This window comes from Callorhinchus milii, unplaced genomic scaffold (genome assembly GCF_018977255.1).
Source record: "Callorhinchus milii isolate IMCB2004 unplaced genomic scaffold, IMCB_Cmil_1.0 Scaffold5, whole genome shotgun sequence".
NCBI lineage: Eukaryota > Metazoa > Chordata > Chondrichthyes > Chimaeriformes > Callorhinchidae > Callorhinchus > Callorhinchus milii.
In genome coordinates this window covers 11,513,699-11,574,325 of record NW_024704746.1, presented here as the reverse complement: position 1 = coordinate 11,574,325, position 60,627 = coordinate 11,513,699, and the positions used below count along the sequence as shown (strand labels likewise).

At 40.6% G+C, this 60,627-nt stretch overlaps 3 protein-coding genes across 4 annotated transcripts in view; all 3 read right to left on the bottom strand.

The window, feature by feature from the left end:
* The window catches only part of LOC103180048 (regulator of G-protein signaling 21-like), a 3,919-nt gene extending 725 nt beyond the window's left edge, over positions 1-3,194 (bottom strand). Inside the window, exons 1-5 of one of the 2 annotated variants that reach the window (XM_007895666.2) lie at positions 2,917-3,194; positions 2,345-2,455; positions 2,130-2,191; positions 1,189-1,355; positions 1-374 (exon numbers count right to left, since the gene is read on the bottom strand). The exon at positions 1-374 is cut by the window's left edge and continues 725 nt beyond it. In XM_007895666.2, the coding sequence (XP_007893857.2) occupies positions 189-374; positions 1,189-1,355; positions 2,130-2,191; positions 2,345-2,455; positions 2,917-3,032 (642 nt within the window). In that variant the 5' untranslated portion in view covers positions 3,033-3,194 and the 3' untranslated portion in view covers positions 1-188. 2 annotated transcript variants of the gene reach the window in all.
* A 6,894-nt stretch (positions 3,195-10,088) lies between these two features.
* LOC103180047 (regulator of G-protein signaling 21) lies at positions 10,089-14,335 on the bottom strand. The gene is given in 6 exon segments (XM_007895665.2): positions 10,089-11,104; positions 11,106-11,264; positions 12,125-12,291; positions 12,415-12,476; positions 13,204-13,314; positions 14,112-14,335. Coding segments are annotated over 6 exon segments (654 nt in total). The 5' UTR covers positions 14,222-14,335; the 3' UTR covers positions 10,089-11,059.
* A 23,312-nt stretch (positions 14,336-37,647) lies between these two features.
* On the bottom strand, positions 37,648-45,451 carry LOC103180082 (regulator of G protein signaling 21). Its single transcript, XM_042334969.1, has 5 exons — positions 45,443-45,451; positions 41,537-41,562; positions 39,066-39,127; positions 38,009-38,175; positions 37,648-37,886 (listed from the first exon to the last, which is right to left on the bottom strand). The coding sequence occupies exons 1-5, from the start codon at positions 45,449-45,451 to the stop codon at positions 37,668-37,670; spliced, it is 483 nt and encodes a 160-aa protein (XP_042190903.1). The 3' UTR covers positions 37,648-37,667.
* Positions 45,452-60,627: the final 15,176 nt, after the last annotated feature.

Below are 60,627 nucleotides of genomic sequence, written 5' to 3'. Positions count from 1 at the left end.
CTTTTAAGATTTTCCTTGATGCTCTCTGCTGTAATTTCACCATTCCTTGTCCTTGCCCTCTCCTACTTTTTTCAAGCAAGTATGTGCCTTTCATATGCCTTTGCAGAGTGTCCGTTCAAGCAGAAAATGGCCATGTCTCTTTCAGAGGCAGCCTTCCTGATGTCTTCCCTGTTCAGGAAGGGCAAGATTCATGTCTGGTGGTTGTCAAGGCTGCTATTGAGTAGATTTTTGTATATATCTGACTGCAGGAATCTGGTGTAGCAGTTGTTCTCCATCAGACCATAGACCTTGTTCTGAGCAACGTCAAAGCAAGAATAGGTTGGCTGTTGAATGTTTGAAGCGATCAGCTCTTTGGTGTAGTAATCCAAATTAATCTGCAAACAAAACAAAGGTATTTAGTAATGAATATTGGACAGCAACAACTAACATTAAATTATTCAAAGTTCAACAATGATCCAGCGAGAGCTCTGTATTTTACATGAAGTTCAGTAAATCGTTTACTTTAGTTTTTTTTGTCACGGATATCTCTAGGGAAGGAATCAATTTGAACATAGTCAGCCCAATTTTGAGTGAGTAATGATGCCAATGGGTTTTTAGTTTTTCTTTCCTCTGCAGTTTCTAGAATAACTTGACATGAAATTGGCTGTCTGAACCAATATATTTCCATTAGAATACACATTGGAAGGGAAATTGAAGTGAAGCTTCTACAGAGAAAGCTTTAAAACGGGACACCATTCAAGTGTCAGTTATTTTGGCGAGCTGTTCATATAAGTTCTGCTTACAGAGTAATAATAATAATAATAATAATCCTTGCATTTGATATCATGTTGTTGAAACGTCTCAAAGCACTTCACAGGATTCATGGTAAATTTGATCGATTGTATTTTGTGGGCAAATTGTGGAGCCAATTACGCACAACAATATTCCACAAACAACCATCCAGTGAGTGATCAATTTTATTTGGGGATTGTTGGCTAGGACACCAGGAGAAACCCCCTTCTCTTTTCGAATTGTACCACCTGAACAGGCAGATGGGACCTTGGTTTTACATCTTAAGTGTCTTTAAAGTCACAACAGGTTCTCAAGTACACTATTTATAGTAGGGTTACTTAAGAATAATATAAGTTCATGCAGCATATTTTCAAATAGGTTTAAGATCTGCTGTACAATTGCAGAATAATGAATTACCTCTTTAGGGGATGTTGGCTCGATAAATTCTGCGTAGATCTTCTTTGCTTTGGAGGCCAGTTTCATGGATGACTTGATTTTCTTGTAGTCTTCACAAGCCAGCCAGAACTCAATATTCTCCTCATTGTACTCTGATTTCAAAAAAGCTCTGAAAGCAATCAGCCCATCTGGAAAGAATTAAAGAAAAATTAATATTAGTTGTTAACAGCCCTTTCCTTCTTCATTACTTTTTATTACATTGTCAGAATCTCCACTAGCATTTTAGGCTTCTATCCTACATCAGTTAACTTTATCTCTCCAATCCTTTGAATATTGGAGCGTAGTCTAATGTACCTGCTCTATTTCTTACACCAGATCATTTTGGCTTGCGCTTGTCACATCAATTAATGTGTTAAGTCGATTTCAAGTTATTCAGACACATTATAATTTATGAATGCATTGGGCAGAATATCCAACATCTTGTTAATAGAGATGTGAGGAAGGTTTGTTCAGTGACCAGTTACTGAACAAATCTTGTTCACTCATCTAAAAGGGCTTATGGATTTGTCTCATATACTGTATGTGCATTACACTAATTGCAGCTCTGCACAAATTTCCGAATTCCTTAATCTTGAATATTTTGCCTTCAGCCAAATAAATACAATTGAATGCATTTCTTGTAAAAAGCCTTCAGCTAAATTTAAAACCAGTGTTTTAGAGACCATTTTTAAATGAAATGTTTAAGAGACTTTTGGATTTTGAAATCAGACTGTATCAGCATGAACAATGTTTTAGATCTAAGCAATGCGACATGCGATCCTTCAGAAAAGCAATTAGATAATTTTCAGTGGAACCCCCTCCCCCTCGGACATCTCAGAATATTTTAACAGGAATTTGTAGCTGTTCTTGGCGCCTTGGGTAGAAAAGAGGCCATGCATTTCCAAGACGTACAAACTGCTTACATTTATGAGCCAGTAGATTGTCCAGAGACTCAGCCCACGTCATCACTTCTTCATGAGTTGGTCTGCAGGAGGGAGAAAAAAAAATGAGTATGCATATTTCAAACTTTTGAAAGTAGGAAAAGGGTATAAGATCTGCTTATTGCTGCGCATTGTCAATCTTAGCAGCAAGGAAGAACCTCTTGCCAATTATCCCAATAGTAATTCCAACAACTTACTTTAAAGCCACTTTCACCCCATCTGCTTTGGCCGACAAGAGTGAAGAAGAGTCTCCAAATGATGCTGGATGATGTAAAAAGTAACTGCATCGACTCTTCAAATCTTTGATACTATAAAAGAAAAAAAAATCACATCAGCAATGCATTAAAAAGCTACTTACTCCGCTTGATTAGAATTGTATTAGCGCATTAATTATTATTTGCTTGCCAGTTTGCCTGCAAAATACACAGTCACTGCACATCACATGACAATATATGATGTGAAAAACTTTGAGACATCGTCCTGTCGTGCAAAGGGCTCTATTCAATAAAAGGTTTATAATTATTATTAATAATAATATCCCAGTTCATGAGCACTGTTATGATTCCCTTAATAAATATAAGTGCTCAAGCAAAAATATTTGCTGATTTGCCAAATTCGATGGACACACTGTATACATGTTGGAAAGAAAATCTGTAGGCTAACCAGCATCATCATGCAGTGAACAGCTATCTATTAGTTTACAGCAGCCTTTTTTTTAAAACTATATTTAATTTAAGGAGACCTTTAAAGATGATCATGTTTTGCTTACAATTTGTGTTTCTTAATATCTGTCGGCTTTTCATCCTGTTTCTGGTAGTTGCAGTATTCTTTCTCCTCCATGGGGGAATGTTTCTGATGCAGAAGTAGAATCAGAACACTTTGCATGTTTTTCTTCACCAAACTCTGCTGCTAGGCTGTGTGTGTGATGTACTCCAGGAACACTCTGCCAAGAACTGAAAGCATCTGCAGTGTCTCTCTCCTCTCGGTATATATACTTTGTTGAAGGAGGCGGGTGTTACATGTACCTGTTGTGAAAGCTGATTTGCTATTTCATAACGAGTTTGAACCAGTTTCAAGACACTGGGCAAGGAAGCCTTATTTTAGTACAGTGTTGACGTATGTACCTAAGCCATATTGCCTTGGGCATAACAAGGCAGGATTGCTTAACAACGGCAAATAAGGGCATAAACAATATCTTTAGCTCACTGGCGAAAAGAAAGTATTGTTTCAATCAACAACACAGGAAATGTGATTAACAAGCATGCAAAAATCTTTAAAGCGATACAAATTCCTTCGTATCTCTGACCCATCCAGTGCCAAGCCCCTTTGGAATCTGAACATGAATAGATTTCGTGCCTTTAGATGTGCTTGACCTCAATCTTTGAATCATAGTATGCACCATGCACCTAATGCAGTGCAGCCAGAAAACTCAAGAGACGCTACTCACCGCAAGAGACTTTTTCAACAAGAATCAACATGTGTTTCCCATTGTGTCGAACAAAAGTTGTTCCCACATGAGCCTAGATTTTCACGTAGCGAACACCAAATGCACAAAGTTAAATCACAGTGGATTTTGTAAATGGTGCAGAGTTTGAATGTATTTACCAGCAAATGTGTCATGTGATATTCAGCAGTTCTTTAACTATGGGGGGGGGGTGGGGGTGGTGGCAGTGTGGCTTTGATACCCGCTTGCATTATGTACTCAAAAGTTAATCTTGAGTTTAAAGGTTATTGCCAAAGTAGTTAAGAGGCAATTAAACTAACAAGAGTGGGAGATTTTGAAATGCTACTGATTACTATTTTCCATTTCTTTTTTGGAAAGTTAGTCATGAGAGCCGTTCTAATGCAGGGGTGTAGTACACTCACCATGTAGGTGGCAGAAGCCGGATGGAATAACAGCTAGTGTGACTTCATCTTGTATTTAATTCAGTGGCTTCATTGACCCTATTTTGTACACATTTGTGAAAGTGGAAAATTGTGCATTAATGACAAGGTAGTTAGGTTGTGATAAGCAATCCCGGATTATTTAAGAAATAAACGTATAACTGAACACATAGTCTAGCCGTAAATTGACTGCAAGGAAGTTAAATAAGAAGCAACTTGGAAAAATTGAAAGCTTCAATAATAATAACAATTCTTGCATTTGATATAGCACCTTATCATGTCTTTGAGACGTCTCAAAGCGCCTCAATAAATGTGTCCTGTTGAAGATCCAAACAGGGACAGTAGGTAAGGTAATGACACCAAGGTCCATTTCCAGGAGTGTAAGAGCCAAGTTCCTGCGAGTGACGAACATCTGGATAGCAACAAGATTTACTTCTTGAACATGGTGGAATCTGGGTATGGCTTGTGTTTTTTTTAAAAATGAGTCTAATTTCCTAGTCTCAAGATGACCTCACTCAGCCTAGGAGAACTGCTTTGTGATACAAAAGAGATAGACTGATCTGTGTTTTAAGTCCTGTGAATGGTGATACTGTATTTTCTTTTCTTATTTCTCTTTTTCTTAGCTGTAAAAAGAAGTGGTTAGGTTGAAATTGGTCTTGGATCACAAGCTGAGGTGGGTGGGTTGAATGATCTTTTCTCATCACAGTATTACATTTTACTCCCTGAGAGATTTCTAACAAAATATGTTTGAGTGTTCTAAACACAGTTTTGCACTCAGGCATGAATTGACAATGTTACTAAGATTTTGGTAGAACAGAACTTGGTTTAACCTGACCTGTCATATGTCAATGGTGGAAGTTGCTTTGCACTGAAGCTTGGTGCGAAATGTGGGATGATTCAGTTCCCATATTTGGTCATCTTCCCTTTCAATGAGCACAAAAAAACTTCAACCAAATAGAGAGAGAGGACACAGACCGTGAAATAGTTAGAGGTTGTGCTGTTAATGATGTCAGACATATGAAAATACAGAAAATCTTTGCACGGGTTGTTAGCCCACACCAGCCGTGCATCCGAACAGGATACTGGCTGGCGTGAGCTAACAACCCGTGCAAAGATTTTCTGTATTTTTATGCTTTTGATGCTGTAAGCATTTCAAATGAAAAATGCTGACTTTCCAGCGATGTGTTTGTAGGAAAAGTAGAGTCATCGTTACTGTGAAAAAGCAGCAGAACTGTTGGGACAGCAACATGGAAATACAGTCAAACCCTAGTGCAATATGACTGGCTGGTCAGTCAGTTGTCTGCTCTCACAAGCATCTTCAATGGTCGCCGGGAAGATCGCTAACAACAGGAGGCCCTCTGAGGCTATACACTACACACAGGTCACTGGCAAGTCAGAAGCCTGACATGTACCATATTTGCAGTATACCCCGAGTCTGCAATGCTCCCCCTCCCCCCGTGTCCTAATCCCTGACTGTTCAGTGCCTTGGGACACCCTCCCGACGTGACAGGCACTTTACAGATGTAATTTTGTATTGTATTATATACATACCTGCGATTACTGAAACGAGGTGTATGGGCCCGATTACAGAAACATTCTGCAGACAAGGAGAACATTCAGCCCATCCTATGCTAATTATTTTTCTAAAACACCCTTTTTCTATTAATCCCATTTTTCAGCTCTTTCCCCATATCCCTTAATGTTTTTAACTGCTTAGGAGCTTAACTATCTCACTCACGAATAACTAACGATCTGGCCTCAACAGCTTCTTGTGATAATGAAATGAAAACCCTAACAACCTTCTGAGTGAAGAAACTTCTTTTGGTTTCTCCAGCATTTGACTCCACTTTATCATTTGCACACATGTTGAATGACTAATGAGTCACAATCCACTCATAGGTGTTAGAACCTTAATAAAGTGAGGAATGAATTGCAGCTATGACGGTAACATGATGCTCTGTCTAAGAGAGAGACGCCACTATACTTTGAACAGAAACAGGAAGTGAGTAATTCTCAGGAAGCATCATGTGAATTACCAGATTCTGGACGTCATATTATGCATTTAAAGACGATCAGATATCAGCTTTGTTTAACACACTGATTTTCAAACAAAAGATGAGAACATCCTGCTGTGCTAATCCATAATTTCAAGACGTTTTTAGTTGCATATTCGTTTAAATCACTTTGTCCATTTTTTCCCATCTATCCGCCCTCTGATCCTCTCCAGCATTTGACTCCACTTTCCCTCTATTGGAACAAGATTCCACCTGTGATAATTACCCTTCAGTGCTTTCCTCAAATAGCTATTGCTGTGTGAGCCTCGACAATGATAACAGTCTAAGTCTGACGGATTTTAACCCCGAAGACAAACACATTTGCTTCACCACTTCATATCGTCACATGAAAGATGGCTCTTGCATGGACAGAAACTGATATGCTATGTCCTAGGCTGAACAAAGTATAATTCAACTATACAGCTTTTCTAATCGATTTTCCATAAAATACAAAATCTTTCCATTCTCACGTCCATGAAACAATTATCTCACATAAAAATATTAACAAAATATAATCTGCAGAATTGTTATTACACCTGCCGAGTTATTATGGTTATAGAAGAACATGAATTGTTATAAAACTTGAATTGTTATAGAAAACATCTTTAACACAACCTCTTTAACTTCCTCGGCTACTATAAACAAGTCATCTCGGCATTTTTATAGCCCAATAAGCATTTCTAACCATTAATTAAAATAATTATTTTGACTACATGGGTTAATATATGTTCACAATTTCAGTTATGAAGCGGGATCACAACAGGAGGCAAGGAGGAGAGATTGAGTCCCAGATATTTGGGGTGAATATCCCATATTTTTCAACATTGCTGTAAAAGTCATATCCTGGGATCAAATCTAATTAAACAGGCTGGGATTGAACCTGGGACTTTCCACGTGGCTCAACTACTTACTGGGGAAATTCACTGAGGCATTGGGAAATTTATACATATGTATTTGTTAAATTAAATAAATTATTCTCAAGTATGTGTAATTTTGTGGCTCTCCTTTAGCTATGTAGGTAACCACAAGAAGTTTTCCCTTAGAATTTACAGTGTTGCTGGTGTGGTTACCTCTTGTGAATAAATACGGAATGGAGTCTAAATTCTAAAAACATGCTTTAATCTTGATCGTTAGTGCTCACATGATTTCTGATTAGAAGACTCTCTATGGTGTCTGAATCCATGTTAATGCAGCGTGATGAGGTGATATGACCAAGATGTGGCAGGAAGAAGAGTGTTCACTGTCTACATTGATGGCAACCACACTCTTCCTTGTGCTGTAGTTTTCCGAACTCAATTAGGAAGAAACACAAGTAATAGACACATTTATAACCACACAGCGACCTGTCTTGTTTCCTTAAAAGAAAGACAAACAGAAGCAATGCAAGTCTTTTGTTTCAGGAAACTAACCACTCTGACACATGTGGAAATCCATCACCATGCTCCAAACCAGACAGAGTTCCAGTTGCACATGCAAATTTCCCTTTGTCTGGAATGGAGTCCACACTCTTTCCCTGGTGGGCTGCACTCTGCTTATCTAATTCCAGAAAAAAATTAGATTAAAATTTGCCTGAGTGTGTGTTTGGGGTACGGCTAAAGTGTATTATTTAAACCCACCGAGCTTGTCATTTCAAAAACTGTCCAAGCTTCCTCTTATTTGTCCAGCTAGGACCACCCTACATTTTGTGATGGTGCAGGTAACAACAGCCTGGTTGGCCTCAAAAAGAAAGGCTTCAGCTAATTGAATCATTCAGCATTCTTACATGCTAAGATTATTATTGGCTTGATTACTGTTTAATGTTACTTCTCATGATCAACTGTGGATATTGTCATTCAATAAAGTGATGGTGATCCAATCACGATCATAAATTCTTCTTCCCTAATCAGCTACATGAAGCAGGCTAACTGTGGTCAAATTGGTTTTGGTTCAGCTGGGTGTCTGACATACAGGAAACCCCATCATCATGCTTAAGAGAATCCAAACCAGACTGAGAGTTCCACACATGTATACTACCTATACATGCAAATTTCCCATAGTCTGGAATGGAGTGTGCACTCTCTCCCAGGAAGGACACACTCTGCTTATCTAATTCCGGAAAGTACAAGGTACAGATTGGCAAGCGCCAAGGCTTGGGGATCTCAGAGTTTGAATACTGCTGGATCTAACCAGTTAAAACTGCATAGTTTGCCATCGAGAGCATCATCTGGTAAACTGCCCATCTCTTGATAAGTTAGGACCTCCCTGTCAGGGCTTTGTCTTGGAGGATTAACAGGAGCTAAATGGGAAGAATCCCTGACCCTGGTTTGCTCCTTTAAGTCCTGCTGATGGGCCAGTCTAGCTGGTACATCAACAGCAGTGCCCTGGAGTACGACCCATCTAGCTCAGAAACTGGTCTACCAAGACCATCACAGAGGGTTGACTTGATTGCAGCATTCCATCGCCAAAGAGACAAAACAATGTGAAGTCACTGCCACATCGACTGATTTGAACACATCACTATGTTCCCTACCTTGGACCCTTACTTTATTTTGCCAGAAAACATGTGCATCTTCTACTGGAAAAAATACCGCACGTCAGTTAATCAATGAATAGTCTTGGCTACTTAATTTCAGCAGTCAATTTTTTTTTATTCCCTCTTTATAAACTAACAATTATTAATATGTCAAATATACCATAAACCAATTCCTACAAAACTTGCAACATTGCTGGAGAAGTAATGAATACAATTTCCCTGGTAGAAATTATAACTTACATCAACCAAACTATCTGACCATGTAGGGTATTTATGTTGTAATACCACCAGTTACCACCCCTGTGCAAGCAAGAATTTGTCTTCAATATTTTGTTGTTGTGGGGGCAATGCTATTCTCAGAATACAATCTTCAGTGGTATCAATAACAACCACAAAATTACATTTGTAAAGCGCCTTTCACGTCTGGAAGACGTCCCAAGGTGCTGGACAGAATTATGGACCCGAGCTCGGGGTTGGGGAAGGTGGAGGGTGGGGGGGTGGGGGGAAGCAGGGAGATCGAAAGCATGGTCGAAGGGGAGGATCTTGAGATGGGTCTTGAAGGTGGTGAGGGAGTGGGCGAGGCGGAGGGACTGCGGGATGGAGTTCCAGAGGGTGGGGGCAGAGTGGCGGAAGGCCTGCCCGCCAATAGTGGGGCGAGCGAGGCGGGGAACGTGAAGCAGGCCAGAGCCCGCTGAGTGGAGGGAGCGAGCAGGTTGGTAGGGAGTTAGGAGGTTGGAGAGGTAGGGGGGAGCAAGACGGTGGAGGGGCTTTGAAGATGAGGACCAGGATCTTGAACTGTATCCTCTGTGTGATGGAAAGCCAGTGGAGTTGGGCGAGGATGGGGGTGATAGGGTCACGGAACCTGGTGCGGAAGAGGACACGGGCTGCAGAATTCTGGATGATCTGCAGCCTGTGGAGGGAGGAGTTGGGGAGGCCGACAAACAAGGAGTTTGAATAGTCGAGCCTCGATGTAATGAAGGCGTGTATGAGGGTTTCGGCGGCCTGCGCTGTGAGACAGTGTAGGAGCCGGGCGATGTTGCGGAGGTGGGGGAAGGCAGAGCGGGTCATGGCGCAGATGTGGGGTAGAAAGGATAGTTGAGGGTCAAACAAGACCCCAAGTTCTGGACTGGCTTAGCAAGGTGGAGTGTGCAACCACGGATGGTGATGCTGTCAGCGCCTGAGGTGAGGAGGAGAGCCTTGGTCTCAAAGACAGAGGTGGAAAATATGAATCTCTGAGGATTTACATAGGAACTTTGGATCTTTATAACAGTTTGGGGCAAGAAGAAGCTTCATATTGTTTTGTTTTATGAAGATGTATAGAAGCAACATCTAGAACTTGGATTACTAGTTTGTCTTGTTAATTAAATCCTAAAACCAGAATTTCCTCCATCAATTAGAAAAAAAGTAATAAATAAATTCTTTAATTTGTTCACCGCAATCCCTCCTTTTAGTCTAGTATTTAGATTATTGCATAACATGAGTCACTTCTGAAACGGTCAAAATCCAGGTTTATTTTAAAGATCGTAACATGGCATTTGATATCACTGCAAGGATGCCTTTGGCTCTGTTGAGAACATCTTTAGTACACTAACTGTTCAGACATTCTCTTCTGTCACCAGCATTTTATTGTCTGAATCTCCTGCCTTACAAATAAAAGACTAGCAAATTCTGAAATTACCAAAGTGCTTAAAAATGCACTCAGAACGTAATATTTCCATTATCCATGGTAAGCAACATATAGTAACTTGGTACTTGGATTGGCAGTTTGTCATATTATTAATTAAAATCGAAGATCAGATGTCCCCCTATAAATTAGAAAAAAATGTAATAAATAAATGATTTAACTTGTTCACCACATTCCCTTCTTTAGCCTAATATTTAGATTATTGCATAAAATGTGTAAAGAGGTGACAAACTCAGTTGGATTCTTCAAAGCGCTATAGGAGATTCTGTGCTCGGAAATCTACACAAACATTTGCTAAGACTGTTCTGCATAGCCCATGCTCTAACAGTTAAGGGAAATGTTTTTTTTAGTTTATCTCTAAGTTACAATCAGCTTTGATAAGAATAACTAAGAAACACCATTTCACACAGACTCCAATATACAGAAAAACGTTCAGCCTTGCACCAGATAAAATCAGTCCCAACGTATCTATGCAATTCTTCATATGATGCAAAATTGGTATCTTGATAAAGGAAAATTTATAAATGTACATATAGCATCATCAAATGTAGTTGTGGTGAACTTTATCTCAGTAAACTGGACAGTCCTCCTTTGACTTCCTCTTAGATGCCTTGTATACATCATTGGACTGTGCCATTGCTCAACTGTTGTTCTTGATTCAGTTTTTATTGCTGGAAGATCCAGATCGTTAGCTATATCCAGCACTGTGCAGTACTCGGGAATGGACAACATGGAATGGATCCATGCTTTGATTGGAGAACTCCAATTCCTGTTTTTCTTAAAACACTGGTCTTTTAGCTGTTGGGTTTTTTGGCTTGCGGCCTGTTTATCAGGTTCAAGTAAACGTCTGATTTCAGGAATCTGGGATAAGAGTCTTTCTCCATCAGATTGAAGATAATTTTTTGGGACCCATCAAAACAGGTGTTGGATGGCTGTAAAATACTTCTGCCAACCAACTCTCTTGTTTGAAAGTCGATGTTGACCTACAAATAGAAAATGATAGCAGTTGAGTACATAAATATAAACTCGTGTTGCAATTTTTGCAATGTTATTTCACTGCACAGTTCTGTTCTAGTCTGGAAATTAACTTAAAATAACCCCTGCCCCCAAAATTACTGCAATTTTGACTTAAAATAGATATCCTGAGGTTATTAGCAGCGCGAACAGTGCTGTACACCACCACCACTTGGTAAACAAACTGTACTTCTCAACCTCTAAATGTCTCTCATTGGCTGTGAACAACAGCGTTTCATCCAACGGTGACAGTCAACAGTTTAATTATTGCAATGTTGAGCTTTCAGAAGGCCGACAAATGAAGCCTTGTGGTGTGTAATATCACGAAGATTGACCGGTGAAGGATTTATTTTGCGCAGAAGTTACATTTATTTCATGTATTTTAAGACCAATTGCAGAAGGTGGAACGTTAGCAATTGGCGCAAGCACAGTGTAAACAATCTTCAGCATTGCTTTCCATCTTATGCTGTGTTTCATACTGAGCTCTCATCTGGATTGGATCAGTTCCAAGTCAGTTCACTCCTGAATGTGAATGACGAGTGGCACTGCAGATTTTCCCCTCTGGTGAAGTGACTCATTATAGGAGATGCTTGGCTCCACAGAGGCTCCAGTTGCCCCCCCCATGCTTTACTCAAGTGACTAGTTTTCATGTGTGAGTCTAGTGCGTGTCAGCAGACTAATAGAGCAAAGAGGAGTAAATGCTAGATTAGAAACTGATCCTGCTGTCACTCAACATCTAGACACAGACAAATTTCTGTTGATAATTTTTGTTTCTTTGCGCGCGTCAAATCGGATGTCAAATCGGATCTTAACTAAAAAGTACGCTCACCTGTTTTGGCGCTTCACTCTTGATGAATTCGGTGTAAATGTGTTTTGCCTTGGAAGCGAGTTTCTCAGGAGTCTTGGTTTTTCTGTAGTCCTCACAAACTAGCCAAAAGTCAATGTTTTCCTCACTGAACTCAGACTTGAGGAAACCCCTGAAGGCAGCAAGACCACCTAGAAGAAAATAAAATAACAGATGCATTACTTATTCTGTTAGTCACAGACAAGTGGATATTGACTTGTGAAAGCTGTACAGGGTGATAGACATTAAACGTGATAGAAGTAGATTTTACTTACGTGGATCAGTTAGTAACATTTCCAAGGACTTTGACCATTGTATTGCTTCGTCATGAGTAAGGCTGAGGGAAAAAATTGAAAGCTTTAGACACTTATTCTTAACGCAAATAATGTTCAACTTGTCTAAAACGGGCATTTAACCTGGAGGTTTATATTTGTTTTAATAGTGGAGAACACTGTATGCTTTTGTTGAACTGAGATATATTCTGAGATATTTGGCACCATTTCTCTATCTTTGATGCTAAGTCATTAATAATAAGAAATATTTTCACATATATAGAGCATATTGTGTAGGTCTCAAAGTGCTTTACAAAGTTTGAGTGGGAGCGTATACTGGAGGTAAGTAAGTGGGATGGGGTGGGGGAAGGTAGTCGAAAGTGCAGAATAAGTGATAGGTTTTAGGCAGGTTTTGAAAGCAGAGAGAAAGGGGATAAATTGGAGGGATTTCGAAAGACAGTGGGCGGAGGCAAAGTGGCTGAAAGATCGGCTGCTGATAGTGGAGCAGAGCTGGCAAGGGACCTGAAGGACAGCAGAATTGGGGAAATGGAGGGAGTGGGTGAGGGAATTAGGATTACAAAAGATCGCAGCGGTGGGGTCGGGGTAACCTATGAAAGCATTTGATGGTGAGGATGAGGATCTTATAGTTATTCTTGGATACAGAGACAGTCGAGTAGAGTGAGAATGGGGGCAATGAATAGGCTTTTAAAGCTGAGTGTGGTTCTCTTCTGTCTCTCTATTTTATATAGGATTTAACTTTAGCGAAGAAGAGCTAGGCGAGAAAATACTTACCCGATGGAAAAGTCCACTTTATTTGACATGCTGGGTTGATGTGCCACTGACTCTTGCTGAGAGCCAGAATTCACCAACATAGAAAAGAGTCGAGTCTTCAGGTCCTTGGCTCTATGGAAAGAAAGACCAAAATAAATCCTCAGCATTACTCTAGGGCACGTCCCAGAATTAGAGAAAAATAAGATTAAATAACAATAAGAGTGATAACAACTTTCCTTTTTGTTCAGAAGTAACGTTAATTTTAAAATAATTTAAATACAACTAAATACCAGTAGCATCAATGTTAGTCAGACAAAATCAATAGTTAGAAGTACGAAGCTTATGAACAAAACGTGGTGTTAGAGGACGGATACTCATTTCTGCAGACCTGGTGCTGAACCCAGCCGAGATATTCAAAGACTAATGTCAGTGCAGGTTGCCTCACAGATAAAGCCTCTTCGTTAAAGAGCTTTCAAGCTGTGATGACGTCTAATCTTTGTGTCATTGTCTTCAAGTAATTTGCATTCACTTTCCATCTCGGACCTCTGAGTTCCAAAACTCAAAGGGTACTATTTGCATGCTCTGGGACTAGCACAATGAACAACAGAATATTTTTGGAAGAGCACAACTTTAATTTACATTCATCCCTATCTGGCTCAGCTGCCAGTTGTCTTTGTACCATTAGCAAATATGAGAAATATTTAGCCCCAGAAAAAAAAATTGCATCTGGAGACAGGAATTAATAAATTTCTAATACATTTTTAATAAATTTGTGGCTGAAAATTCCTTACTCTGCTTATTTTTTAAAAATGAGCCAACTGTGCGTGTTAACGTAACAATTTGAAAGTAATGCTAATCATATTGCATAATGTCACTGGTAGCAGTTTATTAACCCTGTAATGCAATAGCTAAGATGATAGAATGCTTACATGTTCTTTGGTTTCTTTTTCTCTGCCGCATTATCTCCATTAATTGCACTGTTGCTGTTACCCTCTTTCAGTCCGATTGATGGTGTCTGAGGGAACATGATTTCAGGCATGCTTGACTCCTTAGCGTGTCTTGAGAAGTTCTGGAATTGAAGCTTCACTCACTGTTCTGTTTGCGTATGCTTTACCTTACTGCCACAACATTCTCTTATAGAGGCAGAGGTTTGGGGGTGGGGGAAGTAATGTTGTACATAGCTTGTGTTTCGTACCACAAAAAGGAAGTTAATTTTTTTTTTAGCGCTCTCTTGACGTGCAGGGATGAAAGAGCAGAAATGTCATACGCGCGTATGAACTGTGCTCTGGTTTTGAATGTAAATAAATTTCACGTCTTGAGATCATGCAAAACAAGTTCTTTGCAAATCTCCAAATAAACATACAGTTTGTGGTCAGCATATTGTCAGTTCTCCATGTGCATTGATGTATTTTGCTACGGCATATGAAATGAATGCTTACGAGGTTTGGTACAGGAGCTACATGTGACTGCATGGGTTGTGATGGCAGGTGTCCCAAGGCAGTGACTTGGGACATCCTCCTGACGTGAAAGGTGCTATACAAATGCCATTTTGTATTGTATTATGAAGCCGGACGAAAATACATTGTACTCAATCATTTAAAATTAGTATCAGATCATTCTATTGCAGGACGAATCCTAAACCGGTTTTGAATATGTTTTGGTCTAGCAAGTGATACTATATGTACAGCCAATGATCTCTTTCATTAAGAAAATTGGTCAGGTAGACCAAACCTACCCAGGATAATAAAGTATTAAGATGATGTGATTTGCCCTGTCCCCCATGCTCACCCCCATCCAGTATAATAATAATCCTTGCATTTGATAGAGCGCCTTATCACGTCTTTGAGACATCTCAAAGCGCTTCACAGCATATACTGTAAAGTGTTGTGATTGTGTATTTTGTGGGCGAAACCTCCTCCAAATGGTGACTAAGTGTAAGACCATCATACACCATACTCCAGTGTCACAATTTTTTAACGTCCACCTGAGCACTGGCAGACAGGATCTTAAATAGCTTTTTCTGTTTCATTTGCACCTGCATATATCTTGTTAAGATCCTCACAAGGAAGATAGTAATAATAATAATAATAATAATCCTTGCATTTGATATAGCGCTTTTCACGTTGGGAGGATGTCCCAAAGCGCTTCACAGAACACACTGTAAAGTGAATTGACTGTATATTTGTGGGCGAACGCGGCAGCCAATTGCTCACAGCAATGTCCCACAAACAGTCGTAGATTGAAAATGACCAATTTATTATTGTTTTTTTTTTTTTTGGAGGGATTATTATTAGGCGTGTGGAGTAAGGAAACTTGCCCAAGGTTTCGCCCTCTGCCTGGAATTGAACTCAGGTCTCTCACTTGCAAAGCGAGTGCTCTAACCACTGAGCTACAGGACTCCACAGGACTGCACTGTCATAAGATGTGACTTATGACAGTGCAGTGGTCCCCCAGTATTGCACTGGTGTGCGTGCCAATCTGAATTGTAAATTCAATTTTTCTGACTTGCGACTTGGATATACAACCTGCCGATCCAAAGGCCAGAGTGCTGATGACTGAGACAAGTTAATATTGTACCTCTGTGAAGAAATGCTGTCTGGTACCTCCTAAAATTGCCTGTCTCCTCCCCCAAACCCATGTTTTCTTGTCCTGCTGCCTTGGTGTATATGAAAGCATTTCTCTGAGTTTACTCTGTGTCATTTATAATTTTACATATCTTGTTAATATTCCCCTCTGAGGTATTTCATGAAAGCCCCGGCTTATTCAATTGTTTTTTTTTGCACCTCATCCCAATATTATACTGGACCAGATTATTCCCCCTCCCACCTACTGCCCAGTGGAATAACAAGAGGTAGTACTCCCACATTGTACTGCAACTCGTGTATTAGTTCCATGTGACAACTGTAGTCTAGTTCCCTTTCACATTATCATACAGCAAAGTCTTGTGGAGTAGACGCGCCAAATCAAGTGACAAATCCGAAACTTCTGGTAATGCAGATACTCCACTGGTTACGTTGTGGGTGGGGTTTCCTCAAGGGAGGAACTCAATGCATTTTTAGACTGTTTTCGCTTGAAAACAAATGCGATGATGGCCAAAGAGTTGTTAACCACTGTATCAAATGCCAGGATTGCAGGATTAGTGTGTAAAGTACAGCAGGGGACCCACATATCTTTTCCAAAGTGTATTTGAGGAATGATTTGGATGGTGGTGGGAGATGTGTTTAATAAATCAGTACCAGACACATTAACCTCTATTTCACCTCACCCTTTCCAACACCCCTCCCCCCATCATAGAAAAAGCACCAACTCTCTTTGGATGACATTGGTATTACTGTACAGTTAAATATAACTTCTTGACAATATGTATTGTATTCCATCAAATGTTCCATGGAACATTTGACTGTTTTATGTGATGCTCTGTTACTCATGTGATATCGATATTGGAGAACTGAGGACCTATCTATCTTGACAAAGCCGTTTTAGTAAAGATATATTTAGTTGTTTTTCGGAATTACACACACAGATACACACTCATACACAAACACACAGCCAAAGCTTTTAGTCAATCTTATTAGAGTTTGGATTTCAAAAATGACAACAACAAATTACATTTGTATAGTGCCTTTCACGTTGGGAGGATGTCCCAACTTCAACAACAACAACATTTCACTTCAACAACCGCAACTTGCATTTATATAGTGCCCTTCCCTTGGGGAGGGGTCTTGGAGGGCAACACAATTGAACTGTGGGTGTTTCTGAGTTGTATACTTCAAGAAGCTCCAGTACAATGTCTGATCGGTGCTGAGTGAGGTGATCCCATATTTTTTTAAAAAGTAAGGAAAAATTGAAGCATGATTGAATCAATTGGTGGAAATAAAGTGGATGACAGACAAGCCAAAGTGACCTTTTGTGTAAAGTAGATCATTAGTGGTAAGACGTCTCAACGAGATGCTATCTGGGGTGACATTCAGTTCAAATAGCTTTCATTTTCCCTTCATTGAGTGTCTTACAGTATTTTCTATGTAATGATGCCCACATTGGAAGCTTCAGTGAAGTCCCATTTGTTTGCTACAGCTGCACTCACTATTATCAGGAATTTCTTGCTATCTCAGAGACAGTTGATTTAGAGTCACTAACTAAGTGTTTGATGACATGGAAAGTTTAAGTTTAGTTACAGTAAATGGACAAGTTGATTTAAGAAATGACTGCATTTGCAGCTTAGTTCAAAGGCTCTCTTATCTATGGAACATGCTGCATTTCATCAAGTTGCAGTTGTGAGACTGAGTACATTACTAGCGTTTACACAATCCTTTTCATAAGGCTTGAAGCCCTGCGACTGCTTCCTGAACTACAGTTGAACTCGGACTCCATTCTCTGCTTCTTCAGGATGAATGCTCACACAAAAAAACAATCTATCCTCCAGTTGCCTCAGTGCATTTGTAGCACTGGCTTGGATGCATTTAAGATTCGTAATTAGCAAAAGGTACTCACATTGCAGGTGGAATGGAGAAGGACAGATGTTCTTTTGAATGTTCTTAGGCAATTTGCACATTTAAGTCTCTACCTCCTTCACCTCCTGGCTGTTTGTGAGACATTAGTGGGCGAATATTGGGCTGCTGAGTTTGCCTACAACCACACTGTCACTACATTTAACAGTAATTGCCATGAAGCCCTCTGAGATGTTTCAATGTGTATTACTAAAATCAACTGCAAGTATTGTTATAACTTGTACTAAAATTATTATAATCACCAGAATTATACAATGGCTCCAGTTGGTTCTTGATGCAAAAAGAGAAGTTAAAATCAAGAATCAGATCACTGCTCTCTTCTCTTTGTATAAAGACATTAAATGTGTCCTGCTAAACACTTTGCCACATCAGAGGTACTCAGGCCTCCATTGTACAATTGGCTGTGTAAGATGTTGATGTGGAGAGAAATGAATCTGAGTTGATTATTTTTACACCATGGGAAATGATCCATTAAATACATTGATTTCAGTGCAATCACCAGTGGTGCTAGCTCCCCTGGAGCTGTCTACTCTAATCCTATTTCCCTGCTCTTTCCCCCCGCAAATTGTATATGAAACCCTGGTCCTTGGAGGCAGTGAAGGTGAATGAATGCACAAGCCAAGCTTTCACCCACAAAGTATACAGTCAATTCACTTCATAGTATATTCTGTGTAATACTTTGAGACGTTTCGAAGACGTGATAAGGCGCTAGATCAAATGCAAGGATTATTTATATTATGAAATGTTTTCGCCTGATGTTTATTTTTGGAAGTATGTTTATGTCGCTGACTACATTGCTACTGAATGGTTGGAATTCTACCCCATTTGGATAAAGCTTTGCCCTCTCGGAATGGCTGTTGAAAGGCACAAGAAAGCAGCCAGACAAATTCCAATCTTCCTCTTTTCAATCAGTGCCCACCCAACCTGGCACTCTGAAGGTACCTATTGACTATGCAATGTATCTCTATACCTGTATCCTGTTACCTTGGGCACAGCACATTCAGTACAACACCCTTTGAATGATTTGTTAAAACCAAGGCCCAGTTTCTTCCAGTTCAGCCAGACATTAAAAATCCAATGGGACTACTGGAAAAGAAAAGGGAGTTTCTCCCAGGATCCTGGCAAACAATCCCAGATGTGGAATTCCTTCCTCCAAACCTTCCTCCAAAGCGGGAATGTAATTTTTTTTTGTCCTCTGGCTTGCACACTAATTTTTTTTGGAAATCAACAGTGACCCATATTTGTTAAAACATCTAGAGAGCCTGAAGAGCATTAAATTGACAATAAATTCAACAGTTTACTTATGATTTAGAGAGAGAACTTTAAGGTTTTTCAGTGTGCTGCAGTGTAAGGATTTCATTCCAATTCTTTCAGTTTTCTCGTCCAGTGATCATTGCTGTACACAAATTAACTGCCGAGTTCACCCACAGGCAGTGATATCAATGGCAAGCTATGCGATTTTAGCCGGTTAGACTCCAGCAGTACTCCAACACACACTTTGGGGTCCCCAAGCCTTGGCTCTTGCCAACCTGTGCCTAATACTTTCCAGAATTAGGTAAGCAGAATGCGTCCCTCGAGGAGAGAGAGTACATTCTATTCTAACAATCTATCTCTGTAATTTCTATGTGTAGGTGGAAATCTCAGTCTGGTTTCGCTACTCCTAAGCATCTGATGGGCTTCCAGACACCCGGCTGACCCCCAAAAATTCTGACAATAAAGCAGCAGCTCAGCTCAAGTCACGGTGTTATAGTCCAAAGCTTGAGGGAAATTAGAAATCATTCCTCACCCCAGTCAGTGTCATGCTGTTAGTGGCGCGTGAAGTGAGAGCACGGCAAATGATCAAATATCTGCATCTGACTCATAGAAACCCCACAAGCCAGCTCTGTGCACTGAACTTCTGCATTTTTTCCTCTACTGTTGCAAATGCTATCCCTTTGATATGCAAGGGAAGTCCTCAAGACCAGTTCCCGATCATAGTCTCTGGTACAGTGGGTGACTTGCTATAATAATATTAATAATAATACTAATAACAATAGTAATCCTTCCATTTCAAATAACGCCTTATCACGTCTTCCAGACATCTCAAAGTACGTCACAGAATATACTGTAAAGTGAATTGATTATTTATTTTGTGGGCGAAATATGGCAGCCAATTGCAGCCAATTGCGCACAGCAGTTTCCCACAAACAGTCATGGATTGAGTGACCAAATTACTATTATTATTTTTTGAAGGGATTATTACCCCTGGAAAAGTGATCTGCCACTTGTTTAACAACCGGGTTCCTATTTACTGCTAGGTAAACAGTGGTGTGTGGAGTCAAGAAACTTACATCCTAATACCATAGCATTCTTATCTGAATTCCAAGTTCCTGACCTTGCCAGTGTGAGTTTAGGATGGGGAAAGTCCTGTGATACTTCCACACCATCAAGTGGAATTTCACCCCTTACCTGGAAAAATGTGACTAAGTTAGGGTTTATTCAGGGAATTTTATTTGAAAAATCAGAGGTCCCAAACTTCATTTAACTTGAAAACCACAATAGTTGATTTTGATTAAGTTAAATACGTTTCAAACTTTGCTCATGTCATATGACACATGTTTTAAAAAAAAAATCCCAGTCAAATCAACCTTCAAAACACTCAGATGTTTCCCATGTACAGTGGTGGCCAACGTTTTTGGTCGACCAGCAAAATAAATTTTCTTGATTAAATATTTCTTGATTAATGCCATAAATCAAAAAATATTCAATCAAGAAAACAGTGGAAACATACTATTGATTGAACACGAACTGATTTAGATTAGTGCGAATGTTCGGCAGTCATTTCTTGATGGCCCCACGAGCCATCATTCCTCCAGTGGCTCAACTGATAATTTAGGGGCCAGCTTGGCTCTGTTGGTAGTACTTTCGCTTCTGAGTCAGAAGGTTGTCGGATAAATTCCCATGTTAGGACTTCAAAGTCAGAGTCTAGGCTGACATCCCAACACAATACTTGTTTGTGCTGTGTTGTTGGAGGTGCTGTCCTCAGGTAGATGTTAAAGATCCCATGGCACAATTCAAAAAGAAGTATCCTGGCCATTGATGCCCCCAAATAAAATTGTTCATTCATTTCATGGCTGTTTGTAGGACATTTCTGTTCACAAATTGTCATGTTTTCCTACAAATACAGTCACTACACTTCAGTGTAAATTCCTGTGGTGTGATTTGAGACACCTCAACAATGTGATAAGGTGCTATATCAAACCAAGGGTTATTATTTTACAAGTGTACTGGTCAGTGTAGAACGGAACCCTACAGAGTAAAATCGATCCTCAATTTGTAATGAATTCTTGACCTAGGATACTATTGTCATCGCTGTAGGGAAGGGAAAATAATAGTCAGGTTCCCGGTATTGGCCAGTATTTAGTGACCTGTTCAGGACATGGTTAACACCTAGAGGACAATTAGCCAGGACAGTGATTGAGACCAGGATACTTGGTTGATCCTAGCATTGGAGGACGGTAGCCTAGGTATTCTGGAAGAGTGAGATCAGATACGCTGAAATGCCTCCTCCATCTGAAGCAATTTTGTGATCTTGTGTTGTGGTGAAGACAGGATGAGCTCGGCTGTAATGGGCTCATGGTCACATAATCAGATAAATCAGGGGGAGGGTTATTGTACGCTGATTGCTAAAAATAGAAATCTTTCCGCCAGGTTTTGTGAGTGGGATTATTCCATTATGAAAACAATTTTTGGTGTAAGTGTGTAAGTTAGACCCCCGTTTCAGAGATTGTTATATAAAGAATGATCACTTGGGTAAGACACTGGTGGTCAACTTTTGTAATTTACCACTGCAAGCGACAGTGTCAGTGATGGGCAATGGTTGATGGTCGATATATTTGCTGTAATCCCTTTATTCAATCTAACTCCCATCAAGTGGCATCTCGTGGAGTCCTGTAGCTCAATGGTTAGAGCACTTGCTTTGCAAGTGAGAGACCTAAGTTCAATTCCAGGCAGGGCAAAACCTTGGGCAAGTTTCCTTATTCCACACGCCTAATAATAATCCCTCCAAAAAACAAAAAAATAATAAATTGGTCATTTTCAATCCATGACTGTTTGTGGGACATTGCTGTGCGCAATTGGCTGCTGGTTTGCCCACAAATATACAGTCAATTCACTTTACAGTATATTCTGTGAAGCGCTTTGAGACGTCTAGAAGACGTGAAAAGCGCTATATCAAATGCAAGGATTATTATTATTTTATTATTATCTCAAAGCTCTTCACACTGACATGGAGTGACCGTGTATAGGGCAAGAGCTAAGGCTTGGGGATCTCAGAGTGTGCAGTGGGGTACTGCTGTAGCTTAACCATCTACACCTGCATTGCTTACCAATGAGACCACTGTCTGGCAAGCTTCTCAATGCATGTCCATCAAGGTCCACCCCCACCATTATGGCTTTCACCTCCAGGGTTAACAGGATCTGAGTGAAAAGAATCACTGCCGCAGTGACTAGTTTACCTCTCCAGGTCCTGCCAATGGGCCAAGCTGGCTGCTCTGGCACAGCAATGCCCTGAGGCCTATGGACATGCCTGGTTTACGAACTGAATTGCTGAAACCCAGAGTGTTGACTAGATTCTGACATTCCATTGCCAAGCACGTCACTTTGGAGCCAGCTCAGGCCCCATCGAGTCTCTGCTTACCTTCCCCGAGGAAATTATTAGTTTTGTTCATTTCAAGGTCACTCTTTGGAGCTCATGTGAACAGGGAGCACTGGTGCGTCAATTTCACATAATTTTAATACAACTACGTGACAGACATGCAAGTGGGTCTGTACCACGTTCGTAGAGAAGTTCTTGTTTTGTGTGTGCAAATACAGAAAAGGGAGCAAAGAAAAGCCTTCCCATGCAGGCAGAAAAGAATCGGACAAAAATTCTAGTGCAATAATAACAAAAATCCCCACATTTGATATAGCGCCTTTTACATCTCAGAGGAGGATATCTCAGCGCTTCACAACCAAACTTTAAAACATACTGCAGGGTATTTTAGAGATAAACAATGTTTGCATCATTTGGTTCAATAGCAAATGAAAATGTGACCTTGATTCTAAAAGGGAAATTTCTTTTAGGGGTTTTACGTGGGATGAATAATCTAAGAATCAAACATTAAGAGATGTCTTTCAGGGCTTTTTTTTGTCTCTGACTAAATAAGTATTTTAGTTCCTCACTGCTTAGCACCTTGAGTCCATTTTTAGGGGAAATTGAGGGCAGTCTGTGACTAGAAAAAGTAAGGTTCTGGAGTTTTTAATATTAATTCTATTACTCATCGGTAGAAATTCCACCCAGGTCTAGATTTACTTCATTTATGTAACATATTAAAGTGTAGAAGTTGGTAAACAGTTGAATTTAATGTTAACTTTGAAGCTTTTTTTTGCACTGTACATCGACACCTAGATTGTGCACTGTTGTCAAAAAGTTCAGAACTTCACCTTTCATTTGATTAACTTATAGAGAAAAGTTTTTCCAACCCTTGTAGCTTTTACTTGATATGTTGTATGCAAGCTAGCTGCTTCATTCACCTACAAATATACAGTCACTGCACTATACAGCAGTAGCGGACTGGCTCTCTGAGAGGGCTTGGGATTGTCAGGTTAAATGGGAGTACCAATTCTGGGGGTTGGAGGGGTGGGGGGTGATTGTGGGGATGCAATGCATGGGGGTGTTGATTTGAGCAGATGTTTTATGCTTTTTGGTGCCCAAGCGACCCCATAAATGCTTCCCTATGCAGCCTGTACGGGATGGTAAGCATCAGGAACCATTCATAAGGGCACTTAGGAATCATTCCCAGGGAATTTCCCAATTTCTCATGTAGCTAGTCAATAATTGACCACGAGAGCTTACAAACAAATAGGATTCAAGTTTGGTGCTCAACCAGTTGAACTTTTCTGGATGTTAGATATCCATAAACAATTCACTGACCAAAAGGAAAGAACAGCACAGCTTCTCTGGCAAAATGCCACAGTCATTCAGTGTTGTGACTCTAACATTAAGCCTTAGTCTTAGTCATTAGGTAAACCTTGCAGTTGATTTAAAATGTGTCAGATGCTTAATGTTCACAGGGTCACAAGATCAGCACAGATTCAAGGATCTTTGACCTATCTGATCTCATCCATCCCATCCTGCCATCATCCCATCACAGCATTAAACTGCTTTTTAAATGAGTCAGGGTTCCAGCCTTAACCACCCTTCCTGGCAAACCTGTTCCAGTTGTTAATTACCCTCGGAGTAAAGAAAAACATCATGTTATCTGTCCTGGAATTGTTCCTTTGCAACTCTAAACCTTTGTCCACTTGGTCTAACGTCCTGAATAATAATAATAATAATAATCGTAGCATTTGAATGCATCCTAAAGTAAAATTACAAGCATCTGCTTTGGAGAATTAATCCAATTGAAACAATGCAAATTTTGGAATAGATGTTGGCTTCAGATGATACAAATTACGTCTAAAGTTTAGGATCAACTTTGAGATGACACCAACCACGAACTGGAGAGAGAGACACTGGTACATTAAACAGGAGGCTGATTAATGCTGGAAATATCCCGAAAATACGCAGTGAGGAACAATAATGGGTTTTGCAAAGTAAATCGCTATGTGGTTCTTTCAGCTGGCAGAAGAAAATGTTTATTTTCTGTAGTAGATCATTGATATTTGCGATTTATGCTATTTACACTATAAGGTATCTGCACTGTGCCATAGTTGTGAAATCCAGAGGTCTGGCACAGGAGTTCTCAGTCCATACAGAATAGTATTAGTGCAACATTTGTCTTTTCCCACAAAGCAAGTTTTTTTTCAAAGCAAACTAGTCTCCCACAAGTTCATTCCTATTCCATATGTCAGACAAACCATAATTAGCCATAATGTAACAATCATGACAGCATCTTGGAAACTTGGCAGCCACGTTAGTTATCCTACACTTAGCATCACACACTTGCTGAATCAACAAATGGAAACCTTTCCTGTTATGGTGAATGTATTTTCATTGGGAAGGTGCTGCAGCCAGTCTATCACAAGCAAAACCTGAGCTCCCATTTAACTGAGTGTTGCTACAGCAATGTCAGGGGAATCAGATACAACAAATGTCTTGTCTAACCAAGGCGGTGCAATGCAGGCCTGTGCATACACTGTTTCGTTTCAGATTGATGCCTTTTTGGACTCTGGTAGTGTTGTAAAGCTTTCTCCACACTGTAAAACAAGTACTGTGTACGAGGCAGAAACAGAACCAGATGCAAACGGCATTCTCTCAGTCCAGTGCCAAGTAGGTGTGAACCTCGGCCCATTTGACAAAAGGTGAAACAAATTCCTGTTACGTTAGTAGTCTTACTCTATTAGTATTACATGCTCGCTTGTGAAAGAGGTAGCAACATTTACCCTTTCAGTCATTTTGCCCCCATTCTTTGGAACTCAATCGCAGAAACCCTCTGCATTGCCTCCTCATTCTCTATCTTTAAAACCTGCCTTTTAGGCCCATTTATATGTTTGAACTCTGGGGGAATATGAAAGGTGTATTATGCACCTAGCCATATAAAGCCTAAGCCTTTCCCAGCATTTGTATTCCTTGTTTCAATAAGTGCAGAAGAAAAGTTACCAAAAGATCATGTTCTAAAACAGAAATATTGGTGCTGCAAGCTCAGTGGCTAGGGCACTGAGATATTGGGTACATTGGTTCCAGGATCCGTGCAAGTGTGTTCAAACAACAATTTCTTCAATCTTAAATTTCTTAAATGCTATTGTAAAGGTTGTTGTCGTAAATCTGTATTTCCAAAAGCATAAGTGCTAATTTCTACAGGGTGGGATAACTGAGAGTATTATTTTATTATGTTTAGTTTTGGAATAAGGTTGTGCTGAGAGCTTGCCTGAGACAATGTTTCAGCAAAGCGTTTACTTCAATGTAAAGGCAGTGTTCAGCCACTGTCTCAACAGAATTATTTTTCTTGATGCTCGTGCGTGATGTGTGGTTAGGATCTGAGTGCTGACAGTTGAGATACAGAGATTGTGATCAATTGTACTGCGTATATAGACCTGAGCTTCTCTGAAAGTCACAATCCAACAACTGGACATGTATCCTGGGGTCACGCGTTCCAGATTGCAGATTCAAATCCCAGGACCTGCTGAGTTTGCTGACCTCAGCCGTGATATCAGTTGTGTTCCTGATCTTAGAGGAAAAATCAGGCGGGATTCCCAGTCTTAGTTCATAGACCCCTGCTGGAAAGCATTCATGCAGAGATATGAGCTGAGGGCAGGATTTGGTGTGACTGTGATACCATTCACCGTGGGTGAGATTGTAGGCAGCACCATAGCGGAGTCCAAATCTGACTCACTGGTCAACCACACACACACACACACACTCATAGTTTTCCCATAGGTCATTGGATAGTGATAAGCGGTGGAAACTGACTGATTAACCTCTTCCTCTCATGAAGGGGTGCTGAACACAATTGCAGCCTCCACTATTGCTGCCTGGCTGAGATCACCTCATGCACCTTCCTAATGTTCCTTCACAAAAGGTTCAGTGCTGGTACTACAAGAAAGACAGCTGTGTAACTAGGATCCTTGGGCCCCTTCCCTCCTTTATCAATAGCACCTAACTTCCTGGTGTACGAATTAAGATGAGCACAGGAGCGAAGATTGAAATAAAAGTTGGTATATTTCCCCATCGCTCTCTTTGCAGTGCCCATGGCCTATGCTGAAGCAACAACAACAATACATTTGTATAGCACCTTTCATGTCGGGAGAACGTCCCAGGGCTCTGAAAGTGACTGAGTTGCATTTGAAACTTGAACTTGAAATACATATCAATGCAACAATTCAGCCAAAGCATCAGATAGTACCTAAAGTCTGAGAGCAAAGCTCAAGCACATTATAGAGATTGGATTTGGGCCTAACTGTAGTCTTCTAAACAGTCCCAATATTTCCCAATACTACAGAAGTGACATTTTTGGTTAAATTGCTTGGGGTGTGGGGGGAAGAGGTCAGACAATTCTTCAGTTTGCTACATAATGTTTGTGATACTGTTTGAAGTAGCCAAAAGATAATAATAATAATAATAATGATAATCCTTGCATTTGATATGATGCCTATAGCAACACGAACCACTTAACAGGGAATTGTTGTCATTATCATTTGTAGACAAATGTTAATAATAATAATCCTTGCACCTTTCAGTAAAATTAATATCTTCATTTGATATAGACATCAATAATGTCTCAAAGTGCTTCACAACAACAACAACAACAACAACAACAAGATTCCATTTATAAAACGCCTTTCACGTCAGGAGGACGTCCCAAGGCGCTGCACAGTTGGGTCATGACCCGAGCAGGGGGGAAATGGTCAGGGTGAGGGGAGGGAAGGGAGGGAGCGAGGAGGGGGGAAATGGTCAGGGGGAGGGAAGGGAGGGAGCGAGGAGGGGGAAGAGAGTCGAGAGGGGAGCTGAAGGCACGGTCACGGTCACAACGTTTTGTGAGGTGTGGTGGCAACAGTATATTTAGGGGGAAAGCACCCTTATAGTACATTAAAGTTTTCTTGGATCAATTTATCCTGAGGATTGTTAGCCAGGAGCCTTAGAGAACTCTTCACTTTTCAAATGTTAGTGTCTTTAATGTCCACTTAACCAGGCAGATGTGATCTCAGTCCAACGTTGCATTCAAAGGATAGCACCTCTGACAGTGCAGCACTTCGCCAATACTGTGAACTCAAAGTCCTGACATTGACCTTAACCCTACATCCGTTTAACTCAGAGGTGAGAGTGCTATCGATTGTGCCACTCTATTGAGCCGAGCAGACACTGGACCTATTGGATCACACAACAGGATCTGCACACAATATCTTTAACAGCACATTATTAGAAAAATCACTGACACAATGAGCTCTAACTGTGCAAAACTGGAATCTTAAGACAGACTGGCCAGTTTCGGAATGGAGTCAATGATTGAGTCCTACACTATTTGTGGGTTCACTATTTCTTGCGAAGACATTGTGCAGCACTCAAATTGGTGATAGCTTTGTGGTTTAAATGATGCTGGTTTTATCTCACTTCAGAAACAGTGAAAGATAGTGTGGCAACAGGATCCAGTAGAATGTAGAAATATTCTACTCCTGTGTTGAAACTGTTGCCTTTCCTATGCACCAAACTGTCTACTAGACTTCCTGTAACCTATGAGAAAATGTTGAAGGAACCCATCTGCTTTTAGTTTCTGAAATTATTCCTGTGGTATATAAGATGATGCATGTGTCTGAAACATAGCGTGTTGCAGATTACATTTTGATATGTGGAACAGGAAGCAATGGAAATGCACTCTGCTGGTAGTGCAAATTTGCACACACATCAGTTCATTTCTGATGAATTTTGGCCTTCTGGAAGTCTTGTTTACATACTGATTCGTTGTCTTATTCCTGTAGTTTAATGCATCACTTTAGTTATCAGTCAGGATCATAATTCACAATATGCAATTCATTTGCCTCAGTAAATATGGGAACAAATGATGTATGATATTTGTCAGTAAATTTATAGCAGTTTCGTGCAGATACTTCACTGTTTAGTTTCAGCAACTCAGTTTATTAGCCAGCAGTATTCTGGTAAGCTGCTCCAACGTCACAGTTAGCAGAGGTTGGTAGCCAAGTTCCAATGGCTTACCCTCATAAAACATTGAGAGAACAGTTAAACTTTAAGGTCTGAGATCTGAGAGGATTCCCAAAAGTTAAGTCGCATGATGGGAAATTAGAAAAATAATGTTATTTTATATACTTAAACTCGGGTCTAAAATAAATAGCACTCAATTACAGGAAAAGCTTATCCTGCACATATACACATGTCTGACTCTAACAGGGAGCGTGAAATATATCTACATATGAGCTTTCAGGAGATGAGTCTCAATGCTTTCTTTCTTTCTTCTCAATGTCTGTCCCCACACCCCTGTGATATTTAAGAAGGCAGTGGTGAACTGTAAAGACTTTAGAAGTTCTTAGTTTGAACTGTAATTCAGCAGCTCCTTGGCCCCTTCCCCCTGCCAACCCCCACCCCCACCCCACAACATCACAGTAAAATCCAGATAGACATTTAGGTTTCACACAATCACATCAGATTGGATCAGATACCCATCCTACCACCCTCCCATCACAGCTTCAAGCTGCTTTCTTAAATGTTCAATGTTATTTAGCAACAACATGTTTATATAGCACCTTTGACATCGAACGGACATCTGAAAGTGCTTTACGCAGCTGGGCACCCAAACTGGGGGGGGCGCGGTGGGAGTGGGGGGCAAAAGCGAGATAGCTCTTAAGGCAGGCTTTGGGGAAGGGAAGAGACAAGGTGGAAAAGTTCCAGGATGGAGAGCCAGACAGAATAGCTGAAAGCTCGCCCGCTGATGATGGGGTTAGGTGGGGGGCATGAAGCCGGTGGTTGCTGATTGGAGGGAGTGTCCGGGGCTGGAGGGACAGAGGAGATGGCAGAGGTAGGGTGGGGTGAGGCTGTGGAGAGATTTGAAAGTGATACTGGTTTAAACTACTAGTTCATCTCAGTCTGATGTTTGTGTTGCATCTTCAGTGGGTTACATTCTTGCAAAAGTAGAATTAGACCAGTAGTTTTCTCTCTGCACTTCTCAAAACAATATTACCAGTATGTAGTATGAAAGGTATCCAATCTGTCTCCTCGCATAGACACTAAAGACTGTTAGCGACAATGCCCTACNAAAAATATTGTGCTATCTATCCCAGGTTGTTCCAAATGCAAACACAAACTCGCCAAAGTCGTTAAAGCGACAGCCTTTTCCCAACATAACCAATCCTGAAGGTTTGGTCATTAAACCCAATTCCGTAATTGTAAACCCTAGAGCATCTGAGACAAATTCAAGCATTTATCCAGCTAAAGCTGAACCTCACAGTAAGAGGATGAAAATCTGCTCCATTGATTGGAAGTTCAAATTTGATGCACTATTTAGAGTTTGGAACTCATGTCATGTTCTGTCAGGTGAAACTGTTACAAACACTTACTGCCGCTCAAGAGAACACCTGCACTTTGTGCAAATATAATACAACCTCAAATAGAAAATGCTTGAACACTGACAGCAGTGCCTGCAGCCGTTTTCTTCATTAATTAAAAGCACACAGATGTGCTGTGTGCTTTTTGAGCTCTGGTACCTCATCCTGTCTTGTTACTTATGAAGCGCACGGTCAATCTAATTAATTGGGGAACTCAGCCCTCAGCATGGTGACCAATTACAGCCCCTCTTATTCTTAGCGCTATTGAAGCCTGAATCTTGAGTATGATTTACTAAATGTAATGGATTATGCTTTTTTTATGCTGCTCACTAAAACCAGGGCTATTGTTGCAACATTTTCAGCATGAGATTACATTTTTGCGAAGAATTGCTACTCTTAGTTATCAGGGTAAGATAGACCCAAATGTTATTAGCCACAGGAAGGTCGGTCAATGATCTATAGTTTCTAGATGTTCTATTGCAGTTGTATGTAAATTATGGACCTGGGTGAAGTCATTTTCTTTTCAAAGAAAACTTTAGACTGTTAGCTAAACTCCTACTTATCTTTGGGTGACAGCCTGGCTCAGTTGTAGTGCCCTTGTCTCTGAGTTTTGGGTTCAAGACCCACGTCAGGACTTTGAACTCATGGTCTAGGTTGGCGCCCCAACATAAAGTTGGACTGCACTGTTGGTCCTCAGAAGGGACGTTTAATTGGGCTCTCGTCTGTCTGATCAGGTGGACTTTAAAGATCCCATGGCACTATTCGAAACAAGAAGGGAATTTCTCCTGGCATTTTGGTCAACAATCCCCCAAATAAAATTTGTCATTCATACTATGGCTGTTTGTGGACCTTACTGTGTGCAAATGGCTGTTGCATTTGCCTACAAAACATGCAGTTAGTACACTTTCCATTGAATCCCGTGAAGCGATTTGAGATGTCTCGATAATGTGATAAACTACAGATAACACTTTTTAAAGGAGTGATTCCGGTTAGATTTTGAAAGCATTTGCCTACAAATACATTGCGTTATTGGGTCATTGCTGTGAGTAAATTTACCTACAAATACAGAGTTACTACACTTCATAGAAAAACCCTGCACAAAGCTTTGGGACACTGAAGTGAAGCAATAAGTTGCTGTAAATGCAAGGCTCATTATAAGATCTACTCTAAATTAGACAGTCACTTTTGCCCAATTGTAAGGTGATGTCCGAGGTATGACACAACATCTAATGCAAAACTTTAGTGCAGATTTAGCAAATGCTACCATATTTCAATGCAAAGGGTATCAAATCCAACTGCTACTATAAATAGGTACATTACCTGGTGGGAGTCCTGTAGCTCAGTGTTTAGAGCACATGCTTTGCAAGTGAGAGACCTCAGTTCAGTTCCAGGCAGGGCGAAACCTTGGGCAAGTTTCCTTACTCCACACCCCTGATAATAATCCCTCCAAAACCAGTGGAATCCTGTAGCTCAGTGGTTAGAGCACTCGCTTTGCAAGCGAGAGACCTGAGTTCCATTCCAGGCAGGGCGAAACCTTGGGCAAGTTTCCTTACTCCACACCCCTGATAATAATCCCTCCAATACCAAAAACAATAATAAAAAAATTGTTCATTTTCAATCTACGACTGTTTGTGGGACATTGCTGTGCGCAATTGGCTGCCGCGTTTGCCCACAAATATACAGTCAATTCACTTTACAGTGTGTTCTGTGAAGCGCTTTGGGACATCCTTCCGACGTGAAAAGCGCTATATCAAATGCAAGGATTATTATTATTATTATATTATTAGGGATTAAGAAGTCATGTGACGTTCATTTAAACAATTCCATATTGTTTTTTTTAACCATTTCAAGAGGAAGGTTGCAATACTAAATGTGTATCCATGTGATTTTACCATCTGGTGGGAGAGATGGTTAAACTGAGAGCCTCCGTTAATGTAGAAATTATTCATGATCTTAACTAAAGTTTATGCAAAGAGGCTTTGATTTGACAATGCACCTGCTCCAAGACAGGAAAGCAATTTCCATTTCAAGTCAAATGAGAGAAACCAAACTATTACCATTCAGTGAGTTCAATAGGTTTATGGTCTAAGTTTCCATCATGCACAGCTCAAAGTGCACATTTGCTCTACGTAGTGATATTCACCAGAGGGAAACCTCTCCCTCTGAATATTAACCAGTAGTTGGGGAACATTGTGGTAATGTTGAGAACTGGGGCACTGCTTTGTGAGATCCAAGAATGTTATATCATGCCTCAGATCACCACATCAGTTGAGCTGAAGAGTTGAGTGGATGTCCCAAAGGCTGCACTCTCCACCTCTCAAAGCCAGTCAGGAACCTCGGTGTTCTGTTCAACCCTGAGCTGTCCTTTCTTCCTCATATCCGCGCCACAACTGGCACCACCTTCCATCACCTCCGGAACATCGCCAGACTACAGCACTACCTCACCCCTCACGCTGCTGAAACTCTGGTCCACGCCTTTATCACCTCAAGGCTGGACTACAGGAACTCTCTCCTCGGCCTTCCCGGCACCTCCCTCCACAAGCTGCAGGTCATTCAGAACTCTGCAGCTCGTGTACTGTCCCGCACCAGGCTTCGGGACCACATCACTCCCACCCTCGCTCGCCTCCACTGGCTCCCCATCCCCCAGAGGATCGAATTCAAGATCCTCATCCTCACCTGCAAGGCCATTCACGGCCTTGCTCCCTCCTACCTCTCCGACCTACTATCCCCCTACCTACCTGCCCGTACCCTCCGTTCCTCTGGCTCCGGTCTGCTCCACATCCCCCGCCCCAACCGCCCTACCATCGGTGGCCGGGCCTTCAGCCTCTCAGCCCCTAGGCTCTGAAACTCTATACCCCAGTGCCTTCGCCTTGCTTCCTCCCTTTCCTCCTTCAAGGCCGGTCTCAAGACCCTTCTCTTTGACTGTGCCTTCAGCTCCCTTCTCGACTCTCTATCCCCTCCTCGCTCCCTCCCTTCCCTCCCCTCACCCTGACCATTTCCCCCCGATGCTCGGGTCCTGACCCAACTGTACTGCGCCTTGGGACTTCCTCCCGACGTGAAAGGCGTTCTATAAATGGAATCTTGTTGTTGTTGAGTGGAGACTGGACTTAGCTCCACAAGAGAGAGTAATAACAAATAGTCATTCCATTGCACCTGCTAAGGGATAGTTTTACATGACATACTTGTGGAATCCCAATTCTCACATTTTCCGTATTAAGGAATCCTGTTATGAAATATTGTAAATTAGGTCCTGTTGTCCATATTGTCTTGCTGGAGAAGGAGACCAGCTTTGAATGTCACATTAGCACCAGACAGGAGATGTTCAATGACTGTGGTGGTACACTGTTGAGTTCTAACAGGACTGGCCATAACCACATTCCAGCATTTGCCAGAAAGTTTTCCAAATGGTCTTTTAAAGCCAATAAGCGCCACGAGACAATCATAGCTACAGCGGAATCGAGGGCACTGTATAAATGCAAGTTGTTGTTGTTCTTTCTACAGATCAAGACGACAGCAGTATGAGGGTCTTCAGCACTTTGTAATGAATGAAAAAGTAGACTTAAGGGGAACTCTTGATTGAAGCCAGGTCTGGGGAGGGACAGAGCAGGAGCACGCAGGGATCATGTCAATGTGTACGGCTATTTTACACAGTGGCCAGTTTGGAGAAACATTGTAAGACTCCTCTTCCGGTATTTAGAGTATGAAATGGCAGATGGCCCAGCGAGATCCATCAACCAATACATCCAGCAATGTACTGCTGGAGTCCCACATCAGAAAAGATTGGGAAAGTAGCTGAAAGACAGAATATTTGTGCATTCGGAGGATAAATTTATATTTAAAATTTTAAAAATTTCAAACAAATATACAGCAATCTGCCGAAACTCAGCCTGAAAACAAGACTGTAAAACCCGCCAAGATCGACTGTGGTTGAAGATTAGCATCAGACGACAGAACACACTGACGTTAGTTACATGTAAGTGCTGTGAGAAGCACAGTAACACCTGCTAACTAACTTGTTGATTCTACAATGTTTTCGTTTTTTTTGTGAATTAAGATGTTGGCATAGTTACATCGTCTGAGGCGTCTCTTCCATCGTAGTTTGTGGTTTCCTGTAAAGCTTCTCGCAGGTGCAGCTATGAAGTGGGAACTTTGCCGCACACCACAACGCTACTCTTTAGTGTAAGGTGCAGACGTATGCAGATGTTCTGCTGTGTGGATATCAATAAGTAGGGGAATAACGGGCACATGGTTCAGTGGGGATTTCATAACATGTGGTGCTCTTGTTTTGCTGAATTTTCTACCAAAACCTTGCCTTGTCTTTTGAATGAGACGTCACACCAACGTCCTGTCTGCTTTTTGACGGGGGCGTTTAGGATTCCATGGCACTATTTGAAAAGAGAAGGGAGTTTCTCCTGATGTTCTGCCAACAATCCCCCAAATAATGTTGGTTATTCACTGCGTGGCTCTTTGTGGGACATTCCCTTGTGCAAATTGACATTCGCCACAAAATACATAGTCACCCCGCTTTAAAGTATATCCTTGAAGTACTTTGAGCCGTACTTCTGATATCAAAGGGGTTACATCAAAGCAAGGATTACTTTTTTTTACACACTGTTTAGGTCATTTTGTCTTAAAATTTATGAATTGCACAGAGTGGTGGCGAGTTCTTAAACTCAGACTTAATTTGATGGTCGGCTCTTTGTTTAGAACTGCAGAAAACCAGCTAAAAAATTGAGGCTGAACTTAAAAAACTCCCACAAAAATCTGACACACCTCAAGTGTTGGAACAAAATCGTCTCACTGGCTAAGACGAGGTTAAGTTTGAGCCTTATAGCAGTGGAATCATTTGAAAATGCCCTGTTCTAATTCATGATTAAAAACCTGAACAGATTTTTCTGACTCAAAGTTGTATGTCGGGTTATACAGCTCACTTCCTTCTTCACTAAACCCCATGAGCAGATGACTGCTCTGTTGCTCTGCTGTGTGGTGCATTGTTTTTGTGTGATACTCCCTAGTGAATTAGGCCTCGTGACACTGTGATCTCAATAAAAACTCATGGAAAAGTATAGCAATGCACAATATAAAATGTATTCTGACTGCAGTCTCCCATTTTTGACCTTTCTGGTCCAAATCACTTCTGAGTCATAATTCTCAAAAGGTAAGTCTCCAACTGGGGCTTTGCCACCAGGTGAAATTCTCCCTAATGGATTTTTTCTAAAATTGAAAGTTACTCACTGTTGAGTCACTCTTAGACACACATGCCTCATAGTGGCATGCTCTAAAAAGCAACCCTTGTGGAGAGTGGATGCTGGCTGTGCAATAATTACACAATGGTACAGAGAGACAAAAAGGAATGGGTAAAGAAAGAGTGCAAGTAGACAGCATAATGATACGGTTACATTACCTAGACAGAGCTAATGCGTGTATCATGAGGGTATGGCTTTACATCATGCGCAGGGTAGCCCTGCTTTCCACCCGCCCACCTCTTTCAGAGCCTGATGTGGGCTGTATTTTATCTGTTCTACAAGGCCATGGGGTTGGAAGAACTCATAATTGTATGATTTGAGGCATTTGCTCGACATGAAAGGCCCTATATCAAATACAATACAATTGATAAATAATAATAATTAGGTACAAACCTAGGATGTAATGTTATATGGTGCATTAGGAGAAGCTGGAAAAAAAATCTGCTGAGAAAATGAATAAACTGAAAATAAAGCAAATAATTAGAGGAGGTACGATTAAAACATCAACTAAAGGTAAAAGAACATACAGTGTGCTAGCTGCAAAACTAAAGCAGACTATCGACTCCTAATTAGGAGACCCAATACGACTTGTGCTGTGAATGGTATTTCGACTCGAGCTTAATCTGGGGAATGAAGGAGGAGTGGAGAGGGTCACTCTTTGCTACAGTAGGAGCTAACAGAGGGTGGGGGTGGGCGAGGGGGGACGTGGTATTCCTGTTTCTACATTAGTGAGAGAGCAGAGAGGAAACAAGAAACAAATAAGGTCAATCAGCATCAGGAGCAGGAAAATAACTTATCGTTCCAAGCAATGACGCTGGAGGGGAGACAATGCAGATTTTAAAGAAGACATGTATAAATTCAGACGAGTAACTCTTAATTACAATAATACAGCGGGCTATTGTTTCTCTTTGACAGATGGTGGCGGCTTTACCCTGGTAATCTGCTGCTTATTTGTTTTTTTGTGCCACAGTTCGGTTTGTGCAGCTGGGTATCTAATTTCGACAGTGGTTTTGAATTTATTAAAGCGAAGCCTTTGGAAGATGTCACAGATTCAGCAGAATGGTACCACTTATAAAGTCAAAGTGCCTTCTCCAGACTTTATTTGTCACATTGCTGTGTATCAATCCCTATTAAGCACATTATTGCTGATTGTACATTGATGCTTTGAAACTGGTTAGTTCATAATGTTCAGACTGGTTAAATGGAAATCAACATTAAATATGATTGGCATCTTATTAGTGCAGCTTAACATCTGTGTGAGTCTATCAAGCACTCGGACTGTGCTGACAGCAGGAGCTGTGCTGTTCTGATGCACAAATGGGACCAACCTTAATGAGGGTTAATAACAATCATATAGCGTTAGCCGTGGAGAGGGCAGTATGTCTTTCCCAATGGGGGATTGAAGCTATTTAAGCCATAAAACATGCAATTCATTGAAGTTCATTTCCCAAGTTAACTGCATTCTGTGTTATTTACAATTTTTTCTGTGTTTCCAGATCATCATCCCATTCTTTAATTATATTATTTCCGTCTGCCTTGTGATTCAAGCGAATGTGAAGGGACTGTCCAGCTTTTGCTATTTCAAAGAAACATAGAATGTTTCTGTTCATTGACCAGGCTCATATTTGCCTCCCAATCCAATTTTTCCTCCAATTCAAATTCATTGGCTGCTCATCTCAAACTGCATTCACTGACAAGTGTTTTGTTTCTCATTTTTTAATTTATTTTTACTTTTGAGGATCTTTGAATTAGATAATATCATTTCAACACACAAGAGAGAACCCAGCCATGTCAGTAAAGATATAAATAAAGAAATAGAAAATAAATAAAGAGATCAATATCAAGATTAGAACAATCATCTGTATCAGTTGCTTGAGACAAGACAGAGTCAACACCAACACATTATATAAAACTAAGACTGGTGAAACTGTGGTGCCAAGTTCAATAAAGCCTGATGTCAGGAGAACCAAGAGAAACCTATTGAAGCACAGTATTGGGGGAATTCCTGAAACCTGGAAGAAAGCCAAGAATTTACACAAGAAAAGACCTCTGTTAATATTTCTGGAATATATTTTCCCGCATTGTTTTAAAGCAGAGTTTTCTTATAGCTATGTATTGGATGGCAGTGAAAGTAGTAGAGGTGGCAGGAAAAGGGTGAAACTGCAATAAAATTAACAGTGGTAAAGGACTAACAGGTATAATGTGTCATTTAACAGGGGCTGCAGATTTTTCAGCAGTAGGATACAGTGAAATAAACTATACAGTATATACAGCCACTTTTTCTGGATAAACTACTGAAGCTTAATGCTGTCCATTGAACAGAGTCACAAACTCGATTGTCGATTTCAGAGATTCAGAAAAATATCAAATATTGCGTTCGGAACATAATTTTATCTTGGTGCCAAAACTAGGAAATATATTAATTGTTTTGCAAGCAGATAATCCTGAATTCAGTAGCATACAACAGAATGCATAACCCTTTGTTGCTGTTCCTACCAAACTTACTATTGTACATGTAGTTAGTTCTGTTTACTTTGTCGTGTCAGCTAGGGTGTGTAATGTAACCTGGTTTTCTTTAGATTCATTGCAATTGAAATATATAGACAAAATTGCTGTTCTCACTGTTTTACTTAATTGTTTCAGATCCAGCCTGAATAATCCACTCAGTCCTTCAAATGCCGCAATATTCTCATCACCCGGTTGCAGCTCACTATAGGTGTTAAGGGCTGGTTACCCGCTCTTCACTCTGCGTAATTTCAGAAGACGAACAGCCTGAACTCTTCAATAATTCCAGGTAGGTGTCTGATCTCAGGAATCTGGGATAACAATCCTTCGCCATCAGGCTATAGATGACTTCCTGTGCCATGTCAAAGCTGGAGTGGGTCGGCGTGCCAATGTTTCTGGTGATAGCTTCTCGTGTTACAAAATCAATGTTAATCTGTGAGAAAGGAAACAGCACAGCGCTTGTTGGTATATAAAGTAAAAAAGGTGGTGTTTTTCATTAAACTGGTCTACCTCTTGAAAAACTGATTTTGCATTTATAACTTAAGAAAAAAATACCTCTTTAGGGGCATTAGATTTTATAAATTCCGAATAAATCTTCTTGGCCTTGGACGCCAGTTTTGTAGCAGACTTTGTTTTCTTGTAGTCCTCACAAGCCAGCCAGAAATCAATGTTCTCATCGCTGAATTCTTTTTTGAGGAAGGTTCTGAAGGCAGCCTGACCAGCTGAGGAAAAGCAATGAGCTTTACAATCTATCGGTTGCACTGGATACACACTTTTTTTTTTGCTCAGCCATGTGTGACACATGCCCATCACCATGCTCAGGACCATCCAAACCAGACTGAGAATTCCGCATATGTATACATGGAAATTTCTGTGTCTGGAACAGAATGCACACTCTCTCCCTGGAGGAGCTCACCCAGCCTACCAAATTTCTCACAGTATTAGACACAGGTTGGCAAGGTCCAAGGTTTGGGGACCCCAACCTGTGCATTGGGATACTGTGGGAGCTTAACCAACTAAAACTGCTTAGCCTGCCATTGATATGAGACCCTGGGTCAGGTCACTTTCAAAGGCCTGTAACTGAAGTATAGTTGAAACCAAAAGAACAGGTATTTCAAATGCACAGTGTAAGTACATTTAACTTTCAAACATATAGGGTTCTAAAATATATTCATCAAAGGAAGAGAAATTCATTTCATTTTCCAGGCTAGGTTCAAACCTCAAAATCTCTATCTGTGACAAACCTTGTTAAAAAATAGTCATGTCCAGTCTACAGGGTAAGAGAGTATAGATAGGTCCAGAGAAATCTGATAAAAAGACCTAACTGAGTGTGACAACAATCTAGTATTAGGTGTCTTACTTTTCTGATGTGTTTATCAATGAGCTGCAGTTACCAAAACTTAACTAAAGAACTGCAGGACATAGTAAATGTAGCTTTCCCCATTTAGAACAACCAAAAATATATACTTTGTATAATATATACAATAAGACATAATATATCCTACAGATTTGAAAGTTAACTCGGGTCCCCCAGAAGTGTCAGAAAGGCTATCCCCTTCACTGTACCTTGTAACTCAAAATGATTGTATGAAGATATTTGGCTTTTGCTTACATTTATGAGCCAGCAGGCTGTCCACAGATTCGGACCATACCATTATCTCTTCAGGGGTTGGCCTATGGAAACAATAACAGCTGTCCTTGAAAATAGGATTGCAATCCTTCCAGGTGTTTCCTTATAATAGCAAAATGCAAATACAAACTAATGATAGATTTTGGTTTAATGTAATTTTTTAAAATAACAGGCTATAAATGTCTTCAGTAACAAGGCAGCCTTTCCAGATTTTTCAAACGACACATCAATAAAATAACTAAATACTTAAGACAAATGGAATGTAACTTACTTTATTGGCATCTTGCTTTGCTTTCACCCTCTCGATTTTTGCAGTTGTAAATTGCAAATTCAATTTATCCGAGATCTTAAAGCCTTATCTCTGTGAACAGTCAAATTAAATGTTAGATCAACGCTTTGGAAGTGAACTGCTACATATGGTGTGTTTTCAAAATGTGCCCGAAGGATGCACATGAAGCAGGGTTTGAAGCATACTGAAGGAACAAAATCTCTCTTATTCTCTATACTGGATATAATTAGATGCTCTGAAATCCAAACATTACAAACATTGGCCCAAAATGTATTCTATTCTTATCATTCAACACTATTTACTCTTATAATTTAATATCGCCCAGAATTGTAGAAAATTCTTAAAATTCGGTCTTGATTTGAAGAACTGCAGAAAATTGTCTTCCAAATTACGACTCAATTTCAAGAATTTTAAGATCTACACAATCTTAAATTGTAGACAAGGTTTCCATAATGGCAAATACAAGGTGGAATTTCAGGTCTTTTATATTCTGTTACATTCGCTTATATATAAAGGCATAATTGCCCAAGATTTAATTTTTTGTGAGTGACCTTATTCATATATAATTATTTTCTCCTCTCTGAAGTGCCTCTCCACCATTTGCTTGTTAATACTTTTAGATGCAATGAAACAACAGAACAAGAAGACATTGGTTCAGGATTGCAAAGGGCAATTAGACAGATACCTGTATATTTTTCTTTACTCAAGGGTAATTAACAACTGGATCAGGTTGCCAGTTGAGGGTGTTTGAGATCAGGACACTGGACCTATTTAAAAAACAGCTTGATGGGAAGACACTAGGGTGGGTGTTCTGGAAGGAGGAGATCGTAACCGATCTTGTAATCTTTTCACAAGAAGTGGTATCAATGAGTCACGTATCAATGAGCTAAGGAACAGCAATTAAACTTTTTTTTACATGTATTGTAGAATAATAATAATCTTTGCAGTTGATATAGTGCTTTTCACATTAGGAAAATATCTCAAAGTAAAATAAACGTCATGCTAAGCAATCTGTGAAACTCTGGTCAGACTGCTGCTCAGACATCCATTGTACAAACTGTTTGTGACTTTAAGGGCAATATATTAATAATAATAATCCTTACCTTTTTATAGCGCTTTTCACATTGGGAGGACCCTCTAATGGGTGTAAAGTATGAAGATTGTGTGTTTTGTGAGCAAATTCAGCAGCCAATTTACACATATCAATGTCCCACAAACAGCCATGAAGTGAGTGACCAATTTTATTTGGGCAATTGTTGGTCAGGACATCTGAAGAAACTCCCTTCTCTTTTTTAATAGTGCCATGGGATCTTTAACATCCACCTGTATAGGCAGGCTGGGCTTCAGTTTAACGTCTCATCCAAAATGCCACACCTCCATCAATGCAACACATGCCCAACCCCACTGTATGAGTTGCAACTCCTGGTGTGGGGCTTGAACCTACAACCTTCTGATTCAGAGGTGAGAGTGCTACCTGTAGTGCCAAGATGATGCAGTTTAAGACAATGCTATTAATACCTGCTTGAGACAGAATTAGAAACCAGATCAACCTGTTGAGGCACATACCAAACTGAAAGTAGTTTTCTGAAAATAAACATACACTATGTCCTACTTTGTCTGCATTCAGGGTGTGTTTATTCCAACCCATTTCATACATGTGAGGAATGAATGACAATTGGAAAAATTTTAGACATGTCATTCTAGCATAAAAAAGAACAAGTCTTTCTGTTTTTTGTTGCTCTGTTCATATTGATAATCCTGTGAAATGCTTTGAGATGTCTCAATAATGCAATAAGGTGTTATATCAAGTGCAAGGATTATTCTTATTTTTATTACTAATGAAATTCATAAGAACAATCTTTTTAAAGCGCTTACAAATATATTAATCCTGTTAAATGGGGACAAGAGTTTGTATTTCACATTTGCCTACAAAATACAAGGTCACTACATTTTACAGTAAATTCTGTGAAATGCTTTGAGATGTCCTCCTGACATGAAAGGCGCTATTTCAAATGCAATGGTTATTATTATTGGCAAAGTGGAGGGAAGGTTGGCTTTTGAGGTTTATAGGAACATAGGAACATTGGAATTAGGAGCAGAAGTCTGCCATTCAGCCCCTCAAGGCTGCCCCGCCATTCAATAAGAGCATGGCTGATCTTCGAACCTAACTCTATCTGCCCGCCTTATCCCCTTATCCCTTAATCCCTCTATCCTTTAGAAATCTATCAATCTCAGTCTTGAATATGTTCAAGGACTGAGCATCTACAGCCTTCTGGGTAGAGAATTCCATAAATTCACTACCCTCTGAGTGAAGAAGTGTGTCCTCAACTCTGTTTGAAAAGGCTGACCCTTAATCTTAAGACTGTGACCCCTAGTTCTAGATTCTTCTACCAGGAGAAACAGTCTCACACTGTCTACTCTGCCAAGCCCCATAAGAATCTTATATGTTTCTATAATATCACCTCTAATTCTTCTATATTCTAGAGAATATAGGTCTAGTTTACTCAACCTATCCTCATAGGTCAACCCCCTCACCCCAAGAACCAACCTAGTGAATCTACACTGTACCCCCTCTAAGGCGAGTATTCCTTTCTTAAATAAGGAGACTAAAACTACACACAATACTCTAGGTGCGGTCTCACCAAGGCCCTATACAGTTGCAGCAAGACTTCCCTACTCTTTTATTCTAACCCTTTTGCAATAAACGCCAACATGCCATTAGCCTTCCTAGTTGCTTGCTGTACCTGCATACTTACTTTTTGTGACTGATGTACAAGGACACCCAAATCCCTCTGAACACTATCACTATCTAGTCTCTCCCCTTCTAGAAAATAATCTCTTTTGTGTTTTTACTACCTAGGTGAATAACTTCACACTTCCCCACATTATATTCCTGCACAGGATCACCATACATATAAACCCACAAATTTTCAGCACAGAGTGAGACCATTTTTTCCATTGTGTCTGTGCCACTATTACTTCTGTTTTATCAGGAGGTTTTCTGTTTTCAATGTTTTTCTATTATTTTACCTCTATTTTCTCCTGGGTACTATTAGACTACTAGAGATTAACAAATTGCAATTATTTTCACAGATATAAAAATCTGCCCTTTGTCCCATGGACAAATGGGAGTCATTCATAGCAGCAGCAACCTCATGACAAGGAAAGTGGATATAATGTACATACAGAGAGATGCAAACATAAAATATGCGACAATCCAACGCAAACATCCCTAGTACGGACGTCCCAGAGCGCTTCACAGAACACACTCTAAAGTGAATTGTGGGCGAACGCGGCAGCCAATTGCGCACAACAATGTCCCACAAACAGTCGTAGATTGAAAATGACCAATTTATTATTGTTTTTGGAGGGATTATTATTAGGCGTGTGGAGTAAGGAAACTTGCCCAAGGTTTCGCCCTGCCTGGAATTGAACTCAGGTCTCTCGCTTGCAAAGCGAGTGCTCTAACCACTGAGCTACAGGACTCCACATGGATGGCAAATAAAGAGTTGTCACTGAATATTGTTTAACAATAGTTTTACTAAAAAGTACACAATTTATTGCAACCTTTGGAACTGCAGGCAAAGGCTACAATATGAGATCATCCAATGTTAAATCCAATTTACACCAGACAGAAAAATATACAAAATTCCTACACATGTTTGCAGAGTAAACCTCATTTCTGTGAATTCTGAACATTCTTGTTCTGTACAAACATGTTAAACATGAAACGAGCAAAACATATCAAATTCTTCGCAGCCAGCGGAGAAACAATTGAATACTTGAAAATATTCTCACAACTTCTGTCTCAGTCCAGACTGCTGTCTTTTAGTGTTTAAATTATAACCGCAGAAAAGCAATGAAATATCTCCGACTGTCCTACCCTATTGTAACTACTCAATGAGCATTGTTTACTTAAAAAGGCACTTTTAATAACTGCATAAATCAAATCATATATCAGATTAAGACAATTAATGCTTACAGATTCTTTTCTTACATTTGTCTTCAATCTTTGCAAAATTGTAGACTTCTTCTTTTACCTGGGTTGAGCTCGGTGCAGCTGGCATGTTATGTACCTCTGCCTCACTTGGGAATGACACCTCTCTACCTTAGCCCTACCATGTACCATGTTGTTTTCCCATTACATCACAGACTTATGGGATAGGATGGACCAACCTGAGATGTTTTGGGAGGAGGGTTTGATTTTGTCTAAAGCACTCCGGAATAGAACTGCACATCCGTCAAAACCATTTACCCAGATTTGTGATACCTGGCGAGGGAAATCCTCAGGTTCAGGGTCAATGACTTTCACAAATAACAAAGTGCCGGTGCATAATATGGAAATACTGCTATTTGTATTATGAAAATAAAGGCATTTTTTTCTTTTAAAAATAGAATGCAAATGTTCAGTGGTTCTCTTATTCTAATGGATTTGCAGTTAATATTTCAGGAAGCATTTTGATTCCTCGGCTAGATAATTTGGTTGATTTCTTCCTGTTGCTGTAGATATTGTGCAAATCAAAATGAAGATTCTTTTTGGTGTGAAGGCCTGGATCACTTTGGTGGGGCCAATTTGCAATCCAAATCCACTGCTGAAATAATGGATCTATTTCAAGCTGGCTGGTCTGTCATCTCCAGGGCACTGCTAATGACAGACCAGCCAGCCTGGTTCATCGGCAGGATGTGGAGGGGTAGACTTGCACTGGGGGCATGGATTCTTTACACTCAGCTTCTGCTAACCATGAAAGCCAAAACCCTAATGGATAGGGTGGCTCTAGCTGGACAAGCAGTGGGAGGTTTGCCAGACAATGCTTTCAGTAGCAATCAACGTGGTTTTAGCTGATTAAATTCCAGAAATGCCCCAACACACACACTGCAATCCCCAAGCCTTGGCTCTCGCTAAACTGTGCCTAATATTCTCTGGAATTAGGTACGCATGGTGGGGAGAGAGTGCATATTCCATTCCAGACACAGGAAACTCCATGCTTAGATGACATGCATGGAACTCTCAGTCTGCTTTGGATACTCTTAAGCATTATGACGAGTTTCCGCGGACACCAGGCTGACCAAACAAAACCTGAGATAGCTAATAAATGGAATAATATACTAGAGTAATAATTGCTAATAATTATTTTTTTATTTGCTCACTGATTTTAGAACTCACCCCTTCACCAAAGATTGACTTTCAGAGGAGCTAACTGACGTACATTGTAGAATGTATTTTCAGATAATCTGCACTGGACTCAGTGTATGAAATAGGTCAATCATGAAACAATGTCTTCATGTTCTTATATCTATTAACATGTGGAGTCCTGTAGCTCAGTGGTTAGAGCACTCGCTTTGCAAGCGAGAGACCTGAGTTCAATTCCAGGCAGAGGGCGAAACCTTGGGCAAGTTTCCTTACTCCACACAGAGCCTAATAATAATCCCTCCAAAAACAGTAATAAATTGGTCATTTTCAATCCACGACTGGTTGTGGGACATTGCTGTGCGCAATTGGCTGCTGCGTTCGCACACAAATATACAGTCAATTCACTTTACAGTATATTCTGTGAAGCGCTTTGAGACGTCCAGAAGATGTGAAAAGCGCTATATCAAATGCAAGGATTATTATTATTATTATGTGGATCTCACTTTAGATCTCTTGTACACCATTCTCGCTCAGTTATTCCGAGTCAGAAGATTGTAGATTCTGGATTCATATCGAGACTTGGGCTCAGGGTTAGAATGCCAGCGTGTAGATCCAGACACCATGAGAAAGTACCTATGTAAATGCTATGAAAATGCAAGTTGTTGGCTTTTTGCTGATTCTTGCTGCAAGCAAATCACTGCTGTTGCACTTGACAGTAATTATTTGTGAAGTGCTTTGAAGTAATTGAATGAGTTAAGATATCTATAAAATGTAATTTTGTTTTTTACAGAGCAGCTTTGCACATTCTTTAATATTACTGTTAAGGCATCTCTGATGCTGTGGAAAGATTGTCAGCGAGTTATCACTTCTGTCTGATGCTGCAATGCTGTCAATGGACATTCTTCTTTAACTCATTTTAAGGGTTGTGAAGGAACTTACCTGTTTCATCTATTTCACTTCTGAAACCCTTTTGGAGTTGCTTGTTACTCATAATTTATTTCACATTTCCTTTTTGGACACAAAAACACACAGCAACTTAACTTTACAGAATATCCTGTGAAATACTTTGGGACATCCTCCCGAAGTAAACTCTGCTGTGCCAAATGTAAGGATTTTTTTTCTCTCTTGCTTTGAGAAGTTATTTTGAAGATGCTTATTTACTTTTTAAGAGCATTCACGAGAGCTGTTGGAAAAAAACGAGTAATAACTTTGACACTTCTGTGTTTTATTCCAGTATCCCACATGCCATGTTCACCTGAATATTGTAAGCAAACTGTCAAGATCCAGCCCTTCTTGGATCTGCTCAATAATTTTCTTATATATATATAAAATAACCCTTGCAATTGATATAGTTCCTTATCATATTGGAGAGACCTCTCATGGAGTTTTACTGTGAAGTGTAGTGACCGTGTGTTTATAGGCAAAGGCGAAGGCCAATTTGCTAGGGAAGCTGACATTCGAGGATTTGAGGTAAAGATGTCACAAGATCACAAGATTTGTTTGGATGAAGAATGCCTTTCAGCCTATCTAATCTCATCCCTCAAGAATACCCACCCAACCATCTTCCCATCACAGCATCAAGCTGCTTCTTAAAATTAGTCCAGTGCCCTGGCCTCAATCACGTTTCCTGGCAACCCCTTCCTTTCATTAATTACCCTGTGAGTAAAGAAAAACCTCCAGGTAATCATCCTGAAATTGCCCTTTGTAACTCTAAACCTATGTCCTACCATCTTGCTGAATCCTTAAATAAGGTCTTACCATCAGTGGCCCTTAGAAAAGTTACATATATTGCAAACAATTCTGTTTTTTTTCTCAAAGAATAGCAGTTTTCTTTTGTGGTTTGATGGATGATCACTGGTGGAACTAAGTGTGGAAGCAGAGAGCTGCTGACATTTATCTAGGGATGGTAAGCTTCCCCCACACATACCCCCAACTCTGGAGTGTTTAGAGATTTGTCCTCTTGCTCTTTCTCGAGGGCCTGAGGTTTTGTTACGCACAGGAATTATTTGAGGTAGGTTGTTATGTGCTTTACCACACTGGTTTAACTAAAAAAACAGAGTTGAGCAGGTGTCCAATGGCCACAATGCTGAGTATCTGCTGTGGTCCAGTGATGAAGTCGGGGGGTGGGGGCTAGAGGCGAAGAGGGAACAGACCAATTGGGACAGACTAGAAATGGACGAGCCTCGCTGACTGCATTTATTAACAATATGATAATTAGCATTGGTGATGATTAATAATAATAATCCTTACATTTGGTGTAGTGCTTTATCATGTCAGAAGGACACCTCTAAAACTAATACATCACATCTCGCAATTTTCACCCCTTACAGTGACTAAAATTGCATGCAAATCTTGTCCCCTCCTAAGCAAGCAATAGTTTGCCTTTTACAGATGCTGCCAAACTAAATGATAAATCTGGAAGCGCTTATCTCGGAAAAAGTTGAAGGAATGAGATGACATGTCTTTTCTTTTAGACGATACAGATAAGAATTTTTATTTTGATCTGCTAGGTATCTGATGCATTGTTTCTGTGTGTGTCAGACACCTGGTCAACTAAAAAACATTCTATTCTATTGTCTTAATCTGTAAATCTGTAGTCATTATGACTCACAGATTCAATTTATATCAGAAAGATATAAATTATCCCCAAAGTCTCTAGTCTCTTATTTAGCATATGCAATATTAATATCAGTCAAAAATAGCATCTCAGCATTGCATTGGAATGACTATCAAGTCAATTGTAGCAACATTTTGGTATGTTTGTCTGATTCATGTAAAAGAGTGCCAAAACTCTGTTATTCATTTCATGGTAATATTATCTTTTTAAATAATAATAATAATAATAATCCTTGCATTTGATATAGCGCTTTTCACGTCAGGAGGACGTGCCAAAGAGCTTCACAGAACACACTGTAAAGTGAATTGACTGTATATTTGTGGGCAAACGCGGCAGCCAATTGCACACAGCAATGTCCCACAAACAGTCGTAGATTGAAAATGACCAATTTATTATTGTTTTGAGTTTTTGGAGGGATTATTATTAGGCGTGTGGAGTAAGGAAACTTGCCCAAGGTTTCGCCCTGCCTGGAATTGAACTCAGGTCTCTCGCTTGCAAAGCGAGTGCTCTAACAACTGAGCCACAGGACTCCACAGTGTTGTCAGTGTTCTTGATGGTGGATGCCTGCCGGTTATTCCAGACAAGGTATCATACAGAAATCGTAAGCTTGTTGATTTATGGTGTTGATGCCTAGGAGCACGCATATGTTGGAATGCATGTTCCTTTTCTAATCTCCTCAAAAGAATGTACTGAACACCTGCTTTTATGAATGTCTCCCAGGCACCTAAATGCAAATTTCTTAACTTCCTACTGGATCTTCGTTTTATCATTAAAAATCTTTCCAACGTGTATAACACGGAAAATAATCTGATTACATTTTGCTTCATTCTTTGCCTGTGCTGTGTGTTGCAACTGGGCAGCAGGTACAATGCTTGTTATGTGCTGGATTCAATGGTTGCTCTCTTGTGTGACCCTCATTGAATAGCAAGTAATACAGTGCACTCCATAAAATTGAACGAAATTGGGACTGGACAGACGCCATACAATTATACAGAGTATGCAATTATCTGAACTTCATCGGAGGCATCATCTTCCTGTCATTCTCTACCCTTCCTCTGTTGATGTTCTCCGCACTTCCTCTCTTTATACCTCCTGATCCGTTTCTCTTACCGTCACTCTTCGTGCTTCCTGTCACAATATGTTTGAAAAGACACCATACCCGCACCTCACACGGTCAACTACTCAACCACTCCAATTACCTATATACAGGTGGAAATTAAATGGCTGACTATCTTTTATGCAATTAAGTGACTTATGCAATGATTTGATATGCATTTGAGTGGAGTGCAATATCATCCAAGCAAATAGAGAATTTTCTCTACCTAGACATTATCTTAGCAATTATCCGATATGCAGTTAAGTGGGGTAAACTGTACTGCATCATCATGTTTGCTGGCAGATATCAGTGCAGAGCGCAGTGGCAGTAATGAAACCAAATGTAGCCAGAAGACTCAATGCCTGGTTGCTTGAAAATATTTTAAACCATTTTATTTATTATTATTAGATATCTGTGGCAATGAGGATTACTCATTCGGTTGGAAGCTAGAGATTGTCACTAATGACTACTGATGGGCTTGAAATCAGTTGGACAGATAGACTTGACCACACATGGTGCACATGAAAGTGACCAGATAGTGCCTTTGAGCTTACTGACATAGTTGCTGTTGGATGGTCGCCGTAGGCTCTCTTTGCTTGAGCTACCAGCACTAACCAGGCTCAAAGACATGAACACTGTTGAGGTTGTTACTCATTGTATGATTGCTGATGCTCCACAACTGGAGCACATATTTCAGTGTTATTGGGCTGACCGCCAAGAGAAATACGTAAAATGTCTAAGCTGAAATATATTTGAATCAGTCCATTTAGCTGCAAAATAGACATTTGGTGACAAATCCAATGAATCGGATAATAATTATGATGATCCTTCCATTTGGGGCAATAGAAAGACATCTCCATTCCAATGACATGTCATTTCTAACCACTGCTTCAAAATTTTGGCAAAAAGCTGAGTTGTACTTTGCTTATCAACTATTGTACATGATTGTTGGTTCAAGCTCCGTGTCAGGGCCTCTGAGATAATCTGCGTTACATTGTTGGAGGTCCATCTTTCAGATGAGATGTTAAACAGAGGTTTAAGTGGCCATTAAAGATCCCATAATACTATCTGAAAAGTGAAGGGAGATTCTCCCAGTATCCTGACCAAAAATTCTCTAGAAAATTAATTCAATTTGTGCCTATATGGAACATTGCTGTGCATAAATTGCCTGCTGCATTCTCCTTCAAAGACAGAGTTACTACACTTCACAATAAACTCTGTGAAGTGCTTTGAGATGTTTCAACTTTACTGCCTCTATATGAAATGCAAGTATTATTTTTGAAATTTTATTACACACATGACAAGAAATGGAGTAGGTCTGGATAAAGTAAAATTCCATTCATAGAGACAATATTTTCTCTATGTAATGTAAAAGAATGATTACTTTGGAATCATTTATCACACAAATATGTGCATTGATCTTTTAATTCACAAAATGCAGTAGAAGTTGCCTCATTGTCAACATAAAAGCCAGGGTCACATTATCTAACCTCCTAATATCTGGGTACTGACTGATTCTCCAAGTTCCTTCTTTTCTCAAACCATATCCCTGTTCTAGTACTGGAAATAATCAGCCTCTTGATCAGAATCATGTCTTAAAAAGCATGTATCAGTTTGGGTCAGTCTCACATCCTTAAATGTTCGTCTCACAAGTCTAGACTGTGTTTGCTGTGAATATTATGCTGAATGCTAATAAAGGCAGCATAAAATTAAAGGTGAGATACATGATTAAAGTATTTGTACTGGAGTTCATCTTCTGAGTGCACATTGAGGAGACGGTTTTGGCAAGACATGAATTCACAACCATTACAGGTAAACTGCAATACAAATGCATTAGATTTCTAATAACAATAATAACAATAATAATTCTTGCAATTGATTTAGCGTCCCTCATGTCAGGAGGATGTCTCAAAGCACTTCACAGGATATACTGTAAAACAAAAGTGACCATTTTATAGGTTAACACAGCAGCTAATTTACACACCGCAATGTCCCAGAAAACAACCGTGAAATGAATGATCAATTTTATCTGAAGATCTTTGGCTAAGACAGCAGGAGTAACGCCCCTCTCTTTAGAATACTGCCGCAGATGGGAACTCAGTTTAATATTTTACCTGAGGGATGGTACCTCTAACAATGCAGCACCCCCACCCCCCTCCACTCAGCACTACATTGCAGTGTCAGCCTAAGTCTACAGAGTTTAAAGTACTGATGTGGGACTTGAACCAACATCCTTATAACTCAAAAGCAAGCATGCTACAAATGAGCCTGACTGAGACCCATATCTAATTTGAAATGGTCCCTTCATAGCACTTGAGTGGTGCAACCAATGGGCCAAGAACTTGTAATGGAATATTTTTAATGCTATTCAAGAGCTAATGTTTAATAACATTATATAGCACGAGTTAGAAGAGCTCCGAGCATACACATTTTGGTGCATTTACAGCTCTGTGCATGTAAAATACTATACCGCTGTGTTTATGTGAAACACTGGGCACACCCGTTCTGTGTATGTACATCTCTGCACGTAAATCATTGAGCTTGCACAGCTCGGCCAATGCAGAGCACCGCTTTGTCCATGTAAAACACTGTGCTTGTATAGCTCTATGCACGTCCATGCAGTGTTCATCAGCTTCTAGTAAGAGTGATTTGGTAGTGGATGTATAAATTGGCTTGGCATATTTTCTGAAGGAAGGGATGGAATTAACAAAAACTGATACCATCACTGACCTAGAATGCTCTGAACATGTTAATTCAACCTTTGGACCCAATAACCTCTCCAAGATGTTCTGTTGGATCACATCACCGGTAATCACTGTTTTTAAAGATAAACTACTGAAAATGAGGAGGAGAGGAATAAATGCGAAGGCATCTGAAAGTACATTTCGATTCTGTTAAACCAGTCAACTTCTAAGATGGTGAAATGCCATCTTTATAAAGAGATCCTGAGTCTGAAGTTGTGTTTATATCTGTAGATGGAGTGCAGGTACCGCATCACGTTCAATGTGAAGACCTTCACCAGTGATATATTGAGTGGGAATTGTTTTACATCTTCTTAGACAAAACAGGTTCAAGTACTTCAATCTGCAAGTAATATTCAATGAGTTAACACTTAGTTTTCATGGATATAAAAATCCCGATGCTGTTTGGGACATGACATGTGCATGCTAAGAAAATAGTTTAAAACTAGACCCTGGTGGAATTTTTTCCCATAGGATCCATCGTCCTTCTGTGATAATTAACTATTGTGATAAGTAATTGAATGCCCTGTGCTGTGGAATGGTAAGGCATCACCATCATTCTTCACACAGTAAGCTCCAAACTATTTTGTAGAACATGGGCTCACTGCTGGAAGCTGTGGTTGAAGCAAAAAAACAATGTTTTTAAAATTTGATGGATATCTGAAGGAGAATGGAATAGAGGGGATAGGAGGGATGGAGATTCATGTGGAGTATAAACATTGGCACAAACTAATTGGGCCAAGGCCTGTTTCTGTGTTGTATCACTTTTGGTAACTTTTTATGAACGTTTTGGTGAAATATTCTGTTATTAATAAAAAGGGCTTAATAAACTAGATAACAGCAATGCCTGTGTTCATGATCTATGATGGAACAAGTGGTTCAGTTCGGAGCTGACAAATTGTGTGCAGTTTCTCAAGAGCTGGTGATTGTGTATAATCAACATTCCTACAACCTGATAAACAGGCAGTCCTGCCTTGGGACTTGTACAACCACATGTTATCCAATGTATTCAGGTAAAAGTATCCGTAGACAGAAATAACATGTGCTGAGACATTAATGTTTGATGTAAATGTCAATTTCACTCGTCCAAACGTGTTTCTCACTAGGTCCTCCCTCTTTTTTAGACTATTTAGAACATTCTCTTCCTACTGTCCCTGAAGCAACTACAAGTATAGAGTTACAGGCTCTTCTATCAGTAGCTCATTTATGTGGCCATTCTTCATATTGGCTCACTATGTGATTAATGTTCCTCCAAATGTTCGTTTTGAAGAGCATTTTTTATGCAAAAATGTCCCTGTGTCTAAGTTGGATTTGTTCTGGTGAGCAGTATTATATCTTTGCAGATTCAAATAGATGGAAGGCAGAGCCTGTGCGATCAGCCCTTGTGGTTCCAGCCCTTTACTCTGTTCGGTAACTTTATGGCTTGTGGGTAAGCATTTCCTAGCCGGCAGCGAACAGATATAGAAATTGACAGATATTGTGTTTGCAGCACATCTACATTTATAACGTCCCTCTGGATCATGAATGCAAAACTTGGTCCAATTTGGTCAATTTGAAATTGACCAGAGGGAGCAACAACAACAACAACAACGTGGAACAAGCCAGAGCCGACTGAGCAGAGGGAGCGGGCGGGTTGGTAGGGGATTAGGAGATCGCAGAGGTAGGGTGGGGCGAGGCCATGGAGGGCTTTGTAAAAAGCACATCATTTCTCTCACTAAAGGCCCTTTACCTCCTTACTGAACATTTTTGCCACTTTTACCTATTCGGGCAAGTCTCTTTCTGTTGTGCTGCTTAATCAAAACACTGTCGCGCTTTGGAAGCAAATTATAATATGGAATACTTCTCCTGGTGTTCTGTCCAAGAAATAGGTCATTCACTTCATGGCTGTTTGTTGGACATTGTTGTGTGCAAAACTGGCTACCACGTTCATCTAAAATACACAATCATTACACTGTAATTTACGTGTCAGCTTGGTTCTGCTTTGAGGCAGAAGGTTATGAGTTCAAAGCAAGACTTTGAATTGACAGTCCAGGCTGATGTGGGGGGAAGCGCTCAATTGTCAAATGAGATTACAAACTTTACAGTAAATTCTGCTTTGAAGCATCTTCCTGATGTGTAAGGAGCTATCAAGTGCAAGGATTATTATTATTAAGCATGATTCCATCACATTGATGTGGGGAGTAGCCTTTAAGTATGAAACCTGTGGTTAGAAACATGCAGAGGGAACAGGTGCTCCAAATGCAATTACCCCAAGGTCAGATCCTTTTTAGAATTGCACATTTGACTATGCACATGAAACAAGCACATGATATATACATGACATGCTTCCCTATACCGAAAGCAATCGCAGATGCTAAAATAAGCTGCCGTCCAGCCTGTGTGTGGTTCTCATCACAGCTAGTGACTGAATGAAAGAAACACAACTCTCTAAAGCTGGTTTCACACGCTAGGTTTCAAATATAAAATTGATGAAACAGGCAACTCAGTAGGACAGTGAGGCCCCGCACCATAAAGTGCGAGGACATGGGCTCACCAGGAGAGCTCTGATCTCAGCTGCAGAAACTTCTCAAAAGTCTGAGGCCAATTTGAGACAGGAATGGAAAGAAGCCTCAACAAACCTGCCTGCCCTCTTGATCGGGAAATGGGCAGGAGGGCTGAAGGGAGAGGAGAAATAGTTTGTAAAGGTGGGTATCTTAAATTGAAAAATAAAAGAGAAGGGAGTTTCTCCTTGTGTCCTGGCTGACAATCCCCCAAATACAAATTGGTCAGTCATTTCATGGCTGTTTGTGGAACTTTGCTGTGTGCAAATTGGCCGCTGCAATCACAACAACAACAAGATTAAATTTGTATAGCGCCTTTCATGTCGGGAGGTCATCCCAAGGCACTGGATAGAGTACAGTATTTCAGACCCGAGCTGGGATTGGGGGGGATGGGAGGGGAGGGGAAGTGGATGGCCGATGGCATGGTTGAAGAGGAGGGTCTTGAGACGGAACTTGAAGGAGGCAAAGGAGTATTGATATAAAATTTGATATAAAATATATCAAATATATCAAATAATATTTGATCATCTACAAAAGCAAAATGCCCAGTCACTGCACTTTATGGTAAATCCTGTGAAGTGCTTTGAGATGAACGCACAATGTGAATTTTTTTTTATTATATACAATACTTCAAATCATTGTTATTTTATGGCAAGCTGTACGGTTTTAGCTGGTTAATCTCAACAAACTATGGAGTCCCCAAACCTTGGCTCTTGCCAGCCTGGGCTTAATACTTTCTGGAATTCGGTAAGCATCCTGCGTCCCTCCAGGGAGAGTGTGGATTCCCATTTCAGAGATAAGAGACCTTTTAATTTGTAACTGACATATGTATGTGGCTTTCAGTCTGGTTTGGAGACTCTTAATCATGGTAATGGGTTTCTTCATGTGTCAGATGCCCAGCTGATTAAAATGAACATTTGACAGTGCAGCTCTTTGAACATTTTGGCACAATAAGGTGCAGTATCATTGCGGGTGTCTTCTTCCTTTGCTTTAAAACTGCTGGTCAGAGAGAGAGCCTGGCAAGAATATTTGTGTAGAGCTCCCCCAAAGTGTGCACACAGGGAATGCAATTCTAACAGGTCACACGAGTCACTGTTCAGGGTGCCTCTGTCAAGCAAGTTTAGTAAAACATGGTACAAGGAACAACTGAAGACATTACATTTGCAAAGAGGCCTCGTACTGTAAAATGTTAAATAATGTAATTGTAAATTGTTAACAGTTAACTAATAATGTTAAAGACAGTTATCTTGCTGTCTCACTGATGAAATCCCCCATTCTAAGTGCCTGTTGTCAAAAGTTTCACAGATAGTGGCAAGAGAGAGTCAACCTTATGTGATAATACATTAGAATACATTCACGTCTTTCTTAACAATTAAAGGGATTTTAAACTTAATGTGTATACCTGACAAATTGTCTGTAAGATACCCCCAGGATATTCTTTGTTTTGTGTCAGTGGCACCAAGGGCAGCAAAGGTCAGTTAGAAATGAATATTAATAATCCTTTGATTCTTCAAATGTTGAACATAGTATACAACGCTTTCTGACTCCTGGGTTTTACAATCCTCTGGATAAATTGGTTATTCACTTCATGGCTGCTTGTGGGGAAGAAACTTACACTTTCTCTTAACATTTCAGAAGATGCAAATCTTGGATTATTCTTAAATTCAGTCGTAATTTAATTGAAGCTGTATTTTTTTTCGATACTTTTAAAAAATGAACCCCCCCCCCCAAGAAAACCTAATAATTAAAACTGAATTAAGAAATGTCTAATGTGCACATTTTTGAAATGCTGTAGTAAGACTACGGTGGACTTGGGTGGAATATCTCTGGAGTCTGGTGCTCTCTAGAGGTTACAGACTGTATCGACCCATTAGAAGATATAATAGTTCTGCTGAACATTGTCTCCCCCTAGTGACTGCACATTCTTCACTGTCAGTCTTCTGTATTGCCTTGAAGGAAGATGGGAAAACACAATAGAATGTAAATTTGCATTTACACAGAGCCGTTCACGGTGCGATGGCGTCTTAAGATGCTGAAAACAAGATGAGGCCAATCAGCCCATCGAGTCTGATCCATCAGTTTGTTAGATCTTGGGAGATCTCAATGCCCAGCCCTTTTGCTATCTAAACCTTTTGAATATTTCTTCTGCAACATCCTGGAATATAGACACAGTTACAGACTCTGCATTGGAGCCTCAGGGCAGATTGTGAGTTCAAAGTCCGAATGTGTAGCTGGAGCCTACAACCTTCTGACTCAGATATGAGAGTACGACTGACTAAGCCAGGCTGACACCCTTATGGTGTATTCTCATTGATTACATGTGTGCTCACTGAATGAGAGCAAAATACATCATCAGTCACAACATTGATCATTGTAAGGAATGAAGGTGTGAACACACGCCCCAAAGTTATCTATGTTCTGCTCACACGTGTGATCCGCCAAAAGTGGTCAGAATCACGGGGGCTGCACTTGTGGTTTGAATGGTTTGATCACTCTGACAAGTTTACATCAGTAATCCATTGAGTGGAACAAGTCGCAATGTTGTGAAACCGGCAGCATTACCACCGAACCCCACAGGAGCATTGAGAGCTTTTCTTTTATTGGTGAACAAGATTGTCCCCCCCTCCCCACCGACCATCTGGTTCTGAATTAGCCGAAATCCTGTTTCAAAAAGTGCGGTCACCCTGTTTCAAAGGGACCTCACACTCTCCCATTCTAACTCCAGGCCTCAAGATTTAAGTCACCAAGAGGCAGTCAGGTACCGGGTACTATTTCCTCATGGCTTCATTATCTCTAATCAATCCACTGGATCAACTCCTCACCTCAAGGGCCTACATACTTGATCTTGCCAGAAGGCTGAGAAGCAATAGCTACTCAAAGCCGTTTGTAACTCACAGCTTGACTTGATTTCCAGCGCCTTGGGATGTCCTCCTGACTTGAAAGGCGCTATACAAATGTAATCTTGTTGTTGTTGTTGATTTAAGTGCTCTGAGATGCTACCCTGAGTGGAGGGCGCGATTATAAGTGCAAGTTGTTGTTGTTGTTGTGGCATATTAGTGAAGCTTTTGACAAAATGTTTTACTAGTCATCCAGGCTATGCATTTGCCAACAAAAACAGAGGTCGCTGGGAACACTCAGCAGCTCAGGCAGCATAAAACTACATATGCATTTGCCAAACCACCCACTTTTAGCTGAGATCACAATTGCACTGTTTATATGGAATTACTTAGAATTCCCATAGGACCGAAAGAAACTCTGGGTTGGAAGAAGGTGCCTTTGTAGTGGAGTTCCTGTGGGTCTGTGCAATGCCATTCTGGTTACGAAAATAATAATAATTCTTGCATTTGACATAGCACTTTATCCCGTCTTCGAGACATCTCAAAGCGTTTCACAGAACATACTGTAAAGTGAATTGACTGTAAATTTTGTGGGCGAAACACGGCATCTAATTGCGCACAGCAGAGTCCCACAAACAGTCATAGATTGAGTGACCATTATTATTACCAGGAAAGTGATCCACCAATTGACTAACAATTGGGTTCCAACTTACTGCTAAATAAACAGAGGCGTGTGCATGGAGTAAGGAAACTTGCCTAAGGTTTCGCCCTGCCTAGAAGGAATCCCCCAGGAATCCTTCCTTATTAAGGAATATCCCAAATTTTAACAAAAAGAAGATATTTCTCAAATGTGTCTCTCACGTTTCCCACTGCATACACAGGAGAAGTTTTGGTTCAACTCAGGGGAAAGGTTCGATGCACATAACCTTTCAGTACTTTGACATAAACCACAGAGGTAACCTCAAAAGTGCCCATCTCACTTCCTTGCATTTTGAGTTCTCACACTTTATCACCAATACCACACTGATTGTCAAATTATTCACAAACAACAACAATTTGCATTTATATAGCGCCCTCCACACAGGGTAGCGTCTTAGAGCACTTAACAGTGGCGGAGCCTGATTCCGAGCTGGTGGGGGAGAGGTAGCCATAAGCACGGTCGAAAAGGAAGGTTTTCAGGCAAGACTTGAAAATAGGGAGATAGTGGGTAAGGCGGAGGGATTAAGGGAGAGTGTTCAAGAGTTTTGGGGCGTAGTGGATGAAAGCGCGACCTCTGATGGTGGGGCGGAGGGTGTGAGGAACAAGCAGAAGACCAGTGCTAGTCGAGTGGAGGCGCCGGGTGGTGGATTGGGGAGTGAGGAGGTCGGAGAGGTAGGGAGGTGCCTGAGAGTGAATGGATTTGAACACGAGTGTGAGGATCTTGAAGTTGATCCGTTCAGTGATGGGGAGCCTGGCCAGAGCTGATGAGATGTGGATATGGAGTTTGGTCCAGGTAAGTATGCAGGTGGCAGAGTTCTGAATAAGCTGGATCTTTTGAATAGCGGAGCTGGGGAGACTGGTGAGGAATGCGTTTGAGTAATCCAGGCGGGAGGTGACAAACGCATGCACGAGGGTTTCAGCTGCATTTGGGGTAAGGTACAGTCAGAGGCGGGTAATGTAGCGGAGGTTGAAGAAGGCGGACCTGGTCAGGGACAGGATGTGGGAGAGGAAGGAGAGCTGGACACTAGATTGCGCACTAGTTCGGTGAGTGTGAGGGAGAGCCCAGGGAGGTTAAGGAGTTCAGATCCACAGGAGTGTTGATGGGAGCCAAGGAGTATGGCTTCTGTCTTGTCAGCTGCAGGAAGTTTGCACTCATCCAGGCCCTGATGTCTGCCAGACAAGCTGATAGAACATCAGTGGACCTGGAATTGGTACTGGAGGAGACAAAGTAGATTTCTGTGTCATCCGCATACATATGGAGGTTTACGGATGTCTGCGGATGACATCGTCCAGAGAGAACATATAGATAAGGAAAAGAGGAGGGCCAAGGATGGAGCCCTGGGGTACCCCACAGGTGATCGGACGGGAACAGGAACAGAAACCGTTTGCCGAGATGAAATTGTTAAGTAGGACTTGAACCATGCGAGTACGGTCCCACTAAGGTAGATGAGGGAGGAGAGGCAGTGGAGGAGGACGGAGTGGGTTGACTGTATCGAACGCGGCAGAGATCCAGGAGTACAAGGCAGAGGGATCCCTGTCACAGATAGAGGACATCATTTGCGACTTTGACAAGTGCTGTCTTTGTTCTGTGGGCAGGGTGAAAGCCAGACTGCAGGGGCTCGAGGAGGGAGTGAAGGGAGTGGTGTGACTGAAGTTGACCTGCAACAATGCGTTCCAGGACTTTGGCAAGGAAGGGTAGGTTGGAAATGGGATGGTAGTGTGAGAGATAAGAGGGATCAAGGATGGTTTTTTGAGCAGGGGAGTGATAACCGCGGTTTTCAGGGGGAGTGAAACAATATTGAATTGAAACAATAATATTGTAATAATATTCTTTGCATTTGATACCCCGTCTTATTATGTCTTTGAAATGCCTCAAAGCGCTTTACAGAATTAATGTAAATGTTAGCGTCTGTGTATTTTATATGCAAACACGGCAGCCAATTTGCGCACAGCAAGTATCCCACAATCAGCCAAACAAATCTGATTCCATGGTCCTGATAACACTCAGCGTCTAGGATAAAGTACTGGAAAGCTCCTGATGTCTGTGAAATTGTATCCCATCCCAAGAGCCAATGCTTGGCGCAGACAGAGAGGGGAAGAAATGGTGATATAAGTGATTTGGAGTTTGACGAAAAATATCAATATGCTGAAACTGAGGCACTTCTCCTCTCCTACTTCTGCCTGTTACACTTTTAGCAGCTTATTGAATATTATCAGCTTCCCTGAACTTCTGTAAATATTTGCAACTTCCCCCAACTGTACAAACAGCACGCTGTGTCCAGCAAAGCCACAGGAAACATGGACACAGTGACAAGATGCATTGAGCCAACCAAGATGGATGAATTTTGATAACTTTGGGTCTTGAATGCAGAAACACCTGTAGAAATTCTCCTCTCTTTTCGAACATTTTCCTTGGAAATATCTGTCAGAGTGAGATTTAACAGGGAAATTCACTCAGCCATTTGCTCGCTTTAACTTTTTTTATGTCAGGTTAATGAGTTGGAGCCAGGCAAAGCGATTGACGTAACTTCATTGCTGGCTGGATGGAAACTCCCTGCACCACATCCGTTAAGAAGGCTTGATTTGACTATGTGAAGAGTAGTAAAAAGAAACCACTGACTTACAGTTGATGGAATGTGAAAATTCTCATGCTTCTCACTTACGTCTATCAGTTTGTTTCATGAATTAAATAATGTAGCCAGCGCTGCTTGCATCATTTCCAATAAATGGGCATCTGTGCCAGATAGAATTAGCAGATATTTTACATGACACTTATTGTGCGGTCTCATTAACTGCAATTAATCCAGAGCAAGACATTTCATTAGTATACAGGGAGCAAACCTGGAGAGACAAAGATCAACTGCATCTCACTGTTAGAAGGTTTAATCTAATTCAGTTCTGAACCTGTTTGCCTTCTGCTGGCTGTAATACTGTAATATCCACACTCGGTACCTATCAGATATGCAGACTGGAATCTGTTACAACCTTGTCTGGAACTGTTTTACTCTGGCCATTTGTCTTTATTGTTGATTGTGGAGATCAATGTACCCTCCCTGCAAATCAACTGTGGGGATTTGGAATTGGGAGAATAGTCTGAAACTGACCAGCATATATACCACTGTAAAATGGCAGAGTTGTAGTTTCAACTGCTAAAAGTGTGCCACACATTCCAGTCACTTTAACCTCCCAATCCCCGCCAGCTTGAAATGATTCCATTTGTGTTCAAAACATCACCAACAACACCGATAATTTAGCTCCCTTTATGTAGAATAAAATCTCGAACGCTTCACAATGGCAGGGCGGTGAATTGAGTACCAGTGGCTCAGCCATCTATGGTGGTGCAGGTAAGACAGGGGACACACAGCAAACTCTCCATGGGCAGAGCATCTATCATGTTTCTTGTCAAGTATTTGAAGTATCCTTCTGTATATCTCTACTGAGCAGAATTCTGGCAAAAACTCCACTTCATAGAATTACACAGCACAGAAACTGGCCCTTCGGTCCAACTAGTCTGTGCTGGTGTTTATACTCCACACTAGCCTCCACCCCTCCTATTCGCCTCTACATTCCCTTTACCCTCGTTCATCAAGTTTC

What these genes read in the sequence shown, in the direction of transcription:
- LOC103180082 (XM_042334969.1), bottom strand. An exon ending in AGGCGGGCAGATAGAGTTAG is followed by an intron (nt 39,128 to 41,536) that starts GTTCGAAGATCA and finishes TTGTTTCCATAG; the next exon opens with GCCAACCCCTGAAGAGATAA. An exon ending in AATCTAATGCCCCTAAAGAG is followed by an intron (nt 37,887 to 38,008) that starts GTATTTTTTTCT and finishes CCTTTCTCACAG; the next exon opens with ATTAACATTGATTTTGTAAC.